At 45.4% G+C, this 72,089-nt stretch overlaps 1 protein-coding gene across 1 annotated transcript; it reads left to right on the forward strand.

Moving 5' to 3' along the window:
- The first annotated feature begins 36,399 nt into the window (after positions 1–36,399).
- On the forward strand, positions 36,400–54,215 carry LOC121860021 (histidine-rich protein PFHRP-II-like). Its single transcript, XM_042357035.1, has 2 exons — positions 36,400–37,520; positions 54,176–54,215. The coding sequence occupies exons 1-2, from the start codon at positions 36,400–36,402 to the stop codon at positions 54,213–54,215; spliced, it is 1,161 nt and encodes a 386-aa protein (XP_042212969.1).
- The last annotated feature ends 17,874 nt before the right edge of the window (positions 54,216–72,089 follow it).

The raw sequence follows: 72,089 nt of genomic DNA on the forward strand, positions 1-72,089 counted from the left end.
GAGATGAATGTCTCTATGTAACCAATAGAACTCCCGGTCCTAGCGTGTGACCTTTCATTCACTCAGTCTGCACTCAGTTTACTCCTAATACTTCATAGACCGGAAGAGAGCGACCCACCTACTTAGGCCAGCTCAGAGTACAACCAGGTGAACCCTGCCCAGGTAGGGAGGGGTTCTACTTTCCCGTTAGTAAGATTTTCACTGACTGACTGAAGAGATGTGGTGTTGTATGAACCAAGGTGGGGAGATTTGATGAACCAGATCGACCACCGACCAAAGTGCGGCTGCTGGTCCCAGTAGTTAGTCATCAGACACACCTGTTCGCCTCGTGCATTGCCAGCTATATCTTCCAAACCACCACTCCCACTAACCATCGATCACCGACCAAGTGGGTTTTCGTAACCGCGCAATAGGAGCACTTTGTTAATTACTGTTAAATTCTTCTCTGCCCTATCTAAACACTGTCTGAGATCGAATAAAGACTTCCTTTCAACATGGATGAAACGTGCGCGGGAAGGGACGAGGCCACATGGTCGTTTTCCTTGGCGGAATATGTAGTAGCCGTTCGCCTAGGTCAATGACCCAGCGCTGTCTGAAGCCGGGTCAGCTTCGGTATCCCTCAGGGCGCTCGCCTGCCCTCACCCCATGACGTCATCTTTCGCGTATTTCTAATAGTTTCTTTGGGACACACGTAACATATTTAGACTGGGAACTATCAATAATGACTTTAAATTTTATAATTGTTCCTTATCTTCATGAATCGTGTCTACATTAATTCGATAACGTACATTTAATTTTCTATAGGCCTAGTTCAAAATGCTTCCACTCCCTGACCGATGTCGTTGCTTGGAAGCTTTGTTTTAACTCGCCACTAGGCGTGGGTGTTTCAGCCTGGCCTACTCATGTTTCCCTGTTCGGCAGATCTGTCATTTTTGTTCTAACGCCTCTGAATATCACATTAAAATTTCTGAATATTACATATATATATACAAGACATATTCTTAGATAATCTCCTATCACGAATCATAAATAACTATTCATATTAAGCATATCTGTCAACATTGTTACCAGATCACCTGCCTCATATGCAGGTTGGCCTGGGACGAACTCTAGCTGCTGACTGTACATGTACTTAGCTCACATTTATATAAATACTGACTCTATATGTTGACGAGGCTATTGTATGTTGTAGGTGACCAGTGAGGAAACACCAGGAGGTGGATGTTGTAGGAGACCAGCTAGGAGACAGCTGGAGGTGGATGTTGTAGGAGGCCAGCTAGGAGACAGCAAGAAGTGTATGTTGTAGGAGGCCAGCTAGGAGACCTCAGAAGGAGGATGTTGTAGGAGACCAGCTAGGAGACAGCAAAAGAAGGATGTTGCAGGAGACCAGCTAGGATAGAGCAGGAGGTGGATGTTGTAGGAGACCAGCTAGGAGACAACAGGAGGTTGATGTTGAAGGAGACCAGCTAGGGTAGAGCAGCATGTGGATGCTGTAGGAGACCAGCTAGGAGACAACAGGATATGGATTTTGTAGGAGACCAGCTAGGAGACAGTAGTAGGTGAAACCAGTCGGTTATTTGATAATGTTATTACAAGAAGTAAGTATAGAGTGAAAAGTACTGTATTTATAATCATAAATTATATTCCGGAAACATACAGTTTCCTGGACAAATATTTCTTAGGTACAGTTGATTTATTTTTCCCTCATAATGCTGCCTTGAAACACAAAAAGCTTTGCCTATAAAACTTACAAATCCTATTTGCCCCCTTTGGGAATTTTCTGCTTTTTAATTCTCAGGGAGGAGGCATAGCCCAATGGCCCATTGGCCAATAGAAAGATTATTAAGTGAACAAAAAAAAAATAAACAGGAGAGAGCGTCAGTGAGAGCGAAACACAATGCTAATAGGAAAACGCTGAAATTGTGGATAATAATATAATATATAAAACACCGGCCAGAAGTAATACAGAGGATTTACCAAAGCAATAGCATCAATAGAGCAATACGTGAGGCTGATAATTAAATAGAGTACTTGTGACGTACTAGATGATGGAGTCGCTCCCAAGACAGTAGTGTTATGCTGGAGGTTTAACATCTCTCCCTCTCTCATCCATCTTCCACTCAACCTCGTTTCGTCTCTCAGGGGTGCTGAGGATCTTACAGCTGCTGCATGTGACCATAATATCTACTTTCCATAACCCGAGAGGTCGTCTGAAGGAGAATATGAGAGCATGATCTCCACAAATTACCTCTGAGAGATCCATAATAATATTTTCCAAACTCCAGTAGTAAAAAATGCAAATTCCATCATCGTATTTACGGTTCCTCCAGGAGAGGAGGCACCAACACCACCAGTAGTATGGAGGCATCAACACCACCAGTAGTATGGAGGCATCAACACCACCAGTAGTATGGAGGCATCAACACCACCAGTAGTATGGAGGCATCAACACCACCAGTAGTATGGAGGCATCAACACCACCAGTAGTATGGAGGCATCAACACCACCAGTAGTATGGAGGCATCAACACTCGCCAGGTGATCTTTGTTGTATTATAATAATGATACTTCATGTGAAGATCTCATATACAGTTCGGTTAGTTAAGGTTATAAAAATGTGTTGAAGAAACTATAAAGACAGTGATTGATATGACAGTTTTGGCTCCTGGATATTGAAAATCGTTTATGTAAAGGTCTCATAGACACTTTGCGAGGTAAATGTTATCAGAATCTCCTGAAGGAGGGATAAGTAGGTGCTAGAACCCGGCAATAATGGCCACTGGGAGCTGCGACAGGACTAAAGACCTTGCGGAAAGCTAACATGACTGTCTGAGGAATAATGCTAATATCATGCGTGTCAGACAGTTGAATGGTCGTCTAGCATGTTGTCTGTCACACATGAGGCACTTAGTATCAGTCCACTAGTCTGTGTCGAGTCTTTTCCTCTCCATTATCTCTTCTTTTGGTAGTTCACTGTTTTCATTTTATTTAGTCATTGGATCAGCCTTTACTGTTTTTGTTTTTGTTTTACGGGAATTAGCCCACTTTTTTGTTTTTTTTTTAGGTTAAGGTGGAGAATGGATGGAAGGCATGCTGGGGCTCAAGGCACAGCCAGACATGAGGGATGGAGAAGTCACAACATATAGTCGTGGGGGGAAAGGTTGGAAAGAAGTTTAATGAGTTAAACAGAGGGGGACGACACCCCTTGTTTTACATATTACAGAGTTTGTTGGCTAACTAAGCTAACCTAGGATTTAGGATGAGGTTGCACAATGGTTACTTTAGTAGACATTGACTAGTATAATTTTACAATTACAAGTTTAATAAAATTTTATACTGTATTACGTTATGGACTCACTAGATTGTGACTTGTTAAATGTGAATTTATATCATCTAAGTTTTAATCTAAGGTGGATCACTGTGGCGGACATAGATGGGTCGCGGGTTGGGTTGTTGTAGTGCGGGCAGACTCCGGGGCCGCCAGGCGTGGGGTCGCCCTCCGTTGATGTCTTCCCCGCGTCGGTGGTCTGGGCTGTGAGGGTCGTCCAGGAGCTTGTCCCAAACCTTCTTCCCTAGGCGATGGAACCTGACGTTGAGGGCCTCTGTTTTATTACTTAGGTGGATGGTTTCCACTGTCTCCTGGTAGGGTGGCGCTTGGCCACTGGCTGACCTCAAACACTTGATTTGGAAGCTCTGTAGTTGTTGTAGTCTGGTCTTCCCGAGTGTGACGAGTGGTATATGTGGATAGTCCAACACAGGCCTCACCAGCGCCTTGTACAGGTGAACTTGTATCTTCTCAGGGATTAGTTTAAAACATTTTAATTTGGCTGCGGCGACTTTGGCTTTCTTTAGTCTCTCCTTCACGTGGGAAATGATGCTCGTCCGAGAGATGATGAGGCCGAGCAACCTGCCTTGTTTAGAGTACTCAATCTCTTAGTCGTCGATCGTCAATGGCGTCGGCTTGAATTTGGCTATGGGTATGACCTCGAATTTCGTTTTGTTTGTTTTTATTTTCCATTTATTTTTATACTCCGAGATCTCCTCTATTGCCCGAGCAGTGAGTCGCGCCATCCTTGCCGTGCATCTTCCTGGGCAGGTGACGATCTGTGTTGCATCGTCGGCATATATGACGTACTCGCTGCCGACGATTGGGGGTGGCAGGTCAGCCGTGTAGAGCGTGTAAAGGGTTAGTGAGAGGCAAGAGCCCTGAGGCACGCCACTCGAGAGTGAGAATTCTTCTCCAAAATGTTCTTGCATCTTGATTCTGGCTCTGCGGTCCGTAATGAAGTTGCAGAGCAGGCGCGTCAGGTTTTTGGGTAGCCCCAGTTGTACGATCTTACACTGCAGCCCTACATGCCAAAGTTTGTCAAACGCCTTGCTGACGTCCCTCAGTACTATGCTGCACTGCAAGCGGCCAGTCATGGCATTGGCGATCTGCTCGTAGGCCTGAGCTATGGCGGTGGATGTGCCTCAGTATTGGCGGAAGCCGAACTGGCGGGGATTATGCACGTCTTCGTCCTCCAGATACATCTGCAACTGCTTGTTTAATATTTTTTCGAAGATTTTGGCAGTTACCTCTAGGAGCGATATTGGTCGAAAGTTTTCGACTTTCTTTGGAGACTTCCCTGCTTTTGGTATGAGGCGAAAAACGGCGATATTGAACGTCTTAGGGAAGTATCCATAGGCGAGGCAGGCGTTGCATATATGAGAAAGCCTCTCTATCATGTTGTCGGGGAGTTGAGCCAGGATCTTCTTGTTAATGTGGCTTTGCCCAGGTGATTTGTTTTTAAACCCTTTTATGACGGCTGACACATCTGCAGGAACTATGCGCTCCGTCAGGTAGCTTCCGCCCACCAGTCTAGTAAAGTCAGTCCGTGGGAGCGGCTGGAGCAGGTGCTGATGGTCCTGCAACTGACCTAAAATGTCCTCCTCAAACTCCGTATTGAAGCCCTTGTTATCCTGTTGACTAATGGTAAAGATCTTCGGTAAATATCGACTATGCAGTTGTTCTTGGTTTTCCTCCTCGAATATTTTCACGCTGTTTTGGTCGAGCAGGTAAGGGACCGTGCTAGAGGTGGAACCCATCAGTCGCTTGATCCCTTTCCAGAATGCAGCAGAATCGCGGTAATTGTTGGCTGCCTCCCACACCAAGGCGCCCCACTTTTGTTCAGGTAGACGTTTCCTCTCGTGCTGGATGTTCGTCTCTAGCTCTCGGTACCAGTCTTTCAACTCTTGCGTCCACCCGCAGATACTGGCTAGCTGTCTCACGTGATCGTACTGGACACTGAGCTGCCTCAGCTGGTGACTAGTGTGAGGATGGGGAATGGTCCTGTGAGTGGTGGTCGGGATGTTGTCCATCTCCGTCTTCACATCCGTGTACCATTATTCGACCGCGTCGTCGATGTCATTGGGGCTGGCTTCTTCCAGGTTACTCCCCTGCTTGAGACTGAGAGACTCCTTGAAGGAGTCCCAGTCTGCCCGTTTGAGGCTTGACCTGATGTTGGCGGGGATCATAATGGGGTTGGATGAGAGCGTCACGACGACTGGCAGGTGATCGCTGGTACTGATGGGTCCGGCGGTAACGTGCCTGTTCAGGACGGCCTCGTTGTTAGAGAGGATTATGTCGGGTGTTGTGGCACTGGCACGTCTGATCAATGTCGGGAAATCTGGGCCGAGGTGTTGCAGTTTTCCCCTTCTGATGTTGTCACACAGCGCCACACCGACGTTGTTCTCATAACCGTGTCCGAGTATGGCGTGGCGCACATTTAGGTCCCCTATGATGTATGTTGGTTTTCTGTGGCGTAGCAACTGGTTTAGGTCTTGTTCTGGTAAGTAAGGACGTCTGGGAGGCAGGTGCATTGTACATATGATAACAGGTCTCCTAGTTGTCTCCACCTGCACTCCCAGAACTGAATCCTCGAAGTCTGGCAACACTCTGTGACTCAGCCGTGACCTGATGGCCACAGCGACACCAACATTCAGCTCACCCGTCATGTTCTTCTGGTATACAGTGTAGCCAAAAAATTTCAGCTTAATTTCGTCCTTTATGCCAGTACTGTTTAACAGAATAATGTCTGGGAATAATTGATAGTATAATTTAGTAAGTTTCCTAAGTCTATTAAGGGACCAGTATAGGGCATTATGTTGGACAATTTTCATCCTGCTAACGACTGCCATTTCGGAGACTGTAGTTTGGGGCGTCGCTTGAAGTGTTTGCTCGGCTTCTGCCATTTCCAGGGGGCCGGAACTTCTAAGCAGAACCTTCGAACATCTGCTTGTCAGTTAGTGAAGCACCCTCGAACTTCTCGTCACCCGTGTACAGGAATGTCTTCAGGTCCTGGGCCTGCGTGTCGAAGTAATCTACTGACGCTGCAGCTCGAGGGTCTAGTTCCTCTGTGGGGTAAGTCGCCATCATGTGGTCGCAACCATTGACTGTGGTTGCAGTCCGATGGTCACTGTCGTCGCTGGGAGAACATGTCTTGGGGTGACGTAGATTTACGGTATCGTTGGAGCTGTGATCCCAGGGGGACTGACTGGCAACGTCGGGGCTACGGTTATACTTTGGCTTGGGTTGAGGTCGTCGATAAGTCGTTGAGTGGGTTACTGCCTTCAGGATTTCTTTTGAAGGGACTTCGTCGCTTATTTCAACAGGTGCAATGTTGTTCCTGGTTAGTGTCTCGTTGAGGTGTTTCGAGAATGAACCTGGATGAACCATGTTCATGTGATGGGCGTGCAGGTAAGACAAGTATAGAGTGGTGGCTTTGAACTCGTCCAGCTGTGGAGAGGAGACGCTCCTGATGCTCTCGGCCACTGCGTCCCTCATGGCGCCCAGTGACTCAGTAACTGCCTGTTTTATTGAGTCCTTGATGGTTCATATCTCTGATTGCAGGACTTCCATGGTCTCGCTAACATTGTTGAGTTTTTGCGAGTCTGTTTGAGTTTTTTTCAGAACGTCTTTTAGGGTTTGGCCGTGAGCCATGATTGTCGACTGAGTGGTCCTTTCTATGGTGTTAGAAATATCCCTGGTTTCTTTTTGCTTGGTTATTTCGGTCAGTTTCTTCTCTGTTTCTTGAGTTACCTGTTTCCTGACTAGGCAGGTGGCAGAGAAAGTCCTTTAGTCACCCTCGCAGACGACACAGGGGGCAATTCTTCGTCATGTGGTCATCTAATATACTACTAGCGCTATCCGAATGTCTGTCTGTCTGTCTGTTTGTCTGTCTGTCTGTGCAGCCGAACCGGCACAATCGTTTTTCATCAAACTTGGTGGAAAAATCTCAAAAAAATTCGTAGAGTGGAACAAACCTGGTCCCATGTCGATGGTTTCTTTAGGAAGTCATTAATAAACCATTTTATTTACGATGGAAAACGTTCCCTAATTATACATGCAAGTCTACGGACTTGGCACACACTCATTCGCTGTACGCAGTGAGCCGGATACACTACAATACACTACACTACCATACCATACCATACCATACCATACAATATAATACACAACGAACTATAAATATTTGTAAGAATAAAACATAATTATATAGACATGTAAGACTCACAACTTGATAAGACATCCATAAGACATTAACTATTGGAAATGTGATTAACTGTTTTGTTATTAATCCAGTGTGAAATGTATCGGTATTGGTGGTACAATCCTAATGGTCTCTAATCCTGTTGATTAGGTGAGGTTAATCTGGGTTTATTGGGATTAAAGATTAGGTGTGGGGTTTATTCTACCTGTGTTAGTCTCAGGTACGACCCTTATTGTAACAATCACGACCATGATTATAACAACCAGGACCATGATTATAACAACCACGACCATGATTATTACAACCACGACTATGATCATAACCACGACCATGATTATAACAACCACGACCATGATTATAAAAACCACGACCATGATTATAACACCTACGACTATGATCATAAACCACGAGCATGATCATAACCACGACCATGATTAACAACCACGACCATGATTATAACCACGACCATGATTATAACAACCAGGACCATGATTATAACAACCACGACCATGATTATAACAACCACGACCATGATTATAACAACCACGACCATGATTATAACCACGACCATGATTATAACAACCAAGACTATGATTATAACAACCAGGACCATGATTATAACAACAAGGACCATGATTATAACAATCACGACCATGATTATAACAACCACGACCAAACCCACTACCATGATTATAACAACCACGACCATCTGGCAAACGATGTCGCTGTACGCTGCCAGCCGGACGGTGGTTGTGCGCTAAGCCAAGCACGAGCGTTCGAACTTTCACATCTGGTAAACTTGACTTGGGGGTTATTATTTATTATTAGATGGTAATTGCAGTGGAAGCGCACCCTTTTGAAGAGATAAAAACCTGAACCAGCACAAACACATTTGAATTTACTAACAAAAATGAATTATCCGTGACCCGTGGAAGGACAGCACCTGACGATTAGGATGAATGAGACTGCACTGTAAAATTTTAGACACTTCTATTCCTCCAACACTACAGACACAATCAATAATGGTACACCAATATGCGCACCTCTTAACCTGGCTTAAAACACTACTCTGGGGGAATAAATGTTATACATGATATTGAAATTATTAGAAACTTAGAAAATGCCTCATTAGACAACAATAAATTCAAAGTATTAGAAAAAGTTGCCTGCGCGCATGAACAGGTCTCCTAAGCTTTCAAACAAAATGATATCAATCACTGAGAAAATGGTTTAGAAAATAAGAAATTATTAACTCCAATTCATGAATAGGCCTTAAGGGCACTCAACAAAATTATCTGTTTGCATATTTATTTATATATTTATAAGTAGACCATTTCTAATGTTACTTCTTGACGATATTGTATTTTGCAGTACTCTTTATAAAAATATAGCTTTTCAATTGAATAAATAGGTATGGTACGGTATAAGTATGGATGCAGCAACTCAACAAGTAAATTTATTAAAGTCTGCGTAACTATATTATCTTGAATTCTGGTCCTTTAACCTCAACTTCCATCTTGTAACCATGGTGGAGAATCAATAAGATGTTGCAGAGGCTCGGGAGCCACCTGATTCCCTCCCACACCTGTCTGGCCTTCCTCTACACCGACTGTCTTCCTCCACCCACCACTCCCTCACCTTAAACGCTCACAGATTCTCTATTAGATTGCAGGATCATCCTTTGGCGGCTAATGAGATGAAATAATCCGTGGGTGTCTATAAAACAATGTCCTAAACTGTCCAGGCTGTATATGAGAATCAGACTGTCAGGCTCTGTATGGGAGAGACTCAGGCTCTGTGCCTAGGCTCGAGACTGTCAGGCTCTATGTTGGGAGAGACTGTCAGGCTCTGTGTATGGGAGAGACCCTCACACCTGTGTATCAGAGGCCTTCAGGTATACTGTCAGGCTCTCGAGACTGTCAGGCTCTGTGTATGGGAGAGACCGTCAGGCTCACTGTCAGGCTCAGGCTGTCAGGCTCTGTGTATAGGAGAGATTTGTCGCCACCTGTGTCACTCAAGGAGACTGTCAGGCTCTGTTGGGAACTGCCAGGCTCTGTGTATGGAGAGATCAGGCTCTGTGTTGGAGAGACATCAGGCTCGAGACTAGGCTCTGTGTATGACTGTCAGGCTCTGTGTATGGGAGAGACTGTCAGGCTCTGTGCATAAGGCTGTGTATGGGAAGGTGCTCTGTGTATGGGAGAGATTGTCAGGCTCTGTGTATGGGAGACTGTCCTGACTGTCTGGCTGTCTGTGTGGGGTCTGTCCGGCTCTGTGTATGGGAGACTGTCAGGCCTGTCAGTGTCTGTGTATGGAGAGCTGTCAGGCTCTGTGTATGGGAGAGACTGTCAGGCGTGTATGGGAGAGACGTCAGGCTCAGGTATGGGAGAACGTCAGGCTCTGTGTATACTGTCAGGGGTATGGCTCAGGCTCTGAGAGAACTGTCAGGCTCTGTGTGTGTTCAGGTGTATGGGAGAGACTGTCAGGCTCTGTGTATGTATGAGAGACTGTCAGGCTCTGTGTATGGGAGAGACTGTGTATGGGAGAGCTGTCAGGCTCTGGGAGAGACTGTCAGGCTCTGTATGTCAGGCTCTGTATGGGAGAGAGACTCATGCTCTGGTTGGAAGAGACTGTCAGGCTGCTGTGTATGGGAGACACTGTGCTCAGGTATGGGAGAGACTATCTCTGTGTATATGAGGTCAGGCTCTGTGTGAGACTTCAGAGACTGTCAGGTAGTGTGGGAGACTGTCAGGCTCGTGTGTGGGAGACTGTATGGGAGAGACTGTCAGGCTCTGTGTCATGGGAGGAGAGCTGTCAGGCTCTGTGTATAGAGACTGTCAGGCTCTCAGTATGGAGAGAGACTGTCAGGCTCTGTGTATGGGAGAGACTGTCCCAGGGCTCTGTGTATGGGGAGAGAATTGTCAGGCTCTGTGTATGAGACTGTCAGGCTCTGTGGAGAGAACTGTCAGGCTCTGTTAATGGGAGAACTGTCAGGCTCTGTGTATGGGAGAGAGACTGTCAGGCCTTGTGTATGGGGAGAGACCGTCAGGCTCTGCATGGGAGAGACTGTCAGGCCCAGTGTATGGGAGACACTGTCAAAATTTTGTGGCATGGGAGGTCAGCTCTGTGTATGGGAGAGACTGTCAGGTTTCAGGGGATGGGAGAGAGAGACTGTCAGGCTCTGTGTATGTCAGGCTCTGTGTGTCTGTGTGTATGGGAGAGACTGTCAGGCTCTGCGTATGGGAGAGACTGTCAGGCTCTGTGTATGGGAGAGACTGTCAGGCTCTGTGTATGGAGAGACTGTCAGGCTCTGTGTATGGGAGAGCGCAGGCTCTGTGTATGGGAGAGACTGTCAGGCTCTGTGTATGGGAGAGACTGTCAGGCTCTGTGTATGGGAGAGACTGTCAGGCTCTCTGTGTGTATGGGAGAGACTGTCAGGCTCTGTGTATGCTCTGTGTATGGGGAGAGACTGTCAGGCTCAGTGTATGAGAGACTGTCAGGCTCTGTGTATGGGAGAGACTGTCAGGCTCTGTGTATGGGAGAGACCGTCAGGCTCTGTGTATGGGAGAGAGGCTCTGTGTATGGGAGAGACTGTCAGGCTCTGTGTATGGAAGACTGTCAGGCTCTATGTATGGGAGAGACTGTCAGGCTCTGTGTATGGGAGACTGTCAGGCTCTGTGTGGGAGACTGTCAGGCTCTGTGTATGGGAGAGACTGTCAGGCTCTGTGTATGGGAGAGACTGTCAGGCTCTGTGTCTGTGGGAGAGACTGTCAGGCTCTGTGTATGGGAGGAAGGCTCTTCAGGCTCTCAGGCTCAGGCTCTGTGTATGGGAGACTGTCAGGCTCTGTGTATGGAGAGAGACTGTCAGGCTCTGTGTATGGGAGAGACTGTCTGTGTATGGGAGAGACTGTCAGGTGTATACTCTGTGTATGGGAGAGACTGTCAGGCTCTCTCTGTCTGTGGGAGACTGTCAGGCTCTGTGTATGGGAGAGACTGTCAGGCTCTGTGTATCTGTGTATGGGAGAGACTGCCAGGCTCTGTGTATGGGAGAGACTGTCAGGCTCTGTGTGGAGAGACTGTCAGGCTCTGTGTATGGAGAGACCGTCAGGCTCTGTGTATGGGAGAGACTGTCAGGCTCTGTGTATGGGAGACACTGTCAGGCTCTGTGTATGGGGAGACACTCTAACTGTCAGGCTCTGTGTGTATGGGAGAGACTGTCAGGCTCAGAGACTGTCAGAGACTGTCTGTGGGGAGACTGTCAGGCTCTGTGTATGGGAGACTGAGGCTCTGTGTATGGGTCAGGAGAGGTAAGGGAGAGACTGTCAGGCTCTGTGTATGGGAGAGACTGTCAGGCTCTGTGTATGGGAGAGACTGTCAGGCTCTGTGTATGGGAGACACTGTCAGGCTCTGTGTATGGGAGAGACTGTCAGGCTCTGGGGAGAGACTGTCAGGCTCTGTGTATGGGAGAGACTGTGGAGAATGGGAGAGACTGTCAGGCTCTGTGTATGGGAGAGACTGTCAGGCTCTGTGTATGGGAGAGACTGTCAGGCTCTGTGTATGGGAGAGACTGTCAGGCTCTGTGTATGGGAGAGACTGTCAGGCTCTGTGTATGGGAGAGACTGTCAGGCTCTGTGTATGGGAGAGACTGTCAGGCTCTGTGTATGGGAGAGACTGTCAGGCTCTGTGTATGGGAGACACTGTCAGGCTCTGTGTATGGGAGAGACTGCCCGGCTCTGTGTATGGGAGAGACTGTCCGGCTCTGTCTATGGGAGAGACTGCCCGGCTCTGTGAATGGGTAAGACTGTCAGGCTCTGTGTATGGGAGAGACTGTCAGGCTCTGTGTATAGGAGAGACTGTCAGGCTCTGTGTATGGGTGAACGGTGTTGCACCAAGTAGATGGGCTGTGGTCTCTAGAATATTAATATATTGGTTTCTATCCACACTCCTCTCGTTGTTAGTTGATCCAGCCGCTTCTCGCCCTTTCCTGGATCTTTCTTCTTACAAATTTTGTTTCTCAGCCGCCAGCATTAGCGTCTCTTCTCATCAGTGAATATGACCGACCTCCAGAACTCCACCCTAGCATCCACATAAGCCTGAACAAACCTCAGCGGGATAGTTTGTCTGCCTCGGTGAATATTTCCTTCGTTGTAGGAATGAACCATTGCAAGCCGGCCTCCCTCAGCCGCCTTGTGGTTATCGAATGACAACGCAGCTGTCTCCTTGTTTGTTTTCTGGTAACGGAAAAAGTCACAGAAAAAAAATCACTCAGAAAAACCTCACAGGAAAAGTGTCCCACTATATATAAATACCATCAACAAGTAAATTAATAATGCCACAAATATTTTAAGGCAGTTAATAATACGCGGTAGATAATACATAACTTCCACAATTTGGTTTTACAAGTGACATGCTTCGTCTGTATGATCTCACTGCAGCAGATTTTTGAAGCACGTTTATTACCGTCAATAATTTCATTGGAAGTAACCATAAATATTATTTTTCACACGCCAAAAAACTCCTCCCTAACGGTACCGAGCTCAGAGCTTTATACTATATTTGTTTTATTCTTATTTTCAAATATGACAAAAAATAGTATTAACGAATATTATATAGCGATTATCATTACGGGTCTCATTGTACTAGAGCCAGGGGTTCCCAACCTTTTCCAGGTCATTCCCTACTTTTGCCAGAAAATCTATAATGATCCCCCCTCCCCCACTTCAACTTCACTCTTAACCATGGTGTTTTCATTTATTTACACAAGGTTAAATTAAAACAAATTTCGCCAATAATTATTTTATTTGTGACTAATAACACTCAAAGAAAGCGTATTTAAAAGAAATGTATTACTAGGAAAAATAATTCAGAGATATATGAAAGCGCTTGACAATTCCGTCTCAAAACACAACTACTCCCACTGCAACACTATCATGAACTGTGTGTCAGCATCATCTCTGTCTGGCTAAGTCTCTACGCACCTCAGTGTGATCCCTGCACCTGTTTTTTTGCTACTATCTTTGCTATTTGTGGGGCTGTTACTGACAGAGCACACCTTAGGTCACACTCAACCTGGAGCTTGTTTCGAGTCTTTGACTTCAGTGACAGAAGGGAAGAAAAGCTGGACTCACACAGATATGTTGAAGAAAATGTGATCAGCACACGAAGAGCGTTGTTGCCAAATCCAGGATAAATGGGGCGCATTTTCACCCAGAACTCACTTTAGACATAGGAAGTTGAATTCATCTTTCGCTGAGGAGTTGTGTTTGAGTTCCAAAAACTCTTCCTGGAGCTTTGTAGGGACGTCATCTACATGACACAGGAATGGATCCCTAGTCAGAGCCATGGTAATTTGATTGGTATTATGTCTGGGAAGTACCACTGGAACTCACCTATGAGAGAGTTCAGATGCTCTGTGATCTTTGCCTTGAGCACCTGGTTGATGAAATCTTCGCTGATGATCTCAGAAAGTCAGTGGAATTGGGTCACATTTCCGCCTTGAATCCGCCTCCCCCAGAGCTGCAGTTTTGCAATGAATGCATTGATATTGTCTGCAAGGTGGATGATGCTGCTCTGACGACCCTGCAGTTTCAGGTTGAGCTCATTTAGAGCTTCGAAGATGTCTGCCAAGTATGCCAAATGAGCCTAAAATTCTGATATGTTCCTCTTGGTGAGTAGCTCGTCTTTACTGTGATTGACCAGGAAAGTTTTCACTTCTTTACTAAGCTCATAGAACCGAATGAGCATGTTGCCCTTTGACATCCAGCGGACTTGGGCATGGAACTAAAGTGCTTGGTGTTTAGTAACCATGATTTTACACAGTTCACGGAAAAGTCGCGTTTTCAGGGTTGACCCTTTGATGAAGTTGATCGTTTTGATGACGGTCTCTAAGTGAGCCTGCAGGGCTGCTGGTAATATCTTTGAAGCAAGAGCTGTTCGGTGAATCATGCAGTGTATCCCAACCACAGTAGGGTTCTTACGTTTGACAAATGCCAAGAATCCAAGAACACAAGAAACAATGATGGAGGAAACTGCAGCGGGCCTAGTGGTCCATACTATGCAGTCCCATTTACACCCAGTCCCTATGGCTCATATATCCATCCATCCTAAGTTTGAAGCTATCCATCGTATTCGAGTTAATGATGATAAGTAACTTGTTCCACTTGTCTACTTCTCTATTTCCAAACCAATGTTTACATATTTCGCGCCTAAATCTAACTTTGTTTAATTTAAAACCATTATTACGAGTTCGTTCCTGGTTGGACAGTTTGAGTACCTTTGTAATGTCCCCTTTGTTCAGCCCTGACTTCCATTTATACACCTCTATCATATCGCCCTTCACTCTACGTCTCTCGAGGAGTGCAAATTACACCTTCTTTCATTTGCAATTGAACAATTGACCACTTGCCTTTAACAATCAAGATTTTGGAATGACAAATTTCTGTTTGCTTTCAACTATTTTCCGAATCCATTCAACAATCAGTTATTTTGATTTGACAATTTACAAAACCTTTCAACAGCCACATATCTCCGATTGCTTTCAACAGTCAACCAAACTTTTCAACAATGCGACTGAAACAATCATCATTGAAAAGAATTTATTCAACATTCTTTAAAATCAGTAACAGCCATGAATATTTAATTTTTGAGTATACTTACACAAACATCAACAACACAATGAATTCTGGTATAAACATATGTAATTATGTAATGCCTTTAGTCTTTAGTATGTAGAAGCTACATAAAACATACGATTGCTTAAAAAGAAACAAAGAAAAAAGGGCCTTATACTAATAGCTAAATACATTGGTGTCATGATACTTCGACGAAGCAATTCACAGTAAAGGCCTCGTTCACCTTGGTGGGTTGTTTCTGCCTGGCTGTAAGGTAGGGATGAAGGTAAGTGAGGGTGGGAGGGGTAGTGGGATTGGGGAGAGGAGTGTCATATCAGCATCCCGTTGACTTGCCTTCCTCCTCTGCCTCACGAATAGTAACCTGTCAGGTAAAAAAGAACCCATGAGTGTATAGAAGGTTTTTGTTGTGAATTGTTTCAAGTGGAACAAACGGTAAGGCAGTAGGTTATACTATATTACTGTAGACCTACTGTATATCAATTGAAGAAGTCTCGGCGCTCAATACATTGAACCAAGTAGGTGTTGACATGGTTATAGTTCTGTGACACAACATGTTCCGTGACACTAGGCAGTGCAAATTCCACGCCAACTTGCAAAATGTTCTCCCTCAGTGCATTGAGAGTCACTCCTTCTTGCCTGGCGTGGGCCGCGTTGCACCGTGGAGCTTCAATGGTGAAGGTACTGCTTCAGGTATGATTTAAACACAGAGAAACAGTTTTCTATGGGGTTCAAGCAAGGAGAGTATGGAGGGAGAAATTTGAAATTCAGCTCGGGATAGACTGCTGCGATACCGTTGTGAATTGGAGCGTTGTCTAGAACAAGTATGGATCTTGCGTCTCCGATTATTGCTGCAAGTGATGCGATGAAATCACTGAATACTTCCTTCGTCACTGAACCATAGTGAATTTCGTGATAGAGTATTCCACAGTGTTCAGCTATCGCAGCAATCACTGTCGTGTTTCTGCCACGCTGTCCACCAACGGCGCGATGCACACGCTCCCCGCGTCTTGCCCTGCCGTACGTCCTCTTGGTCCACAGATTGAACCCTGGAAATGAAACATCAGTGTATGTAGTCATACTGTAATGTAATTAAATATTAACACAAGGAAAGTTGTAAGATGCATCAAACTGAGATCAACATTAAGTACTCACTCGTTACATACAGTTTACTTAAGTAATTATGTAGTACATACTACAGATAGTTGATAAGTGGTTACATAATTACATATGTCTCATCAATATATACTAGTTGCTGTTGTAGACCCGTCGCCAGCATCCACGTAGCGTACGCGTGTCTCGCCTCCTTTACTGCGGGAGAATTTCTTTCTGCTGGGGAGTCACGGGACATTTTCAGTGATATCAGCTCCCCCTCCAAATAATGCGAAAGCGTTACCTCACTGAAATGTGGTTTTGTAGGAAATATATCCATGACCTCCTCCTTTATCTCTCTCAAGGTCATCATAGGGTTTGCTTCAAGCAGCATCACTATTAGATCCAGAGTATCATTGTCGATGATCTTGTGTCTGCCTCCTGCGTGAGCCGCTTCAACCCTGTTTTCGCGTTGGTATACTCGCACAATGGAGTATGCCGTGGTGAGCTGAACTCCAAGGGCTGCTGCAACTACGAGGAAATCTTGTTCGGCTCTGTAGGCCTCGATAATGCGCCCGCGATCTGTAGCACTTGTTATTCGGTGCCTCCGTGGCATGCTGGAGGGGCTCGGCGACGAACTGTATACGGGAGAAGCTGCACACTCGTAATGAAAATACTGAGTGTGTAGCACACCATCTCGACTCGGTGATTCGTTACTTGCTTCAAAAGTTCGAATTAGATCAACTAGTCTTTCGATCTACGAAAAACACCAAAACATAAACTTTTTGCATAGTTATGATGTTTTAAAGATTGTTACTTAGTTTTGTAAAATGTTGAAAGTATTAGTGAATTGTCAATGAAGAATGAGACGATTGTTGAAAGCAAGTAAACATTGTCACGTGTTGAACGACTGTTGAAAAGTTTTGGATGATTGTTGAACGGAAAGTAAAGATTGTTATTAATCAAGTGTAAGAATGTTGATTCCATTCGAAGATGTTGAAACCAAAAGTAACATTGTTCAATTGCAATTGAAAAAAGGTGTAATATGCTTTAACCTGTCTCTGTACTCAAGGTTCCTAATGCCCGGGATTAGTCTTGCCATTCTCATCTGAATTCTTTCCAAGGATTCTATTATCCATTCTGTAATAAGGTGACCAGAATTGAACTGCGTAATCCAAGTGAGGTCTCACAAGCGCAAGATATAGTTTTAGGATGAACTCGCTGGTCTTGTAACTAACACTCCTTTGTATGAACCCAAGTACTTTATTATCCTTGTTTCGAGCAAATACTCATTGTTTACTTGGCCTAAGATTCCTACTTATCATTACTCCTAAATCCTTCTCGCAGTCGGAGTTCTCAATAACATCGTTGTTCATCTGGTATCTGGTTTCCCTGTTTACATCTCCTATACTAAGTACTTTACATTTGTCCACATTAAATTTCATCTGCCATTTTTCGGACCATTCGAAAAATCTGTTTAGATCTTCCTGTAGTTTTGCGGAGTCCTCGTCAGATTTAATTACACGTCCTATTTTAGTGTCATCAGCAAATTGACTTAAGTTGCTGTCTACGCCGATATCTATGTCGTTTATGAATATAATAATTATTAATGATCCAAGTACTGAGCCTTGGGGAACTCCACTCGTGACGTTGCTCCGATCGGATTTAGTGCCGTTAATGCTCACTCGCTGTTTCCTGGTTTCCTGTCCTGTAACCACGCTCTAATCCATTTAAGGATATTACCTTTAATTCCATGAGCCTCCACTTTTGTTATTAGTTTTTCGTGGGGGACTCTGTCGAAGGCTTTGCTAAAGTCGAGGTATACTGCATCATAATTGTGCCCCTCGTCCACTGATTCGAAAACAGATGAAAAGAATGTTAATAGATTAGTGAGACATGAACGCCCACTTATGAGACCTCCAGAGTCACCATAAGTTGCGAAGAAAAGTTAGTTATTTTATATCGAGCTGTAGACTTCATAGCTCTTTAGTGCATCACCACTGCAGGAGATATGAACTCCTTAAACGCTTACGAAGTTCGTAACCCGTTAAGTGAGTTTTAGCCTTGGCCTCACCTACCGCTCAACCTTTACTGGCATACATTGTATATTCTTGTAAGTGTGATACCTGGAGTGGCATTGCCCAATGTAAAATCTCAAAGAAACTTTGTGTGGGGTATACGAACAGGAGGAATAATCGTTCAGAGCGAAACAACTACTCTCTAAAGCACCCTGTTCAGGGATCAGGAACCACGGACACGAGCGACTCCTCATCCACTACACAAGCCAGTCAGTCACAGCCAAGAGAAGAAGCTGTGCCTAATAGAGTTCCTTTCTCACGACAACAGATTAACCAACGCTGGCTTGAAATGAACGGTCAGCTGTATCGTAGATATATAATCAAGTTTGACTGTGTATATTTTATATGTGATTGATGCATGTTGTCATAATTTCATTTAACTTGATAGCTCAACTCTCTCAGGTTGTAATTAGAATAACTTCATTATATTTACTGGTCGTTATAATCAACTGCTTCTTGTTATTTTTGGTATATATCTGCTTGCGCACTACAGATGATAAAAACTCTAGAACTACACTTTCACTGGGCGTGGGAGCTCCCTGCTCCTTGAGGTATTGCTGGAAGGCTTTCCAGCGGGACTCGTTTTGTCGAGTAGTGGAAGGTCTTAGTCCTGACAAGATTTCCTCCACCACTCTAGGCGAATACAGTCTGCTCAGTGAGGAATGGAGAAACTCCACACGTGTAAGTGAAGTGATCTCTGTAGCGTGGCAACGAGGAGATCAAAGAGGCAGGTGTTCCCCAACATCAGCGGATGCAGACACTAGCCGAGTTGCTTTGAGAACAATGGTTGAGCCAGCCAGCAGGGGGCCAGGAGGAGGACCTTCCCCTTGAAACTGCGAAGCTTGTGGCAGACCGTAGCCGAACCTTGAAGCAAGGGGTTGGGAACAGGTAGATGTAGGTCCTTCTGTTCCAGTCCTCCTTGAAGGCGTCTGGGCTCCAGTGTGGTGTCGGCGTCAACCGACTCAAGTAAGCCAGGACCTGAGCGGATGTCTGAGAGGCACAGAGGTCCGCCTCCGGCCGACCCCAATGCTCTATCAGTGACTGAAAAGGGGGAGCTGGTGGTAGAGCGGTACCGTTTTTGCCTCGCAAGCAAGATGTCACGGGTTCTATTCCCGGGCCGGCGGAAGTTGTTTGGACACTCTTCCTAGTCCCCTTGGTCCCTGTTCACCTAGCAGCAAAGTAGGTACCTGTTGTAAATCGGAAGTTGCGAATTCGTATTCAGGGACAAGTTGTTGGAGCTTCCAATAACTTGCTTAGACATAAGAAACATTGACTCTTCAGGCTTCTACGCCCTCGACATTTCAGGCTTCTACGCCCTTAACTCATAAGACATAAGGCAAGCATGTACTTAGTGTTAAGTTTTAAATGCAAGAAAGTGGTTTTCTTACCGTGGAACTCAGATACCTTCACACTGGTTACTCTCCCAGGAGATTATGGTGTATCACTACGTAGAATTTCACTCTGCTTCCGGCATTCAATGCGTTGTGTACTTGATAAATGATGATTTAATGAATTCCATTAACTTCCAACATCCATCTAAGTTATTGGTTATACTTGTCATAACCAATCAGTCATTACCTTTGATAATAATAATAATAGAGGGATCACAGATATGGGCAGATAATTGCACTTACATTTATTTGGCACAATTCCATACACTGGACTTATAATTTGCATGGATAGGTCAGTCACTCACATTCACGCCACAGTACCGTAAGTTATAAGGGACAGTTTGTCAACCTGGAGAACTAATTGTTTAGATCTATTAGGCCGGCCTGGAGTGCTCTTGTAGCAAACAGGCCCTCACCATTGATCACTTCCTTTACAGGATGTGTTAACCTGTCGCTGGACTTAACAACAATCTCGGGGATTTGCACACACAGACTCGTAGCACTGATCGGACTGTATGGCCCCTGTTCTAAATCCGCAGAGCAGGAGGTCTTCTATAACCCAAGGTCTAAAGCCTACTGGCTAAAATGTGGCTTTGGGATGGGTTGTGCGGGAGGCCCAGCACAACCCATGACACTTAGCATGCTTCCCTGTTGGGCGCTGTAAACGCTTCTGCGCTTCACCTTACACAAGGATGTAGAGGGGTGCCCAATAAATGGAAAAAAAAAGTGACTGAAACATACTCTGGCGTAGTGACCACTCTACTGACGTCCCCATGAAGCAGGAGAGAGCGTCAGCCCAGCTGTTCTCGATTCCCAGGACATGGCAAGCGGACAGGTGGAGTGTCTCCTTGAAGATCTGCTCCGAGAGTGACAGCAATTGGGCTGAGCAAGCCGTGCCCTGCCTGTTGAGGCAGAAAATCGGCTGCTGTGCTGTTCATTTCCAAGCAGATGGCTTCGTCCTGGGCTGTCTGGTTGTCCTCCAAGAATCTCCACGCCATGTACAGCTCTCGTACATTGATGTTAACCGCTCTCCACTCGTCTGTCCAGCCCCCGACCTGGTGATAACCCTTGGAAGACTGGTACCCCCAGCCTACATCGGAGGCATCCAACACTACGAAGAGGGTGGGCGCTGGTGGGAACCAGAGCGTCCACCGGCGCAGGGCGTCGGGAGGCAGTGAGGGGCGTAGAAGGGTGGACAAGCTAGGGGCATGGGACGTGCGAGATCCCTGGGTTCGACCGGGATGGCCGCACTGACCTCCCTGGTAAGGTGGTGGAGAAGCAGACGACCCTGGGGTACCATATCTGCCGCATAGTTGAGGAAGCGTAGGAGGGTCTCCCACTGGCGGTGAGTGAAGCTGGCCGACATTGGGGCGACAAAGAGGCGCCGAAGTATTCGTCATGCGTTGTTTGAGAGAGGCGGAGGGAAGCCGTGAAGGTGTCCCACTCCATCCCCAGCCACACCAGTTGTGATGGTGAGAGGGAGGACTTCGGGTGGTTGATTCTGAAACCCATGCCCTCCACCGTGACCAGTGTTACCCTGGTGCTTGATTCGCCTTCTTCCTTGGACGAAGCCGAGATCAGCCAGTCGTCCAGGTACATGAGGACGTCTCCTTTGTGGTGGGCGAGCTCCCTGGCCAAGACCCTTACGATTCTGGTAAAGATTCGGATCTAGGGAGAGACCGAAGGGAGCAGGATAAATTGAAACATGTCTCCCTCCACCTGGAAGGCCAGAAACTTCCTGAACCTCTTATGGATTAGGACATGCCAGTAAATGTCTTCTAGGTCGATGGAATATAGCCAGGCCCCTGTTTGAGATGTAGGCGGACCTGAGCTACCTACACCATTCAAAAATGGTGCGGCTTGATTAAACGGTTCAGGCGGCTGAGATCCACCACCAATCTCTCCCTGTTCTAGTCCTTCTTGGGGACAGTGATTAACTGGGACACAAATACACGTCCTTCTGTCCTCTTCACTAACACCTTTAGCAGCATAGACCACAATGAAGGTTGGCTGCGTGGCCAAACATTCTTGCAGGGCCTACTCTGAGATCAGAGACGGGGTAAAGGGTGCCAGCAGTAACAGGCCTTGCTGCGCTTCCGCATCCCGGTGTCTAAATTCCTCCCGCCGGAGGTCCAGCCGGTTCCCTACAGCCTTATCCAGCTGAGGGCGAAGGTTGATGGCCGAGGCGAGTCCGGAAACGAGGGTACATAAGGCCACGTAGACATCGAATGCCGAGTCTGGGTAAAGGGAATTAGGGTTGTTGGTCAATGCCTTCAAACCGGTTCCGAGCTGGGCCAGTCCTGCCATAGTGGAGAAGGCGAGGGCCGCCTTCTGCCTCTCCATGGCATCCTTGGTCAGGGTAGCCTGGGCTACCTGAGAGGCCTGCCATGGGAGGGAGGACTGGATTCCTGTAATTTCGGAGCCTACAGGAACTCCAAATCGTCTCGCACCCAGTCATCCTGGGGGATAAGATTAAAAAGGCTGGAGAAGGGGGGGGGCGATGGGGTATCTGTTCCTTCCAGCCACCACGGTCCTGATCGACTGGAGGTCCAGGCCCACCTTCTCCCATGGAAAGAGGGCCTTGCCGGCTGCTTGGGCACACCTCCAACCATCCTGTAGCATTGCCATTAAGTAAGGAGTAAGGACCTGCCGTGGACAGCACGGAAAAGGAGGCCAGAGAGTCGAAGGCGTCCAGGGTCGCGACCGGGGACGTTCCTAACAGGGCTGGACTATCTCCCTTCTCGACAGGCAGAGCAGCCGGTACTCAAAATACTCCTAACCTAGTTTTCCGCTGTAAAGGCCTGATACGTAAGGATAGAAATCCCTTACTAGACTAATCAGGATCTTAATAAAGGAAAGTCAAGGACCAATGGTTTTCTAAGGAATAACAAACAACCGTTTGAGATTGACATCTCTTGACTATAAAAAATATAACATAAAACTCTGACACCACTCAACAAACATCAAATATCAATTACGAGAGTCAAACAATTAATGCAGTAAACAGTTAATGGAGTCAAACAATTAAGGGAAGCAAACAATTAATGGAATTAAACAATTAATGGAATCAAACAATTAATGGAATCAAACAATGAAAGGGGAAACAGCAATTAAAGGAATCAACAACAAAAGAATCAAACAATGAACAGATATTTCCTACGGCAGTGGCCCTGGGGATGGGCCGGACAGGCTTCCTCACTCGAGCGGCAGCGGCCGATGTCTTGATACAGCAGACGAAACACCGGGGCACAGACGGTGGAGAGGAGCTGGCGGTCATGGCGGCAGCAGTAGTGGCTTCGGGTAGGTGCCCAGAAATTAACAGACGAATTGTGAAGGTCTGGGAAAATAGTCCACGAGTCCAGGACCTATGATGAGATCACAGCCAGAATTTGACTAACAGCCGGGGGAGTGGACTCACTCACGGCTGAGCAGGATCTGACGGCGTCACAGGTAGAAGCGCCGTTTTCGCCTCTGTCCTACCTCCCCCAAGTGTTGGTCGCACCAGCAAACAAGCGAGTAAGCAGCGGTATCGAGCAGGAAGATCGTTTCCGTCCTTACATCCGCCCCGCCCGTCGTCGGACCTCTAGGTCGGAACCAGGGAGAGAAAACTAGATCCTCCCCCTCCTTTACTCTCGAAAAAACTGGCCAGTTTCTCCTGGTGCCAATGCACATACCAGTGCTGTGAGACCTAGGCTCACCTGTACGTCCCCTGACTGATGTCATCATCAGGTGTCATAAATGAGAGGGGAGCGCCTTTGGGTGCGGAGGAGGTACCTTCTCCTGACGAAGGTTTGGGCCTTGTAGGAGCTGAAGAGGTTGCTAGGACCGACTCCTGGTCCGAGTTGGAGTATTCAGGCAGCCCCTGTGAGGACCCGGCCGTCCTTGGCTCGGAACCGGACTCCGAGAACACTAATGGGTCCGGGGAGCGGGGGGCGAGGGCGGGATCTTCGTGCCACAGGATGTAGGGTGGAGGGGTCTGGGGCTGCTGCTGCTGCAGCTCCTGCGCCCTGAACCAGGAAGACAGAGCCTCCAACATCTTCAGTGGCAGGGCTGGGGGGTGTGGGTGCACTGCCCGGGGTGGCCAACATTTCCGGCTGCGACGTCTGGGTGGCTGGGGACTGGCCTAGACGGAGCAATGGAGGAGGTAGAGGGGCTGTCCTCCACTGGCGGAGCTGTGCAAGGTCGTCTGGCCCGGAGGAAAGGAGCCATAGGAGGTCGGTAGTGGAGGACCTTGCCGAGCCACCTGGCGAGGGCTGGTGAAGGTGGAGGTCCGAGAGGGGGGGTGAAGCCCGCCTCTCCAAGGACACTCAGGGCTGCAGGGACAACCCAGATGGGGTTCTGGCGGAGTCGCCGGGTTCGAGGATCGCCGCTTCCTCCTTACAAAGCCGCATCCCCTTCTGGCCGCTGTCCTAGGCGTCCTGGGGCGGTGGTGCCTGTTGTAGAAGGAATTTGCGGGACTCCCGGAGCGGTGACGGTGGCGACTGGAGTTGGAGTGAGCACTCGACTCCCAGATGGGCAAAGGGGAGTGCTGTGGTGAGCCCGAAGCCCCAGGGCAGGGAGAGGTGGCCTCCACTGAGGCCGACTGGAAAGCCAGAGGGAGGTACCTTGGCCTGGGGTCCTCGGTAGAGTGGAGAGCACACCGTAGAACGACTTGGGTCGAACCTGTCGACGTCCACGAACATGCCAACCTATCGGAACCTGTCCAAACACCTCGGGGCAGAGCAGGGCACCGACTGGGGCTGGGGAGAGGATGATGGCGAACTAATCTGTGAAGAAGTGAGGCCGGCGAACCGGCGTGAAAAAACACATAAAAATGGAAAACGGGGAGTAGGGGGGAGGATGGGAGACAACCTCCCACCCCCTTCCCGCAAAAATGCCCACCCTAGACCGACCGAAAAAAGCGGCCACCACCCGTTCTAGAACACACACAAGAAGGAGGAAGGCTGGAGCAGTGTGGGAAAACCGAAGCCTATCCGAGCAACTCAAAGAGGAGGAATGAGCACTAGCTCGGAAACCACAGAACGTGGTTACAAGGAACGGCAAATGAGACAACAGTATTCACACGAGGAGGGTCACCCACATGGAGAAAAAAAAACGAACTAAGGGAAGCCCTTGGCGTGAAGCACCACACAATAAGAAGAAAGGAGGAGAAAGGGAGGCCCAAAACACGTAAACAAGGAAAAGCAAAAACCAGTAAGACGGCCGAAGCCAGGAAAGCACCTAACAAGCCAAACAACCCGAACCTGGAACCCCCCCACCCACCTAAAAATCTAAGAAAAGAAAACATTCTGGTAAACTGCTGACGAAAAAACACACAGATGGTGCGGAAGGAGCATACACAAACCACAATGCGAAGAAGAAGCTGAAGCAGGAGCAGAGTCTGGAACGTCTGCTTCACAGCAGGAGGCCAAAAATAATGAACACGTGTGTTAACTCTCAATCAATGAGGGTTAAAGGAATGAGAGGAAAGCCTAGCTCTCTTCAAGAGTAGCCCGTGAGTACTTTGATGGGTTACCAAATACCCTTCATCAGTACGATTTTTACCCGGGTAAACCCCGCCATTTAGTGCGTGAGTCAGGTACTAAATTAGAAAACGGCTCAGGAGTAACTGCCTTAACATTCGTGACACTATTCCTCGCCTATACCCCTATACTGCCTTCAGTATGCGATTTTAAATTTGTAATTAATACTTCCTAGTTAATAATATTAGAATATTGCAATTCATTATATACTGTACTACAGTATACCATATGGCATGCTGGAAATAATCAATACATCGGTGGCTTGTTCACATGGTATATACTGTACTTGTGGGGCAGTATTTCATATGGTTGTGTTTTCAATTATCATTATTACTAATTGCTCCTTTGTATTCACAATCATTCAAAGTACATAAACTGAAAGTCTTGTGTCCCCTTTATACAAACAAATTAGTTTGCTTACACTACAAAACCATCCCCAAAAATGTATGGGGGAATACATTATAATGGAATTTCAGTTAAGCAAATAAATAAAAACAGTTGTAAATGAATATTTATATTTATTAAAAGAGTCAGACAAACACAGCTATTTCTTGACACATGTAGTAAGCATTCAAAGTTTCAGTGAAAGAAAGTAATTAACAAAGACAGGAAGAAGAAATGTAGACAATGCCTTCCTCTCATTCTTTAACCCTCATTACTCTCAGTCACAAGGCGCAGGAGTAGATTCCTATTCTCTGTTTCCAGTTCCCCTATACTGATATAAATGTGTTAAAATTGGCCTTGCCACCTCCTAAGGGTGATTATCTTATGAGCTCTAATAGCAAAATGCACTAGCTCAGCTCAGCTCACTAAAAGTTACCTTAGTCAGTAAACAGCTGGGACGAATGTAGCCAGCCCCCCCGGCCAGGGTTACTGAGTTAGTCAGCCACTTTACTAAGTAGTGTCTAAAGTGTACCTCATAGTATTTCCCTTCTCTCAAATACAACATAACACTAAGCAGTGTTAAACAAAAGTCCTGCCATTTAATACTCTCTGTGACTTACTTATTTATTAACTAAATGTGATCGTAAACTGTAATATAATCAACAACGACGATGACATGAAAAACAACAATATATATATAATAATAATAATAATAACAATAAACTGTGGGCTAGGTGTGGTATTGGGTCACTGTGGGCTGGGTGTGGTGTTGGGGCACTGTGGGCTGGGTGTGGTGTTGGGTCACTGTGGGCTGGGTGTGGTGTTGGGTCACTGTGGGCTGGGTGTGGTGTTGGGTCACTGTGGGCTGGGTGTGGTGTTGGATCACTGTGGGCTGGGTGTGGTGATGGGTCACTGTGGGCTGGGTGTGGTGTTGGGCTGTGGGCTGGGTGAGTGTTGGAGTCCTGTGGATTGGGTGTGGTGTGTGCTGTGGGTTGGTGTGGTGTTTGGGTCTGCTGTGGGCTAGGTGTGGTGTTGGGTCACTGTGGGCTGGGTGTGGTGTTGGTCACTGTGGGCTGGGTGTGTTGGGTCACTGTGGGCTGGGTGTGGTGTTGGGTCACTGCTGGGCTTGGGTGTGTGTGGGTCACTGTAGGCTGGGTGTGGTGTTGGGTCTGTGGGCTGTGTGTGTGGTGTTGGGTCACTGTGGGCTGGAGTGTGGTGTTGGGTCACTGTGGGCTGGGTGTGGTGTTGGGTCACTGTGGGCTAGGTGTGGTGGGCCAGGTGCATGGGCTCAGTGTGGTGTTGGATCACTGTGGGCTGGGTGTGTTGGTCACTGTGGGCTAGAGCATGTGGTGTTGGGTCACTGTGGGCTGGGGTGTGTGTTGGATCACTGTGGGCTAGGTGTGGTGTTGGGTCACTGTGGGCTGGGTGTGGTGTTGGGTCTGGGCTGGAGTGTAGTGTTGGGTCTGTGGGCTGGGTGTGGTGTTGGGTCACTATGGGCTGGGTGTGGTGTTGGGTCACTGTGGGCTGGGTCACTGTGGGCTGGTGGTGTTGGTCACTGTGGGCGGGTTTCACTGTGGGCTGGGTGTTGTTGGTACTGTGGGCTGGGTGTGGTGTACTGTGGGCTAGGTGGTGTTGGGTCATGTGGGCTGGGTGGTGTTGGGTCACTGGGCTGGGTGTGGTGTTGGGTCACTGTGGGCTGGGTGGTGTTGGGTCACTTGGGCTGGGTGTGTTGCACTGCACTGTGGGCTGGTGTGGTGTTGGGTCACTATGGGCTGGGTGTGGTGTTGGGTCACTGTGGGCTGGGTGGTGTCACTGTGGGCTGGGTGGTGTTGGGTCAGGGGCTGGGTGGTGTTGGGTCACTGTGGCTGTGGTGTTGGGTCACTGTGGGCTTGGTGTGGTGTTGGGTCACTATGGCCAGGTGTGGTGTTGGTCACTGTGGGCTGGCTGTGGTGTTGGGTCACTGTGGGCTGGGTGTGGTGCACGGGCTGGGTGGTGTTGGGTCCGTGGGCTTGGTGTGGTGTTGGGTCACTATGGCTGGGTGTGTTGGGTCACTGGCTGTGGTGTTGTCACTGTGGGCTGGGTGGTGTTGGGTCACTGTGGCTAGGTGTGGTGTTGGGTCACTGTGGGCTTGGTGGTGTTATGCTGGGTGTGGTGGGTCACTGTGGGCTGGTGTGGTGTTGGGTACTGTGGGCTGGGTGGTGTTGGGTCACTGTGGGCTGGGTGTGGTGTTGGGTCACTGTGGGCTGGGTGTGGTGTTGGGTCACTTCACTTGGAGCTGATCCCAGATTAGATTTCAGATTCTATAGATACTTCCACAATCTCTGATAACGTGAACAACACTCACCAGTACAACACGAAGACACGGCACTTGCCTGGTCTCTCTCTTAGCTTAATATTCGTTAAAAAGATGCTGTATATTTTACACACACACACACACACACACACACACACACACACACATATAGGGCACCAACCAGGACAACACACTGCTCATTCCTATTCACGGTGGTGGAGGACTTGTGTGACAAAGTGGCAGCTGGCCGGCAATGAGGGACTTAACATACATGACGGTCGTTCTCGGACAAGGGAGGGGAGAGAGTCGGGTGTTACAGTGAGGGGTGAGAGTCGGTGTTACAGTGAGGGGGAGAGAGTCGGGTGTTACAGTGAGGGGGGGAGAGAGTCGGGTGTTACAGTGAGGGGGGAGAGAGTCGGTTGGCAGGGAGGGGGAGAGAGTCGGTGTTTCAGGGAGGGGGAGAGAGTCGGTGTTACAGTGAGGGGGGAGAGAGCCGGTGTTACAGGGAGGGGGGGAGATGGGTGTTACAGTGAGGGGTGAGAGAGTCGGGTGTTACAGTTAGGGGAGAGAGTCGGGTGTTACAGGGAGGGGGGAGAGAGTCGGGTGTTTCAGGGAGGGGGGAGAGAGTCGGGTGTTACAGTGAGGGAGAGTCGGTGTTACAGTGAGGGGTGAGAGTCGGGTGTTACAGGGAGGGGGGGAGAGAGTCGGTGTTACAGTGAGGGGGAGAGAGTCGGGTGTTACAGTGAGGGGAGAGAGTCGGTGTTACAGGAGGGGGGAGAGAGTCGGGTGTTACAGGGAGGGGGAGAGAGTCGGGTGTTACAGTGAGGGGGAGAGAGAGTCGGGTGTTACAGGGAGGGGGGAGAGAGTCGGTGTTACAGTGAGGGGTGAGAGAGTCGGGTGTTACAGGAGGGGGGAGAGAGTCGGGTGACAGAGGGGGAGAGCGGGTGTTACAGGAGGGGGGAGAGAGTCGGGTGTTACAGTGAGGGGAGAGTCGGTGTTACAGTGAGGGGGAGAGAGCGGGTGTTTAGGAGGGGGGAGAGAGTCGGTGTTACAGGGAGGGGGGAGAGAGTCGGGTGTTAGCAGGGAGGGAGGAGAGAGTCGGGTGTTACAGGAGGGGGAGAGAGTCGGGTGTTACAGTGAGGGAGATAAAGAGGGATTGTAGGCTGAGGAGTCGAGGGTAAAAAGAGGGGCTATCTAGGGAGGGGCTTTGTGGAGAGAGAGCGAGAGAGAGAGAGAGAGAGAGAGAGAGAGAGAGAGAGAGAGAGAGAGAGAGAGAATTCGTCGGTACATAGTTAAGAGTGGACACAGACGGTGAGTGCTCGTAGAGGTACAGGAGAGGAACGGTGTTGGTCTGGAATACAGGAACAGAGGACCACTACAGTTTAGTTACAATGGAGGAAGGACTTACAGCATGGTTACAGGAGAAGGTCGATAAAATTAAGAAGATAGACAGTTCCCTCTAACAAAAAACTGAATCATGAGAAGGTTGTTATGCTATTTCTAATAGAACAATAAGGTTGGTATAAACAACGTGTAAGGGTGGACTTAACTATTTAATAATCAAAACACACAACGCTGGTATGGCACACGGCAGGTCTTCCACGCCACACGGCAACACTCCAACGACGCACGGCACACTGGACTCCCACAGCACACACAGCTCACGGCAGGACTCCCACAACACACACAGCTCAAGGCAGAACTCCCACAGCACACACAGCTCACGGCAGGACTTCCACAACATACACAGCTCTAGGCAGGACTCCCACAGCACAAACAGTTCACGGCAGAAAGTGTTGACCGCGCCAGCCAGGAGTCCGATTGCCTGGGTGATGGGTCGAGGCTGCTAACTCACCTCCGTCACACCACCTAGTAATCCAGTCTCATTGGCCAGTTCCGTTATGGCGTGCTGTGACGTTAATTGACGTCAGTAATTGCTGCTTGAACCAGCCAAAGAGTCCTTAACCAGCTGGTCCACAGTCATGGCACGACAAAGGTAAAATGTTATCATATATGCGTGTGTGTGTGTGTGTGTGTGTGTGTTTTGCTTTTCTTGTCTTGGATTGTGTTTAATTAAAAAAAATACAAATATAATATTAAGACACAGAAAGTAATGAATAGTGGTGTCAACCGATAGTTTGTCTAAGCTAAATGATCTGCTTCAGCCGATTAGTGATCAGAGTAGCAGAAATTATTATAAAAATGTTATATTGGGCATTTTATTGTGAGGTTCTGAACTAACAGTATGTAGTAATAGATAACATTAATTTAAGGTATTACAACGGTTTGTCTGGTCGCTTCACACTAAAAGTTACTGATTACGCAAACTACAGAGATATTTGGGCTCTAGGATCCATTCTGACGTGAGTTCTTAACCTCCAGTTCTTAATCGACTCCTTAACGCTACACATGAGCACATTATATATAAACTCATCAGCCTTTCTTATCTAATAGGTCTTATATATTTGCCTACCTCTAAAACATAACACTACTTATCTCATATGTGGACAACTTGTTTCCAACTAGACCAGCTGATTTTATGTGTAAACAAAACCAGTCATACAAATGGAGAAAACAAAAAACAAAAACAAAAAACATGAAGCGCTTTTTCACGGCGAGTTATTACGGAGTTCTCCAGCTGCCTGCCTCTGTATAGGACATTACTGTGGGTTCATGCTCCACCCTGGTTGTTTTGGTTCAGAAGTCAGCCCTCATTCCTTCGTACCGCGTTCAGTGTGGCACGACACACACTCGCTTTTGTCCTGCATACTGATGCCTCCCACTTACACTAATCTTACGAGAGTCATCAACAAGGGTCTTGACGAGAGGCTGAGACTCTTGTGTATGTATTATATATTTAGAAACTGCTCTTACCACGAGCCTTGAGGAAACAGCGGATTACAAGACTATTCCCCGTCATGTTGCTGAGGGTGTGAGCCTGTTTAGGTGTGTTTATGTGCAATCCTCACCTCCGACGGTGTCATGACACTGCTCACACCCACAGTGCTTCAGTGACCCATGGTAGGGCTATGGTGATTTTCTTGCCATTAAGCTAGCTCTCACAATGAAAAATAAATTCACTTTTGAAACACAAGTGTTACGACACTTGGTGAAACATTGTTTTTCTTCTTAATGTATTACTTGTTGATAAAAACTAGTAATCTATATAAGACCTGAAAAATAGTCACATCCGCTTTCTAGGATAAACAAACGTTTTTAATTGCCTGTTATTTATTTTTATTTATTAATTTTTTTTTGCAGTGAGTGAAGCAGACGAAGCCTTACCCAGCTACCCACACGTGTCAACACATAAGTCATTTATGTCCAATGTATATTTTCAGCTTTCGGGCTGCAGAACTTTTTCAATAAACCGTCAATTATTATTATTATTATTATTAAGAGCGTAAGAACTTAAGAATGGAGGAAACTGAAGCGAGCCTATTGGCCCATACTGGGCAGTCCCATTTACACCTAACCCCTATAGCTCATATATCCATTCAACCTATGTTTGAAGTTATCCAGCATATTCGAGTTAATGATGATAATTGGTAAATTATTCCACTCATCCACTACTCTATTTCCAAACCAGTGTTTACATATTTCGCGCCTAAATCTAAATTTGTCTAATTGAAAACCATTGTTACGACTTCGCTCCTGGTTGTATAGTTTGAGTACCTTTGTAATGTCTCTTTTGTTCAGCCCGGACTTCCATTTATACACCTCGATCATATCGCCCCTCACTCTACGTCTCTCGAGGGAGTGTAAATTAAGAAGCTTTAACTTGTCTCTGCACTCAAGGTTGCTAATGCCCGGGATTAGTCTTGTCATTCTCCTCTGAATTCTTTCCAAGGATTCTATATCCATTCTGTAATACGGTGACCAGAAGTGAACTGCGTAATCCAAGTAGGGTCTCACAAGTGCAAGATATAGTTTTAAGATGACCTCTCTAGTCTTGTAACTAACACTCCTTTGTATGAACCCAACCACCCTATTAGCCTTGTTTCGAGCATATACACATTGTTTACTTGGCTTAAGATTCCTACTTATCATTATTCCTAAATCTTTCTCACAGTCAGATTTCTCAATAACATCGTTGTTCATCTGGTATCTGGTGTCCATGTTTACATCTCCTTTTCTGAGAACTTTACATTTGTCCATATTGAATCTCATCTGATATTTTTCAGACCATTCGAAAAATTTGTTTAGATCGTCCTGTAGTTTTGCGGAGTCATCGTCAGATTTAATTACACGCCCTATTTTAGTGTCATCAGCAAATTTACTTCTGTTGCTGTCTACGCCGATATCTATGACGTTTATGTATATAATAAATAATAATGGGAAGAGTACTGAGCCTGGGTGAACTCCACTACTGACGTTGCTGCAGTGGGATTTAGTGCCGTTAATGCTCACTCGCTGTCTTCTGTCCTGTAACCACGCCCTAATCCATTTTAGAATATCTCCTTTAATGCCATGAGCCTCTACTTTTTTTATTGGTCTTTTGTGGGGGACTCTGTCGAAGGCTTCCCTAAAGTCGAGATATACCACATCATAATTGTGCCCCTCGTCCACTGATTCGAAAACAAATGAAAAGAATGTTAATAGATTAGTTAGATAATGACCGCCCACTTGTGAAGCCATGTTGGCCCTTCTTCAAAATCGGTATTACATTCGCTACCCTCCAGGATTCTGGTACGACACCTGTTTTTAAGGACATGTTAAACAACTTTGCTAAGGGCATACTAAACTCTTCCTTACATTCCTTTAATACTCTGGCAAATATCTCATTGGGACCTGGTGACTTATTAGGCTTTGGTTTGTCTATTTGCTTACTAACATCGTTACTAATCACTACAAACTCGCTTAATTTATTTTCTTCACTATCTCTGTATAGAGTCGGTGCCTCAGGTATCATGTTTAAATTTTCGGTGGTGAAATCTGTTGAAAAATATTTATTCAGATTATTGCTCATTTCTCCGTCGTTATCAGTTAGCTCGCCGGTATCTGACCGTATTGGTCCAATATTTTCTCTTGTTTTAGTTTGATACATTTGATAGAATCCCTTGGGGTTTGACTTAGCCTCCCTTGCTATCATCAGTTCATTATTTCTCTTTGCTTTTCTTATCTCGGTCTTAACCCTAACGGCCAATACCTTATAATAATCTCGGAGATAAACTTCACCACGATTTATTTTCCTACCTCTAGCCTTCCTTTGTCCAATAATATTCATTAAATAATTATTTATCCATTTAAGTTCATTGGTGTTTGATGTGAGTTTTCTGTATGGTATGTTCTGCCTTTATGTATTAAGTAACTCTTTATTTAAATTGTTGTGGAACTCGGCAACCTCAGATCTCGTTAACAGGTCTCCCGGTAAGGCGAGGTCGCCCTCTGTGGGTACATTGTGAGAGGTCACCTCATGTGAGGTCATGTAGTTCACCCCCAAGCGTGATACCCCTTCTCTCAGCTGCCACTTCACACTATCAAAGTTTGCCCTTCTGAAATCTGGGACTTTAGTGGAATTTTCCTTGCGGCTGCCCTGGAATTCTAGCTGGAATGTAACTTCTTTGTGATCGCTGTTTGCAAGTTCGTTCCCTACCTCGACATTACTAATGAGTTTTTCTCTGTTTGAAAGAACTAAATCGGGTATATTATTTCCCCTGGTGGGTTCGGTTATATGTTGGCTTAGGAAACAGTCTTGGATTGTTTCAAGAAAGTCCTCTGATTCTGAGTTACCCGTAAGGTCAATCCAATCTATTTTGCTAAAGTTAAAGTCGCCTACTATACAGACTTTGCTATGTATGGAAGCCCTGCGCATTTCATCCCGGATAAGTCGCTCATTAACTCTATCAAGATTAGGAGGTCTATATATTACTCCCGTGATTAATTTTTCCCTACCATCGATTAATTCTATCCAGATTGTTTCAGTATTCCGTTCCATTTTTATTTCCTTATTTATTTCACACTTCAGATTATTCCTTACATAAATTGCTATACTCCGCCTCCTTTCCTAATCTGCCTATCGGTATGGAATAATTTGTAACCTGCAATTTGATATTCAACCGGTAACTCACGTGAGTGTAAGTTTATCCATGTTTCGGTGAATGCTACTATATCGATTTTTTCGGTACATACCAAGGCCCTAATATCATCCATTTTGTTTCTCATACTTTTACTGTTTGCATAGTAGACATTTAAGTTAGTCGTGTTCTGAGTCCTCTCTTTGTCGTGTTTATGTTTTAACTCCCTGCCTAATTTATTTTTGTCATCATTCCTAACACTATTTCCCTGTAACCTTTCACTTTGTTTGCCCACTCCCACTGCAGTCTCCTCCATCCCCGTATTCATAAGTTCTCTTAGCAGTTTAAAGACTTCGACATCTTTTGAACTTCCCTCTCGAGAGAACCAGCCAGGGTTGCCACCCATCCCTAGACAGATGCACCCCATCCCTAGCATAAAGGTCCCTTCTGCCGTAGAAGTTGTCTCAGTTGTCAATGAATGGGACTGATATTGACTTGCAATATCCGTCAAGACGGCCGTTGACACCAACTGCCCTTGACAGCCATTCATTGCCAACTCTCCTTCTAGGCAGGACACCTTCGACCTAATACACTCTATAGCTGTCTTGAACTTATCAAGAAGCTCCTCACTCATACACCGGCTAATATCATTGCCTCCTGCACTAAGGCAGATAATGGGTTTGTTCCCATTACCAGATAAGATATTGTCCATCCTGTCAACTATATCCCCCACCCCAGCTCCTGGCAAACACACCCTCATCCTATTTTTATTTTTACCACAAAAAGCTCTGTCCTGGTACAGTACCTGGGAATCGCCAGCAATTAAGGTTTTCGTAACTTCCTTGTCAGCCTTGTCCCTGACTATGCTAACGTTCAATTCGTCTATTAAGGGACTGAAAGGGTTGGTACACTTAGCTGCTGTTGTCTTATCCTTGGTGGTTTTTTTCACCACCAGTTTGGTCGTCCCCCTCCTCACAACCTTCCATTCGCTTGAGTTTTCATCAGACACGGGCTTTCCTTGTCTGAAAATATTATGTCTGTCTCGCCTCACTCGCCAGCCAAAATGTTCCCCAAACTCACGCAGATGGAATAATATTTTGTACCGAATTTTGTTTCTAAGATATTTTTACCGCCCAAAATTGATCAGCCCTTTCAGGGGCGAATGAACTGTCGTGAATACTGTATTTCGATGGATAAATCATAATTAATATTGTATTTCGATGGATAAATCATAGTTAATACTGTTTTTCGGTGGATAAATCATAGTTAATACTGTTTTTCGGTGGATAAATCATAGTTACTACTGTTTCGGTGGATAAGTCATAGTTAATACTGGTCCCTGTCCCAACCCTTCTTTATTATGAAACCAACCACAGCAAAGGTGAGAATTTGGAGTCTGTAAGATAGCATCCACAAATGCCTGCGCATATAATCCTAAATTTTGTTTCCTGTCCAGAACAACACTATCAACAAGATGAGGCAAACCTTGGCACTCTGAAATATGTCTTTCTCCCCTCCCATCTGGCATCCCTTCCCGGTCTCCACCCTGCCACCCCTACTACCTCCCGCCTCCACTCTCTGCCTCCCACCCCGCCTCCACTCCCCGCCTCCCACCAAAATCTCCACCACACACGTCCCAGAATATAATCCCTTCCTTTAATAAAAAGTTCTATATCAGGAGAAGAAAAAGACGAACACAACATTGGCCAGTGTTTCAGTGTCTAGCTTACATGTTCCCTGTACGGCGTCACAGGAAGAATGAAAATAATGCTCAGTGTTAGTAAACAGAATCACTGAGCCTGGCGTGCAAAGTCATTGATCTGATTGAACTGGCAGAGCTCTTGTGTGTGTGTGTAGTCACCGTGTTAATTCCCGGTGTAAAAAGTGGTGAAGGCGAGCAGCAAACACACGCTTGAAATTTGTTCAGTTCCCAGGTGCCAGAAATAAACAAAATCTCCACAGTTAATTTCAAATTATTCATATAAAAGTGAACTTCATACGAAAGACATTTATCAGTTTCATATTATATAAAGTGGATACACGTTTCAACAATGAACCAAACGAGGAATATTAATCAAGTTACAGCCAGCCAATTATCACTAAATCCTAACAAAATTTCCCCGAATCCTTTACTTATTCCTCAAGTGAAATAATAAACCACCTATCCGTCCCCAACTTGTTTTTCATCCCTTCCACTGCCACTGATAGACTTCCGGTCACCTCCGTCCACAAGGTTGGCTGCTGCTGTGTATATCTTGTTGGAAATATGTAAATACAGCCAATGTTTTATACTTTTCTCCTACAAACAATGGTTCATCATGACTCTTAGCAAAAACATCACTAAATATTTAGTTCTTTTGGATCCCTAATTTTCTCACGGATTTCAGCCTTTATAAGTTAAGGTTTTTTGTACCATGTCTCACACTTATTACCCCATCACACTCCTCACCATGGCTCAACCTCCTCACCATGGCTCACATTCCTCACCATGGCTCACATTCCTCACCATGGCTCACACCTCACCATGGCTCACATTCCTCACCATGGCTCACACACATTCCTCACCATGGCTCACATTCTCACCATGGCTCACACTCCTCACCATGTCTCACCTACCCCATCACACTCCTCACCATGGCTCACACTCCTCACGATGGCTCACACTTCACCATGGCTCACACCCACACCATGGCTCACACTTACTCCCATCACACTCCTCACCATGGCTCACACTTACACCTCACTCACACGCCCCACCATGGCTCACACGCCCACCATGGCTCACACTCCTCACCATGGCTCACATTCTCACCATGGCTCTCACACTCACTCACCATGGCCTCACATCTCACCATGGCTCACATCTCACCATGGCTCACATCTCACCATGGCTCACACCTCACCATGTCTCCACACACTTACACCCCACTCACCATGGCTCACACCTCACGATGGCTCACACTCCTCACCATGGCTCACACCTCACCATGGCTCACACCCCTCACCCCACACCTCACCATGGCTCACACGCCCACCATGGCTCACACTCCCCACGATGGCTCACACCACCATGGCCCACACCTCACCATGGCTCACACACCCCATCACACTCTCACCATGGCTCACACCCCACCATGGCTCACACCTCACCATGGCTCACACTCCCACCATGGCTCACACCTCACCATGGCTCACACTCACCATGGCTCACATCTCACCATGGCTCACACCTCACCATGGCTCACACTTATACCTCATCACACCTCACCATGGCTCACACTCCTCACTATGGCTCACACCTCACCATGGCTCACACTCCTCACCATGGCTCCACCTCACCATGGCTCATACTCCTCACCATGGCTCACACTCCTCACCATGGCTCACACTCCTCACCATGGCTCACACTCCCACCATGGCTCACACTCCTCACCATGGCTCCACTCCCCATGGCTCATACTCCTCACCATGGCTCACACCTCACCATGGCTCACACTCCTCACCATGGCTCACACTTATTACTCACATCCTCACCATGGCTCACACCTCACCATGGCTCCACTCCCACCCATGGCTCACATCTCACCATGGCTCACACCTCACCATGCCTCACACTCCCACACCTCATCACACCTCACCATGGCTCACACTCCCTCACCATGGCTCACACCCCTCACCATGGCTCACACCCCCACCATGGTCTACACCCCCATGGCTCACACCTCACCATGGCTCACACTCCTCACCATGGCTCACACTATTTACCCCATCATACTCCCACCATGGCTCACACTCCTCACCATGGCTCACACTCCTCACCATGGCTCACACGCCTCACCATGGCTCACACTCCTGCCACTATTTACCTCATCATACTCCTCACCATGGCTGCCATGGTAGTACACTGACTCTTGGTAATTTAGTGATTCTTGGTAATAGTGACTTGCAGAGTGACTTATGGTAGTAAAGTGACTGATGGTTTTATAGTGACTTATGGTAGTACAGTGACTTATGGTAGTAAAGTGACTGATGGTTTTAGTGATCTGTTAGTAGAGTGACTTATGGTAGTAAAGTGACTGATGGTTTTATAGTGACTTATGGTAGTACAGTGACTTATGGTAGTAAAGTGACTGATGGTTTTATAGTGACTTATGGTAGTACAGTGACTTATGGTAGTAAAGTGACTGATGGTTTTATAGTGACTTATTGTAGTACAGTGACTTATGGTACTAAAGTGACTGATGGTTTTATAGTGACTTATGGTAGTACAATGACTTATGGTAGTGCAATGACTCATGGTAGTACAGTGTCTTATGGTAGTATAGTGATTTATGATAGTACAGAGGATTATGGTAATACAGTGATTTATGGAAGTACAGTGACTTATGGTAGTAAAGTGTCTGATGGTTTTATAGTGACTTATGGTAGAAGAGTGACTCGTGGTAATATAGTGAATCATGGTTTTATGTTGAATCATGGTAGTACAGTGACTCATGGTAGTAGAGTTCTTATGCAGTACAGTGACTCATGGTAGTAACCTTATGGTAGTACAGTGACTCATGGGAGTAGAATGCCTTATGGTAGTACAGTGACTCATGGTAGTAGAGTGACCTATGTTAGTACAGTGACTCATGGTAGTAGAGTGACCTATGTTAGTACAGTGACTCATGGTAGTAGAGTGCCTTATGGTACTACAGTGACTCAAGGTAGTACAGTTAATCATGGTAATATAGTGACTCATGGTGGTAGTGACTTATGGCAGTAGAGTGACTCATGGTAGTACAATGGCTCACGGCCTTACATTGACTTATGGTAGTACAGTGACTCATGGTAGTACAGTGACTTATTGTCGTGTAGTGACTCATGGTAGTGCAATGACTTATGGTAGTACTGTAACTTACAGTATGGTAGTACAGTGAATTATGGTAGAACAGTGAATTATTGTAGTATAGTGACTTATGGTAGTACAGTGAGTCATGGAAGTGCATTGACTCATGGTAGTACAGTGACTCATGGTAGTAGTAGCCCTTTGCAGTACAATGACTTATGGTAGTTGAGTGACTTAAGGCAGTACAGTGACTTATGGTAGTAGTGTGTGTAAAACCATATTTTTTTTTACACACGAAGCCGGAATCAATGTAGAAATCTTTCAGAAACGAATGACCTCGCCCAGCTTGTCACTGACCTAACACAAATCCCTGACCATCGTGTTGACAGAGTAAATATAAAAGGTTTGTCTCTCACACCCCACCCAAACACTCGTACTATCATTGTGGCTTTTCCGTTTGTTTCTTCTAATCACTGTCTAGTTTGTGTAATTTAAATATTTTTTCTTAATTTAGTCCTCCACCTCCCAGACACACACTACCTACCACCATGAGTGTAGTCTGTCCTCCTCCACCTCCCAGACACACACACTACCTCCCACCATGAGTGTAGTCTGTCCTCCTCCCCCTCCCAGACACACACTACCTCCCACCATGAGTGTAGTCTGTCCTCCTCCCCCTCCCAGACACACACTACCTCCCACCATGAGTGTGGTCTGTCCTCCCTCCCCAGACACACACACCACCTGCCACCATGAGTGTAGTCTGTCCTCCCACCCAGACACACCACTCCCCACCATGAGTGTAGTCTTCCTCCTCCTCCCAGACACACACCACCTCCCACCATGAGTGTAGTCTGTCCCTCCTCCTCCCAGACACACACTACTCCCACCATGAGAGTGTAGTCTGTCCCTCCCTCCCAGACACACACTACCTGCCACCATGAGTGTAGTCTGTCCCTCCACCTCCCAGACACACACACCACCTGCCACCATGAGTGTAGTCTGTCCTCCTCCCCTCCCAGACACACACTACTCCCACCATGAGTGTAGTCTGTCCTCCTCCCCCTCCCAGAACACACACTCACCTGCCACCATGAGTGTAGTCTGTCCTCCTCCCCTCCCAGACACACACTACCTCCCACCATGAGTGTAGTCTGTCCTCCCTCCTCCCAGACACACACTACCTCCCACCATGAGTGTAGTCTTCCTCCTCCTCCCAGACACACACTACCTGCCACCATGAGTGTAGTCTGTCCTCCCTCCACCTCCCAGACACACACTACCTCCCACCATGAGTGTAGTCTTCCTCCTTCCCCCTCCCAGACACACACTACCTGCCACCATGAGGGTCTGTCCTCCTCCACTCCCCACACACACACTACCTGCCACCATGAGTGTAGTCTGTCCTCCTCCACCTCCCAGACACACACTACTCCCCACCATGAGTGTAGTCTGTCCTCCCCCTCCCAGACACACACACTACCTCCCACCATGAGTGTAGTATGTCCTCCTCCCTCCCAGACACACACTACCTGGCACCATGAGTGTAGTCTGTCCTCCTCCCCTCCCAGACACACACTACTCCCACCATGACTGTAGTATGTCCTCCTCCACCTCCCAGACACACACTACCTGGCACCATGAGTGTAGTATGTCCTCCTCCACCCCTCCCAGACACACACACTACCTCCCACCATGAGTGTAATCTGTCCTCCTCCCCTCCCAGACACACACTACCTGGCACCATGAGTGTAGTCTGTCCTCCTCCACCTCCCAGACACACACTAGCTCCCCCCATGAGTGTAGCCTGTCCCCTCCCCCTCCCCAGACACACACTCACCTCCCACTGCAGTGTAGTCTGTCCTCCCTCCCCAGACACACACTACCTGGCACCATGAGTGTAGTCTGTCCTTTCCCTCCCCAGACACACACTACCTCCCACCATGAGTGTAGTCTGTCCTCCTCCCCCTCCCAGACACACACACACTACACTCCACCATGAGTGTAGTCTGTCCTCCCTCCCTCCCAGACACACACGCACTTCCCACCATGAGTGTAGTCTGTCCTCCTCCCTCCCAGACACACACTACTCCCACCATGAGTGTAGTATGTCCCCTCTCCCTCCCAGACACACACACTACCTCCCACCATGAGTGTAGTCTGTCCTCCCTTCTCCCAGACACACACTACCTCCCACCATGAGTGTAGTCTGTCCTCCCTCCCCAGACACACACACACCACCTGGCACCATGAGTGTAGTCTGTCCTCCTCCCCCTCCCACACACTACCTGCCACCATGAGTGTAGTCTGTCCCTCCTCCCTCCCAGACACACACCACTGCCCACATGAGTGTAGTCTGTCCTCCTCCTCCCAGACACACACTGCGTCCCACCATGAGTGTAGTCTGTTCTCCTCCCCGCCCAGACACACACTTCTCCCACCATGAGTGTAGTCTATCCTCCTCCACCCCCCAGACAAACACTACCTGCCACCATGAGTGTAGTATGTCCTCCTCCCCTCCCAGACACACACTACCTCCCACCATGAGTGTAGTCTGTCCTCCTCCCCTCCCAGACACACACTACCTGCCACCATGAGTGTAGTCTGTCCTCCCCCCTCCCAGCACACACACTACCTCCCACCATGAGTGTAGTCTGTCCTCCTCCCTCTCCCCAGACACACACTACCTGCCAGCATGAGTGTAGTCCGTCCTCCTCCCCTCCCAGACACACACTACCTCCCACCATGAGTGTAGTCTGTCCTCCTCCACCTCCCAGACACACACTACCTGTCACCCATGAGTGTAGTCTGTCCTCCCCCTCCCAGACACACACCACCTCCCACCATGAGTGTAGTCTGTCCTCCTCTCCTCCCAGACACACACACTACTCACCACCATGAGTGTAGCTCCCTGTCCTCCTCCCAGACACACCCTACCTACCACCATGAGTGTACTGTCCTCCTCCACCTCCCAGACACACACCACCTCCCACCATGAGTGTAGTCTGTCCTCCTCCCAGACACACACTACCTCCCACCATGAGTGTAGTCTGTCCTCCCCCTCCCAGACACACACACCACTTCCCACCATGAGTGTAGTATGTCCTCCTCCCCCTCCCAGCACACACACTACCTCCCACCATGAGTGTAGTCTGTCCACTCCACCCTCCCCAGACACACACAACCTGCCACCATGAGTGTAGTCTGTCCCCCCCACCCAGACACACACACTACCTCCCACCATGAGTGTAGTCTGTCCTCCTCCACCTCCCAGACACACACCACCACCATGAGTGTAGTCTGTCCTCCTCCCTCCCAGACACACACACTACCTCCCACCCTGAGTGTAGTCTGTCCTCCTCCCTCCCAGACACACACACCTGCCACCATGGTGTAGTATGTCCTCCTCCCCTCCCAGACACACACACTACCTCCCACCATGAGTGTAGTCTCGTCCTCCTCCTCCCACACACCTCCCACCATGAGTGTAGTCTTCTCCCTCCCTCCCAGACACACACTACTCTGCACCATGAGTGTAGTCTGTCCTCCTCCACCTCCCAGAGACACACACTACCTTCCACCATGAGTGTAGTCTTTCCTCCTCCCCCTCCCAGACACACACTACTCTGCCACCATGAGTGTAGTCTGTCCTCCTCCACCTCCCCACACACACACTACCTGCCACCATGAGTGTAGTCTGTCCTCCTCCACTCCCAGACACACACTACCTCCCACCATGAGTGTAGTCTGTCCTCTCCTCCCTCCCAGACACACACACTACCTCCCACCATGAGTGTAGTATGTCCTCCTTCCTCCCAGACACACCACACCTGGCACCATGAGTGTAGTCTGTCCTCCCTCCCTCCCCAGACACACACTACCTCCCACCATGAGTGTAGTCTGTCCACCTCCACCCCCTCCCAGACACACACAACCTGCCACCATGAGTGTAGTCTGTCCTCCTCCCCACCCAGACACACACTACCTCCCACCATGAGTGTAGTCTGTCCTCTCCACCTCCCAGACACACACCTGCCACCATGAGTGTAGTCTGTCCTCCTCCACCTCCCAGACACACACACCTCGCCACCATGAGTGTAGTCTGTCCTCCTCCTCCCAGACACACACACCACCACCACCATGAGTGTAGTCTGTCCTCCTCCCTCCCCAGACACACACTACCTCCCCACCATGAGTGTACTGTCCTCCCCTCCCAGACACACACCACCTGCCACCATGAGTGTAGTCTGTCCCTCCTCCCTCCCAGACACACACTACCTGGCACCATGAGTGTAGTCTGTCCTCCTCCCTCTCCCAGACACACACTACCTGCCACCATGAGTGTAGTCTGTCCCACTCCTTCCCAGACACACACTACCCTCCCACCATGAGTGTAGTATGTCCTCCTCCACCTCCCACACACACCACCTCCCACCATGAGTGTAGTCTGTCCTCCCTCTCCCAGACACACACTACCTGCCACCATGAGTGTAGTCTGTCCTCCTCCCTCTCCCAGACACACACTACCTGCCACCATGAGTGTAGTCTGTCCTCCTCCCCCTCCCAGACACACACTACCTGCCACCATGATAATGTTGACTGTGATGGTTTGATGAGACTTTACTCTAACTTTTGTGTACAATATTTACATAGGACTCACCTCGACATGTAACTCATTCTACCTTCACTAAGAAACTCGGGTCATCTCACTGTCAATGTACAACTGAACTGAAATAAGCCCTCGAGACTGTTCTAATACAACAATTAACTTGTACACAGAACGTAAGTATATCGCACAGTTGGTCACAAAATCCTTATTACTCTCAGTAGAACCAGAAAACAATTTTACCAACTCTCTGCCCTTAACTTGTGTGACTAATGTACCTGTCAGTCTTCCAAATCCTCGCCGTCTATGTTCATGTTTTCTTCGGTCTTAATAATTAATCCGGTCCAGTATTTTGTGTGGCTCGATATATTTTCAGTAATATTATTGGTACAAATCACAAATAAGATAAGCAATAAAATGAATCTCTGAGGAAATCAACTCTAAGCTCTTGTTCCATGCAGCTTACACATTGTTCTATTTGTTTCTCTCATTTCCGCCTTTCAGCCAATAATTAATCCGGTCCAGTATTTTGTCAATGATGTCAACAGCTTAGAGTTCTTAGATTTTCGGGGCCAATAGTATGTGTAAATTTTGACAAAGGGCGCGGAGAAGTCCATGGGCATCAATTGGTAAATCTTGGTTTGCATAGTCAGTCACTGTTTCCAAGAATTTGAGATAAATCTATGTTGTTATGTGTAAAAAACATTGTGTCGAGGAGATATGTTCAGCACAGGAGACTACTAAACTACATATTAATATCAGCATTAACACCTGAAGTCGGATTTAAAGTGGCCCAGGTGGGATAAGTTACCGCTGGAGTCCTTTGATGGGGGTAATCGTACATTCTTATTTTAATGTGTTGTATTAAGATGTGTTCAGCTACACAAGTGATGGCTACATACTGTACACTTCCCTTCCCTCTCCCCCATGAAGAATAAGTGTAAACGGTGGGCAAGTAAGGTGAGATAATTTCATGTTTACGCTAACACGGTGTTACACTATTGTGTTATGCATGGCGTAATGTACATTGGTGCGTTGCGCTGTGCATAGTGAAATATTTTTTAGGCATGTTACCCCAAGTTATGTAAATATAATTAAATATAATTTCGTATCATGATGTGCGAGCAGGGCTGGTATTTGATAAATATAATATTTTCTGTATATATGTAGGTATTTTTGCAGCTTAACGTGGGAGGTGATTAATATTAGTTTTAGGCTTGTAGTTCCCGGGAGTATGGAGCAGGGCTGTCGGAATTTCCGGCTCTTGTTTATCGAACACGCTGATTGGTTCAAATCCGGTACTTCGTCTGTTAATCGGTAAATTGATGACGTAGTTGGTAAGCCGTGACGTCACTGCTCCGACTATAGGAAATATGCTTTTTCATGGCTAAAATACCATATAGAATACACAGAAATAAATTGTGGATGTATTTAAATACCTTACCTACATTTTACTAGCGATATTTTAGCAGAACTAAAGTAATACAAATTACAATTGATAAAATACAAATCTAATGTGATCTCATATAACACTCTGAATGGTGTTTATTGTTCAGAAATTTATAAAACTAATGACAGGAACAATGAAATTCACTGAGTATGAGGATTACTCTAATATAATTACTGTATGTGGGATCTTCGTTATCCCTCACCACACATTCTATTATAGAAAATCGTAATATTACGTCATGGACTCATGTTCTCTCAACCAATCACAACGCGACCAGTTGAACCAATCAGCGTGTTCGGTAAACAAGAGTCGGTAATCCCGTCAGTCACTGGTATGGAGCTATGTCAGTCACTGGTATGGAGCTATGTCAGTCACTGGTATGGAGCTATGTCAGTCACTGGTATGGAGCTATGTCAGTCACTGGTATGGAGCTATGTCAGTCACTGGTATGGAGCTATGTCACTCACTGGTATGGAGCTGTTCAATGCTTTGTTTATTTCTTCACTGCCATTTATCACTTCTCCCCTCCCTGACTTTAAAGGCCCAACTTTGTCCTTGACCTTTGTCCTATATACCTGGAAAAATCCCTTGGGATTTGCCTTGGATTATCTTCCTATTCTGATTTCATAGTCTGTCTTTGCTTTCCTTACATTTTCTTAACATTCCTAGATAGTTCATTATACCTATTTCCGTGCTGCTCCTCTCCTCCCTTTAATTTCTTATAAATTCCTTTATTTATTCCTATGTCATGTTTTTGTTTTCTGGTCATCCACCTTGGCTCATTCTTATTTGACCTAATTTTTCTGTATGGTATATTGTGTTCTTGTGCTTTATGGAGTATACTAGTGAATATATTATCGTCATGATCAATTGTTGTGTCATCTATGACCTCACCCCTTCCTACTGGGGACTGACGTGACTGTTCCCAGGTGACCTCACCTAGGTACCTTCTTAACCCCTGATAATCCGCCAACCGAAAGTTTGGGACTCTGACTATATTGTCATTGTTTTTCGTTTCCCAATTTAGGGTGAACCTGATTTCTCTGTGATCACTGTTACCTAGTTCTTCCCCTACTGTGATATCTCTGATAATATTTTCTTTATTTGTAAATACTAGGTCTAATATATTGTCACCTCTAGTAGGTTCTGAAATTAGTTGCTTAAAAAAATTGTCCTGTACTGCGTCTAGGAAGTCTTCAGATTCATAGTCACTTACAATGTTGTCCCAGTCAATATTTCTGAAGTTGAAATCCCCCATAATGCACAGGTTGTTGTATATTGCTGCCCTACTCATTTCCTGCCATATGGGCTGAGCTGCTTCTTTCCCAGTGCGGGGAGATATGATAGAAGTATTTAAGTGGGTGAAAGGAATCAATAAAGGGGATATAGATAAAGTTCTTATAATATCCGAGCAGGATAGGACTCGGGGCACCGGATTTTAAGTTGGAAAAGTTTAGGTTTAGGAGGGAGATAGGAAGGAACTGGTTTACAAATAGGGTGGTGGACGAGTAGAATAAGCTTAGCAACTTTGTAGTAAATGCTGGAATGCTGGAAAGTTTCAAAAGGAGGCTGGATAGATTCATGGATGGTAGAGAGTGGTAGTAACTCTCGACAGGAGCTGCCATGCACAGCCTGTGCATATACACCTTGGTTTGTATTTCTCTCTCTAGTCTGTACTCACCCCTGAAGATGTGAATTACACGAAAGCGCTTGGGAACTTCGTGTTTTCTTCTTTCCTTGTGGTTATCAGCATATACCTATATATATATATATATATATATATATATATATATATATATATATATATATATAATACCCGTTAAAGTATTGTTGTAACAACCTCACACCCTCTTCTAGGACTCACTGGAGGATGTATCGTCAGCCCATAGGCCCATTATATCAGAGGAGACTCTGAAATAACAGCTTATGAAAACAGAGAGATTAAATATTAAACACAGACCCTTACCTTATCTCTGACTAACAATCTCCTGACAGCTGACAGGTGTTTATTTTAATACCACTGTTCCCATTAAAACTGGTTTAATCAATGCATAGGTTTAAACAATACAACAAGATATATTTAACAACAAGGCCACAAATCAATTTACTCAAAATAATGTTTACTCCACCAAACACAATGCTCTCTCACTACTACAATAATCTTTAGACAATAATGAACATATTACACTTTAGTTAACACCATAATTATCCACCATTGCCCAGATAATAATAGATAAATGTGCACCACACAAGCTGGACCCTCCCATCCTCCACACCCTAGCTACAGAGAGAGAGACAAACCCAAAACAATGTTCCAATACTTTCTTGTTTCATTAACATATAATTTCTAATTCTTCTTATGCTTCACACCTGCTTCTTACAGTCTTTCATAACTGTACAGAAAATAAAAATACATTCCTCAAAGTTTACATCATGAAACATACTATTGTACATAATAATATAAAAATAATCAAGACATTTTATTAGTCTTTACCAGCTTGGAATTTCGATTCTATAGAAACACGGGACACATTAGAAACATAATGCAATGGGTAACTGACACAAATATTGAGGGAAAGGGGAGATGACCGTATCAATATATATATATATATATATATATATATATATATATATATATATATATATATATATATATATATATATATATATATATATATATATATATATATATATATATATACAGGGTGTCCCATAAATTTCCATACATAGGAAAAATAAATTTTATATGAAAATCCATTTTTATTTATATAATATGCTCTACATGACTACCATTCTGTTGAAAACACTCTTCAATGCGTGTCCTCCACTACTGAAGAACACGTTCAAGCACAGCTGGAGTTATGCTTGTAATGGCGTTGGTGATACGTTGTATGGAAACTTATGGGACACCCTGTATATGTGTGTGTGTGTGTGTGTGTGTGTGTGTGTGTGTGTGTGTGTGTCCTTATCCATTTCCCTTTTTTTTAAGATAAAGCTGAAATATGGTAGAGAGATGAGGGTAGCACCCTGAATGGTGGTAAACTATCTCCTATCCCTCCCCTAGGACAGGTCGGCCCCCTTCCTCGACCCTTCACCCGTGGATGTGTCCACTACTTCAAAGAAAGAGAGTTGTTGATAGAGAAGTGCGGATTGGCCTAAGAGATAGTCGAACCCTATCTCATGTTCATTCACCAGACGCAGACGAACACGACTCCCCACCCCCGGGTCGTTCCACAGTTTTAAAGATGTTAGGGAGTGGTCGTGCACTATCTCCTGTATTTCCACCCAGGCAAAGCCACGTACCTCAACCAGTGTTTGTTAACATTGTTTACTCATCTTCCCGAGTGTGGGGTAGTCGCTATGTCGGGACAGCTAGTCTTTATTCACCCGCGTTGAGGCAATACGTTATTGACACAGTTCAGTCCACACTCACGCGTTGCGAGGAACGTGCCGCGCCTCCATGGTTGATCTTCACTTGAGCTGGCTTATAGTTTTACAAGTACTGTAAGCCACTTGCTGGTTTGAGAGGCTCGTTGGACGACCAAGTTTGTGGTAAATTTATTTACGTGTTGAGTTCCTTTTAGTCATAGAAGACTTTTCGTGTTTACATTTGATTAGCAAGAATAAAATATTCGTCATCCTTAAGAGGCTCAGCGTCCCAGCATAGTGTTTAAGGTGAAGTGTCCCAGCATGGTGTTGCTCCAGTGTCCCAGCATGGTGTTGCTCCAGTGTCCCAGCATGGTGTGTTTCAGTGTCCCAGTAAGGTTTTTTTTTTCACTGTCCGAGCATAGTGTTGTATCAGTGTCCTAGCATGGTGTTGTATCAGTGTCCCAGCATAGTGTTTCAGTGTCCCAGCATAGTGTTTCAGTGTCCCAGCATAGTGTTTCAGTGTCCCAGCATAGTGTTTTAGCGTCCCAGCAAAGTGTTTCAGTGTCCCTACATAGTGTTTCAGTGTCCCAGCATAGTGTTTCAGTGTCCCAGCATAGTGTTTTAGCGTCCCAGCAAAGTGTTTCAGTGTCCCTACATAGTGTTTCAGTGTCCATCATAGTGTTTCAGTGTCCCAGCACGGTGTTTCAGTGTCCCAGCACGGTGTTTCAGTGTCCCAGGATGGTGTTTCATTACCCCAGCATGGTGTTTCATGTGTCCATCATAGTGTTTCAGTGTCCCAGCACGGTGTTTCAGTGTCCCAGCACGGTGTTTCAGTGTCCCAGGATGGTGTTTCATTACCCCAGCATGGTGTTTCATGTGTTGTGAATTTTATCGTGACAAGCAACAAGTAACAGGTGGTAGGAAGGCAGATGGTGGTGGTAAGCAGGTGTAACAGGTGACACATTGCAAGTGTCAAGAGGCAGGAGACAGGTGACAGTCGACAAGTGACATATAATAGATGACAAGTGACAGGTGGCAGGCAGATCAAAACAATACTACCTCGAAGGGCCCCTATCACCAGTGTACCGGTATTAGGCAGCTGTAGGTAATAGTCCTCAAATTACGTTATAAAAGTAAGTTTATCCATCACATATGAGATATTGTGGTATTTTCTGCGCTATGTTAATATGTATAAATACTTATTGCCATTAAACTAAAAGTGTATTCAGTAGTTTTTTAGAAGTAATCAGAATTGTAGTTGATTATATAATATTTCATCGTAATCCAAGTCGTATTCAATTAAAATCCTCATGTAATCGCCCTGTGTCAAGACTCCTTAGCCTCCTAACCTCTCAGTGCAGCGAATAACACCTTTTTATGTGTTAATGTCATAATTATTTTATATCTTTTAAACATAATGATTAAGAGCTTCTTAGTACTGTAAACATGTGGGTTAGGTGTGTGGTCCACCCTTAGTATGGGTTAGGTGTGTGGTCCACCCTTAGTATGGGTTAGGTGTGTGGTCCACCCTTAGTATGGGTTAGGTGTGTGGTCCACCCTTAGTGTGGGTTAGGTGTGTGGTCCACCCTTAGTATGGGTTAGGTGTGTGGTCCACCTTGTGTGGTTAGGTGTGTGGTCTACCCTTAGTGGGTTAGGGTGTGTGGTCCACCCTTAGTGTGGGTTAGGTGTGATCCACCCTTAGTATGGGTTAGGTGTGTGGTCCACCCTTAGTGTGGGTTATTGTGTGGTCCACCCTTAGTGTGGGTTGGTGTGTGGTCCCCTTAGTATGGGTTAGGTGTGTGGTCTACCCTTAGTGTGGGTTAGGTGTGTCCACCCTTAGTGTGGGTTATGTGTGTGATCCACCCCATGTAGGGTTAGGTGTGTGGTCCATCCTAGTGTGGGTTATGTGTGTGATCCACCCTAGTATGGGTTAGGTGTGGTCCACCCTTAGTGGGCTAGGTGGTGGTCCACCCTTATGTGGTTATTGTGTGATCCACCCTAGTATGGGTTAGGTGTGTGGTCACCCTGTGTGGGCTAGGTGTGGTCCACCCCTCAGTGTGTGGGTTAGTGTGGGTCCACCCTTGGTGTGGGGTTAGGTGTGTGGTCCACCTTAGTGTGGTTGGGTGTGTGGTCCACCCTAGTATGGGTTAGGTGTGTGGTCCACCCTTAGTGTGGGTTAGGTGTGTGGTCCACCCCTCAGTGTGGGTTGGTGTGTGGTCCACCCTTGGTGTGGGTTAGGTGGTCCACCCTAGTGTGGGTAGGTGTGTGATCCACCCTTGTATGGGTTAGGTGTGGTCCCACCTTAGTGTGGGCTAGGTGTGGTCCACCCTTAGTGTAGGTTATGTGTGATCCACCCTTTATGGGTTAGGTGGGCCCACCCCTGTGTGTGGGCTGGTGTGTGGTCCACCCTTAGTGTGAGTATGTGTGGTCCACCCTAGGTGTGGGTAAGGTGTGTGGTCCACCCTTGTGTGGGTTAGGTGTGGTCCAACCCTTAGTGTGGTTAGGTGTGTGGTCCACCCTTGTGTGGAGTTAGGTGTGTGGTCCACCCTTAGTGTGGGTTAGGTGTGTGGTCCACCCTTAGTGTGGGTTAGGTGTGTGTCCACCTTAGTGTGGGTTAGTGTGGTCCACCTTGAGTGGGTTAGTGTGGTCCACCTTTAGTGTGGTTAGGTGTGTGGTCCACCCTTAGTGTGTTGGGGTGGTCCACCCTAGTATGGGTTGGGTGTGTGGTCCACCCTTAGTGTGGGCTGGGTGTGGTCCACTTAGTGTGGTTAGGTGTGGTCCACCCTTAGTATGGGTTGGGTGTGTGGTCCACCCTTAGTATGGGTTGGGTGTGGTCCACCCTTGTGTGGGCTAGGTGTGTGGGCCACCCTTTTGTGGGTTAGGTGTGTGGTCCACCTTAGTGTGGGCTAGGTGTGTGGTCCACCCTTAGTGTGGGTTAGGTGTGTGGTCCACCCTTGTGTGGGCTAGGTGTGGTCCACCCTTAGTGTGGGTTAGGTGTGTGGTCCACCCTAGTGTGGGCTGGGTGTGTGGTCCACCTTAGTGTGGGGTTAGGTGTGTGGTCCACCCTAATGTGGGTTAGGTGTGTGGTCCACCCTTGGTGTGGGTTAGGTGTGTGGCCCACCCTTAGTGTGGGCTAGGTGTGTGGTCACATGATGTGTGGGCTAGGTGTGTGGCCACCCTTGAGTGTGGAGCTAGGTGTGTGCTCCACCCTTAGTGTGGGCTGAGTGTGTGCTCCACCCTTAGTATGGGCTAGGTGTGTGTGTGTGTAACAGCACCTTTGCTTTATATAAATATTCACCCAAATGAATAACACCATCTTATTCACCGAGTTATTCAACAATGACTCAGTTGTTGACGATTATTCATGGCTGAGCTTGTAACTATCACAGAGGTCGGGTGTAGGTCAGCTGCTGAATCAAAACAGCCAGCTCATTCCCACACTTCGCTCTCTCCTCTCTCACGCTCAGAGGAGGGAACAGATCCTTACCACTTGATCAGGGAAGAGGATGTAACTCGAGTGTTCTCTCAAAGTTGATCCACCCTACAGTAACCAATGAGTTTAAGATCTGACCCAACCAGAGGTCACAATCACAAGGAAACAGTTCTCAGTGCTGCGTGATTAGTCAAACCGGCGTCATGACTGTGTTAACTCAAGAAACTACCCTCCAGCCCGCACTATGCACCTGATCAAACACAGCTGTCTCTCACCCAGATTAGTGTTAATTAGTGACGACATCTGCCGGCCTGACACCGCCAATATAAGGGCCGACAGCTCCTTCCCAGGGACAGACAGGGAGAGACAGAACTAAAAGGTCGGGAGGGGACTTCCCTCCCCACGTCGAGTCCCCAGTTAGCACAGTCTCCCACAGGAGACTGTCCAGCACCCTCCTTGATCACTCTCTTCAGCAGTACTTGCAGACAGATTCCCTAACCGCTGGGCCTCCCTCAGGTCACACATGAGTCATTGTCAGAGCGATCCACAGAGTGAGTTTCTTATGGTGGGAAGTGTATCCATTTCATGTTTGTGTCCGGGAGTCACGTCTAGTAACTTCGATATAATGATGATTTACTTATGAGTTCATGCCATTCAGTTACTAATAAATAGCTGTACTTAGAAGTAGTGTTTAGAAAATTTCCCTTAACAGCATAGTAACAGTTAAACACCTAACGGCCACGCTACCAAACTTTCCTCACTTTACAATTCTATTACTATAAATTCTTACTATATTTCTACTTATGATTACCCTCATTACACTGATCAGTATTAGATCAACACACAAGTACTGTATGATCAGTATTAGATCAACACACAAGTACTGTATGATCAGTATTAGATCAACACACAAGTACTGTATGATCAGTATTAGATCAACACACAAGTAGGTTTGATCAGTATTAGTTCGATAAGGTAGGTAGTAGGCAGCTACCAAACAGGGAGGTACTACCGCCTGGGAAGATATTGGAAGCATAATGTATTGTCTAATGGTAGACCCTGCTGCCATATGGCATCACGAAAATTGTGACCAAGTCCCAGGTTGTTGATCTGACTTTCTGCCTCATTTTCACACAATTCCAGGGTCTCAATTGTTTCTCTTACTCTGACAACACAACATACATATATTGTTTCTCACTCTTGATCTTTTTTTCCTTTTTATATTTATTTATGTATTTTTATTATTATTATTTTTATTGTTATTATTATTATTATTATTATTATTATTATTATTATTATTATTATTATTATTATTATTATTATTATTATTATTATTATTATTATTATTATCATTCAGTGTTGTTATTAGAACTATTGATTTTATTTTATTTCTAATTTTGTTTGTTTTATTAAAAATTTTATTTACTTGGATTTATTATTATTATCGTTATTTTACCATTTTCGCCCTCCAGGCCCCGATGTGGTTCAGTGACCTGTGCCCGGGTGGGCTAATCCCGTTAAAAATAAATAAATAAATAAAAAAATAAAATCTCTCTCCACCTCCTGGACACTTATGAAGGTGATTTACTGAACACTGTATTATGCCTCACCCCGAACAGAAGGACGAGGGTACTTACCTGGGAACGATGCAGAGAGAGTTGTATGGTCCTTTTGCCAATATGATACGAAAATAATAGATCCATAAATCTTTAAAGAAACTGTCGAATAATCCTCTTTCAGAGATGAAGAGGTGGGGGGTGGGGAATTAACGCTTAACGTTTCGTGGAACCTTTTAAGTTGAAGCCGCTTATTGAGGATATAAGTGGGGAAGTATTCCTGGGCGGCCAAGGTGGTTGATAATGTTTTTGTTGTGGAGTTAATGAGTTAATGTTTAAGAAGAAGACATCTTATCCAAAATGTTTAAATATGTTTTTTGGGTGAATGAACTAGAGGTTTTTTGCTTAGGTGTTGAAGCACAGTTGAACATCATAAGAACAACAACAGTCAAAGGTAAATTAGAACTTTGAACATATTTCTTTCACTTCGTATTTTCATAAGGCATAGAAACGTTATCGTCCTGGCAGGGAACAGGAGTATAGGAAGTATAGATCTCCGTGAGTCACATATGAGTTTTAGTCTGTTCACTCGTTGGTTACAACTGAGGCCTAGGGTCGGTTTGTAGCAAGACAACTGGCTTATCGGTTCGCGGACCTGACACCTAGAAGTCACTACAGATCTTCATTATTTAATTAATCGTATTTATACTCCGATATTTTAAGGGATATTAACTGTTCTGTGTTAATCCCTGAGAATTTCCTTACTTGATGAAGCAAAAATTAGCTTGTGAAATGCACTGATGAAATAAATATCTTAATGAAAACACGAACACAAAAAAACACATCAACAACATCCTCCACTTTTTATATCTGGTAATGATTAGCTTCTAATGGCTGAATGGTAAAGCGCTCGCCTCCTGTCCTAATAGTCAGGGGTTCATGAATGAGACATACCCAGGCAACTTAGCAGTATTCAGTATGGGTATCAGGTTTTAATGTTCAGGCTGCCCATACTGGAAGCTCGGATCTACGGCTCCCAGTAACGATTGCGATAATTCAGTTAACCTGTATTATCTTTGTCTTAAGTTTTCTATCAATGTCTTAAATTGCTTTGCTCGACTTACATTATTATGAATAAACCCCCATTAAAGAACTTAACCCATTGCTTCATATGAATACTCGACACATTTATAGTGATAAATCTAAAAAAAATGGGTTAGGTCTTAGTACATTTTTTTTTACTGTTACCCAATAGAAGATTCTAACGTAAGATTTTTGGCTTATGACACATGAGGTTCATTAGCCGCTGATTGTTACCTGATGCGAGTTTGATCAATGTTGTTATGTGTTGCCTCCATGTGCCTCTACAGACACTGAATCACTGAGGAAACAGACAAATTGGGAGTATAAACCGAGAATTTTTCTTGGAGTAAACAACCTAGGTAAACAACTAAGGTAAACAACCCAAGTAGACAAACTAAACAACCAAAGTAAATAACTATGGCAAACAACCTAGGTAGAGAAGAAAGGTAAAAATAAAATACAAAAGATAGATAAACAACTTAAGAAACAACTAAAGTGAACAACTAAGCTTAATAACTAAAGTAAAAAAAATAAACAAAATAACCACGGTAAACAACCAAGCTAAACAAACTAAACAACTGAAGTAAACAATTAAGGTAAACAAAATAAACAACCAATGTAAGCACTCTGAAGGGGAGGACATTGAACATTCCAAGTTTTCCCTATATACTAAAGGTTAATGTGTTCAATTTAAGCAAAAGAATACTTTTATGTCGCACCTGAGGTAGAGTCCGAAGTGTCTTCCTGTTCATCCTAGCAGTTTTCTCGCAACTCTTCTTAGTTTCAATTCCATAAACATTAATTATGAAGATGGTCAGTAGTTTAGTGGGTCTTGGGTGTGGTGATGGTGCAATTAAATTTGAAGGTGATGAGGAAAAGACGGGGCTTTTTTTAGCTGTTCGTTATGGTGTCTTACCCGACCACAAGGCGTGTTGATGAACAGTCCACAAGGTGTGTTGATGATCAGTTTGCAAGGTGTGTTGATGACCAGATCACAAGGTGTGTTGATGACCAGTCCACAAGGTGTGTTGATGACCAGTTCATAAGGTGTGTTGATGACCAGTCAACAGGTGTGTTGATGACCAGTTCACAAGGTGTGTTGATGACCAGTCCACAAGGTGTGTTGATGACCAGTTCATAAGGTGTGTTGATGACCAGTTCACAAGGTGTGTTGATGACCAGTTCACAAGGTGTGTTGATGACCAGTCCACAAGGTGTGTTGATGTGCCCATGGTGTGTTGATAAGTGTCACAAGGTGTGTTGACGACCAGTCACAAGGTGTGTTGACGACCAGTCCATCAGGTGTGTTGATGACCAGTTCACAAGGTGTGTTGACGACCAGTCCATAAGGTGTGTTGACGACCAGTCCACAAGGTGTGTTGATGACCAGTCCACAAGATGTGTCGATGACCAGTTCACAAGGCTGAGTAACTTGACGGTAAAGGAAAGTTGAGGAGAACATTTATACAATCATGACTGTAGTAGTTAGGAAGTGAGAGAAAATTTTAACTCTACTGAGGAGTTTGTCTCACTGTTCCGCCTTTAAGTTTTGAGGAGTTACCTGGTGGAGAGCTGTGCCGCCTCTATCTCCTCCTCCTCCCTGGGATTAGTGGCTCAGTTTGCTGGGAGCTGAATCATAGATGGCCGAGTCAATGTCATGTCGATAACTGTGCCGATTGGTCAGACACGGCCTCTACCTAGCCAATAGGAGTGATGGGGATGTTTGTTGTATCCTTTGGGTTAATGATCCTTCTCGTTGTATGTTACCCGGCATGACTAGACCAGAAATATGGCCTTTTAGGTCAGTTCTTTATTTCTGTATGACATATATTTACGCCATAAAAGCTCAAGGCTTTCAGTTTTCCTCCTCCAACACAACACCCTCAGTTTGCTTCCTCCAGCACAACGCCCCCAGTCTCTCCCCCAACAGAACACCCTCACTTTCCTTCCTCCAACACAATGCTTCCAGTTCCTCCTCCAACACAACACCCTCAGTTTCCTTCCTCCAACAGATCATCATCAGTTTCTTTTCAACACAACGCCCCCCAAAGTCCCTCCTGTGCCTTACACCAACAGAGACATAACTTACAACTGGCTCTTGTCTGCCTCATATACTCGGTCGAGGACCCAGCCATCCCTGGTGAGTCATGGGAGTCCTTAACAAAATCATACCAACTAGGAACTCAGTGCTGTCTATTGTACACCTTATCAAACACTTCCCTGCCGCACCAAACATGTAGCTGACTGTACAAGTGATAGTCATGATGCTAGTGATTGTCACAACCATATTTGGCTCTGTAATGTACAACAGAGTCAATAGATAAAGGCTCTACTTCATGTCTGTCTTTCCTCGGTACTGTAAGAACTCCCATTTTCGTCTGATTTATTTTCGTCGTTGCTCCTCCAGTTTGATGGTTATGGGATAGTAGATAGAGGAACACTGGTAGTGGCAAGTCCCTCATGACAACCAACTAATGAGAGAGAGATGACAAAGTCCTATCTTTACACAAATCATTACTCTCCTGATAATATCACTGAGTCAGGTGGACCAGGAAATTTACCTATAATACAGATGTTGGCTTTATAGACATCGTCATGATGGAAAAGAGTGTTAGACATTACATTCGCTCTTCCTCATTCTCTGTCTTGTGTGGGACAGTAAACATCAACAGAGATAACTGACGTGGTACTGCTCATGATGAGTTAACTGCAGTCACAATATTAATAAATTACTTCGTGATCTTGTGCCACACCAAGGGAAGACCACCCTAAGATCTGACGTTGTTAACTTCCCGAGTCACATCTACAGTAGATGTAGAAAAGGAGGATATATGAGTGTAGGGTGTAGACCATTCCGCAACCATGTTCCCCGCCGTAATAAGTCATGACTCTTACTTGATTTTAGGCACTGAAAGTATTATAACGTCACATTAAAACAGCTGATCAAACATAAGTTATTAACTGTCGTGAGGAGTTGAGTCCTTGTTAGCAGCAGCCACAGGAACCACCATGCTGTTGCAGGTGACGTTAAGAGTAGTGACAGACGTGGCTAGAGGAGCTGAAACCTGCAGCACCAGTGACCGTAAAGGAAGACAACCTTCAGTCTCTCCACCTTGATCAACTCAGCTATAATAGTCCAGTTCCTCAGAAGGTAAGTTACTTTCAGTTGGTCACAACCACCTGGTACCAGGATCGAGGTGGCTGCTCTCACGCCTACGACTCGCTACAGTTTTCCTTACTGGCAACTGACTTGTTAGTTTATTGGAATAGAATCGTCCTCGGTAAGATTATCTGTGTTGGCAGCAAGTCTATCTTCGTCATGTAATGTCCCTGCCCACCACTACACCGGTGGTCACGTTACTGGGTGTCAGGTCCATATATAAGAACATAAGAACATAAGAATGGAGGAAACTGCAGCGGGCCTATTGACCCATACTGGGCAGTCCCGTTTCTACCCAACCCCTATTGCTCATATAAGCATCCAGCCTATGTTTGAAGCTATCCAGCGTATTCGAGTTAATGATGATATTTGGTAACTTGTTCCATTCATCCACTACTCTGTTTCCAAACGAGTGTTTACCTATTTCACGCCGAAATCAAAATTTGTCTAATTTTAAACCATTGTTACGAGTTCGCTCGTAGGATGGTTTGATATTTGTAATGTTCCTTGTTTAACCCTTGATCCATTTATACACCTTATCATGTCGCCTCACTTCGTCTCTCGAGGAGTGCAAATTAAGATGTTTAACCTGTTTCTGTTTTCAAGGTCCTAATGCCCAGGATTAGTCTTGTCATTCTCTCTGGATTCTTTCCACGATTCTATCCATTCTGTAATTCTGGTGACCAGAACTGAGTTGTAATCCAGGTGAGGTCTCAAGCTAGATATAATTTTAAGATGACCTCGCTAGGCTTGTAACTAACACCTTTGTATGAACCAAGTACTTTATTAGCCTTTATATAAAAACACATTGTTTACTTGGCTTAAGATTCTACTTATCATTACCCTAAATCTCTCTCACAGTCGATTCCACAATGGCATCGTTATTCATCTGGTAACTTTACATTTGTCCACATTGAATTTCATCTCATTTTTTCCGACTATTCGAAAAAATTTGTTTAGATCTTCCTGTAGTTTTGCAGAGTCCTTGTCAGATTTAATTACACGCCTATTTTAGTGTCATCAGTAATTACTTATGTTGCTGTCTATGCCGATATCTATGTCGTTTATGTATATAACAAATAATAATGGTCCATACTGAGCCGGGAACCCACTAGTGACGTTGCTCCAATGCGATTTAGTTATTATGCTCATCGCTGTTTGATGTCCCGTAACCATGCCCTAATCTATTTGGATATTATCTTTGATGCCATGCGCCTTACCTTCTAATTAGTCTTTCGGGACTCGTCGAAGGCTTTGCTAAAGTCGAGATATACCACATCATAATTGTGCCCCTTGTCCACCGATTCGAAAACTTATGAAAAGAATGTTAATAGATTAGTTAGACATGAACGCCCGCTTGTGAAGCCATGTTGGGAATCATTGATCAACTTGTGCTTCTCCAGGTGGTTTCGAATAGAGTTTGAAAAAATTGATTCTAGTAATTTACCTACGAGTTGGTACACTTAGCTGTTGTTGTCGTATCCTTGGTGTGTTTCTTTACCACCAGTTTGGTCGTCCCGCCTCAAACCTTCCATTCCTCAGAGTTATCGTCATTCACCGGCTTTCCTTGTCCAGTTTCTTCCTTCATTCTTAGCATCTGTTCCTTTAATTTCAAGTTTTCTAACTCTGATTTCAGGTTTTTTCCTTGGTATTCTGCAACTCGGCCCTCAGAAGGGCGTAACCCCGTTCACCAGTAGCACTAGCCATATCTGATAATTGTCCCCGGGAGCAGAGCTACGCAGCCGTGACCTTTCCTCTAGTGAGGTCAGAATGTACACACTGCCTGGGAATGTCCATTCGGGGGCTGTTGTCTCCAGTTGGTGCTTCTGTGACAACAGCATCAGTGTAAGTTGCTGTAGCTGCTGCATCCACACTTCGTGATGTCTGTCACCTTCTCGTCATATCTTGAGCCATGTCCTCTGCTGCAGCAACATCTTGAGCCATATCCTCTGCTGCAGCAATTTCTTGGGCCATGTCGTGTTGTATTAGCCCCTGTCTAACAGACAGTAATACTTATATAATTACATCACCCACGGTAATTTCCTATGAGCAGTGAGCAATCATGCATTGAACATGTGACAGGATATTTCCACTGCATTGTCGCCTCTAGACGACACAGTCAGCAAATAAGTAAGCCGGCTCTCAGATACACCCCTGTCTCTACCACCCAGACGTGTGCAGTCGTGTACTCTACGAAGCTAGCTATACCAAAGCTCACAGCTCATAGTGCTAATTACGGTGATATCCTAATTATTGTGCATTAGTTTATTTTCTTAATAAATGGAGAAAAGACCAATTGGGTTTCAAAACTTAACCTATTAACATTTTTTAATGTTGCATCCAGTTCCCCTCTAATAAGTGATTCTACAGATAACCGGAAATAGTAACAGTTTATTGCAGCAACATCTTGGGCCATGTCCTCTGCTGTAGCAACATCTTGGACCATGTCCTCTGTTGCAGCAACATCTTGGGCCATGTCCTCTGCTGTAGCAACATCTTGGACCATGTCCTCTGTTGCAGCAACATCTTGGACCATGTCCTCTGCTGTGCCTTTGGGCCATGTCCTCTGCTGTAACATCTTGGACCATGTTCCTCTGTTGTAGCAACATCTGGGCCATGTCCTCTGCGGAGCATCACTTGGACCATGTCCTCTGTTGCAGCAACATCGGGCCGTCTCCTGCTGTAGCAACATCTTGGACCATGTTCCTCTGTCCTTTAGCAACATCGTGGGCCATGTCCTCTGCTGCAGCAACATCTTTGATGGCCATTCTGCTGTAACATCTTGGACCATGTCCTCTGCTGTAGCAAACATCTTGGGCCATCTCTGCACATACATCTTGGACCATGTCCACTGTTGTAGCAACATCTTGGGCCATGTCCTCTGCTGTAGCAACATCTTGGACCATGTCCTCTGTTGTAGCAACATCTTGGGCCAGCATCTCTGCTGTAGCAACATCTTGGACCATGTCCTGTTTGTAGCAACATCTTGGGCCATGTCCTCTGCTGTAGCAACATCTTGGACCATGTCCTGCAACATCTTGCATGTCCTCTGCTGTAGCAACATCTAGGACCATGTCTCTGCACATCTTGGACCATGTCCTCTGTTGTTAGCAACATCTTGGGCCATGTCCTCTGCTGTAGCAACATCTTGGACCATGTCCTCTGCTGTAGCAACATCTTGGGCCATATCTCTGCCTTGAGCAACATCTTGGACCATGTCCTCTGTTGTAGCAACATCTTGGACCATGTCCTCTGCTGTAGCAACATCTTGGACCATGTCCTCTGTTGTAGCAACATCTTGGGCCATGTCCTCTGCTGTAGCAACATCTTGGACCATGTCCTCTGTTGTAGCAACATCTTGGGCCATGTCCTCTGCTGTAGCAACATCTTGGACCATGTCCTCTGCTGTAGCAACATCTTGGACCATGTCCTCTGTTGTAGCAACATCTTGGGCAATGTCCTCTGCTGTAGCAACATCTTGGACCATGTCCTCTGTTTATACATCTTGGCCATGTCCTCTGCTGTAGCAACATCTTGGACCATGTCCTCTGTTGTAAGCAACATCTTGGGCCATGTCCTCTGCTGTAGCAACATCTTGGACATCCATCTCTGTACAACATCTTGGACCATGTCCTCTGCTGTACAACATCTTGGACCATGTCCTCCTTTGTAGCAACATCTTGGGCCATGTCTCTGTTGTAGCAACATCTTGGCCATGTCTCTGTTGCAGCAACATCTTGGACCATGTCTCTGTTGCAGCAACATCGTGGGCCATGTCCTCTGTTGCAGCAACATCGTGGGCCATGTCCTCTCTGTAGCAACATCTTGGGCCATGTCCTCTGCTGTAGCAACATCTTGGACCATGTCCTCTCTGCTGTAGCAACATCGTGGGCCATGTCCTCTGCTGTAGCAACATCTTGGGCCATGTCCTCTGCTGTAGCAACATCTTGGACCATGTCCTCTGCTGTAGCAACATCGTGGGCCATGTCCTCTGTTGCAGCAACATCGTGGGCCATGTCCTCTGCTGTAGCAACATCTTGGGCCATGTCCTCTGCTGTAGCAACATCTTGGGCCATGCCCTCTCCTGCAACAACATCTTGGGCCATGTCTTCTGCTGCAGCAACATCTTGGGCCATGTGGTGACTACTGTTTTCTACTCCCTCACTTTCTCTAGTTGTATTGATTCTGTATCGTTAATGTTAAATGAAGGGATGTTAATCAGGTGTCCAAATGTGTTCATGATATGCCTTTAGGCGTCGCCTCGTGCCTGGGATCTAATGTTGTTATCACAACATTTTCCGTTCTTCTGTTCTTAACTCGCCATAACACTGGAAACATCAACACGTCACCACCACAGTCATCACCAGCTCGTACACTAAAGAAGACGGAACAAATACCAACTCACCAAGCAAGTGAAAATTTAATTCAAATTCAAAAGTTTATATGAATATTATGTAGAAGAGTCGTCTGATCAATAATTACTACTTATGTTTAAAAATTATTTATAATTCGAAGAGTTACTTAAAAAACAAATCATTGTTTAAATATTTTACCAGATTCCGAACAGCAATCTTACTTGATAATTAATTTGTAAATATTAAATGAAAAATAGATGCTCTCTATTTCTCTTTGTGAGTATATGCACTTACATGATGCCCAATATATATCAAGCTGACTTATCTAACCTCTAAAGTAACAGTTTAAGTCAAAGGAAAGTTTTCCTTATACCTTGAGTCACCAGAAGCTGCCTCAGTCTCTTTACACTCCTAATAACACCCATGTTTTCACATGTTGAATAATAACAACGATGTTATCATATGTTCATCAATAACAACCATGGTAACACATACATTATATACAAATTCCGAGAGCTGAAACCATGTGTGATCAACTTATTCCATACCTTTGTGAACCTCAGTTATGATGATCCATGTGTTTTAATAGTGCATTACCTCACTATTACAGGACTAAAATAACAGTTAAATAACACACTAGGTGTATTACCTCACTATTACAGGACTATAATACAGTGCATAACACACTAGGTGTATTACCTCACTATTACAGGACTATAATACAGTGTATAACACACTAGGTGTATTACCTCACTATTACAGGACTATAATACAGTATAACACACTAGGTGTATTACCTCACTATTACAGGACTAAAATACAGTGTATAACACACTAGGTGTATTCCTCACTATTACAAGACTATAATGTGTATACTAGGTGTATTACCTCACTATTACAGGACTATAATACAGTGTATAACACACTAGGTGTATTACCTCACTATTACAGGACTATAATACAGTGTATAACACACTAGGTGTATTACCTCACTATTACAGGACTATAATACAGTGCAAACACACTGGTGTACCTCCTTTACAGGACTAAAATACAGTGTATACTAGGTGTATTACCTCACTATTAGGACTATAATACAGTGTATAACACACTAGGTGTATACCTCACTATTACAGGACTAAAATAACAGTGTATAAACACACTAGGTGTATTACCTCACTATTACAGGACTATAATACAGTGTATAACACACTAGGTGTATTACCTCACTATTACAGGACTAAAATACAGTGTATAACACACTGGTGTATTACCTCACTATTACAGGACTATAATACAGTGTATAACACACTAGGTGTATTACCTCACTATTACAGGACTAAAATACAGTGTATAACACACTAGGTGTATTACCTCACTATTACAGGACTATAATACAGTGTAACACACTAGGTGTATTACCTCACTATTACAGGACTATAATACAGTGTATAACACACTAGGTGTATTACCTCACTATTACAGGACTATAATACAGTGTATAACACACTAGGTATCTCACTATTACAGGACTATACAGTGTATAACACACTAGGTGTATTAGCTCACTACAGGACTAAATACAGTGTATAACCCACTAGGTGTTACCTCACTATTACAGGACTATTACAGTGTATAACACACTAGGTGTATTACCTCACTATTACAGGACTATAATACAGTGTATAACACACTAGGTGTATTAGCTCACTTTACAGGACTATAATACAGTGTATAACACACTAGGTGTATTACCTCACTATTACAGGACTATAATACAGTGTATAACACTAAGTTGCCTCACTATTACAGGACTATAATACAGTGTATAACACACTAGGTATATTACCTCACTATTACAGGACTATAATACAGTGTACAACACTAGGTGTTACCTCACTATACAGGACATAATACAGTTATAACACACTAGGTGTATTACCTCACTATTACAGGACTATAATACAGTGTATAACACACTAGTATATTACTATTAGGACTATAATACAGTGTATAACACACTAGGTGTATTACCTCACTATTACAGGACTATAATACAGTGTATAACCTAGGTGTAACCTCACTATTACAGGACTATAATACAGTGTATAACACACTATGTTACCTCTACAGGACTACAATGTATAACACACTAGGTGTATTAGCCATATTACAGGACTAAAATACAGTTTAACACATAGTGTATTACCTCACTATTACAGGACTATAATGTGTATAACACACTAGGTGTATTACCTCACTATTACAGGACTATAATACAGTGTATAAACACACTAGGTGTATTACCTCACTATCAGTACTACTACAGTGTATAACACACTAGGTGTATTAGCTCACTATTACAGGACTATAATACAGTGTATAACACACTAGGTGTATTAGCTCACTATTACAGGACTATAATACAGTGTATAACACACTAGGTGTATTAGCTCACTATTACAGGACTATAATACAGTGTATAACACACTAGGTGTATTAGCTCACTATTACAGGACTATAATACAGTGTATAACACACTAGGTGTATTTGCTCACTATTACAGGACTATAATACAGTGTATAACACAGAAGGTGTATTAGCTCACTATTACAGGACTATAATACAGTTGTATAACACACAAGGTGTATTAGCTCACTATTACATGGACTATAATACAGTGTATAACACACTAGGTGTATTACCTCACAATTACAGGACTAAAATGCAATGTATAACACAGTATTGCATGCCAATTTTACATTATAACGTTGGAAACAATCGCGTTCTCTATGATTTGTTCAATTTCGTGTAAAATTGCGTTATTAATCTGGAACAAATTTCCACTTCCAGTTAAATCATGTTATTCCCACCTAACACGAGTTAGTCCTTTATACTGTACCAATATTTACCGAGGCTCACCACATATATATCATGCGTTTTAGAGATAATTGTGAAATGGTAATAAATTCTGCATATGGCTTGTTTTCCTAAATTCAAACTGGTCTGTATAGGAGAATGATTATGTACACAAGCCAGGTACAAACAATGAATAGCATTATGCTAACCTAACCTAACCTCATGTAATGTAACGTAACCTATAATAACTTAACCTGACCAAATCTAACTTAAGACAACCTAAGATACACTTAAGTACCTAAGATAACCAAACAACACAAAAACTATCTTAACCTGATGTAAAGTTAATACTGTGACACCTAACCTGTTCGATGAGTTACTTTCCAGTTATGTTTTTGCTCGACCCCGTCCTTAACACTCTCATTAAGACACACACACACACACACACACTGTGTGGCGACCTCACTGAGTGAAGACGTGTCCCCTGGCGCTCTATAGCAGCCAAGGTCATCTCGTCGACCTATAGCTAATTTAAGGCAGTTCAGTACTTTTACGGAAAGACAGTGCGTATTTTCAAAGTGTTAGCGACTGTGAGTGCTAGAATTGTGAATATGTGCGTCCCAGTGTCATGATACCGTCGCACCGAGCTGTTCCGGCTGAAGTCTGGTACTGGCTGTCCTCCACCCCACACCATCACTCTACTAAAAGGCGGTGAGAATCTTTCACAACCACGGCTGCAGACAGGGTTGCCGCATTCCCAGACGAATCCCTGTCATCACGCCGAGCTAGCAAAGACAGTTAAGCCAGTGCCTGAAAGACAGTGTGCTCACTTTGAAGTGCCGCGACTATGGTACAGCCTACCATCTCTATTGCTGTCCAATGTTACATCTTTATGCAACAAGGTGGAGGAGGTCAATGTTATAGTGAAGTCAGTTGGTGCAGGTATTGTGGCGATAACCGAGGCGTGGCAAATTGTTCCTGAGATCTGTGCCAAGACTAAGGTTATTTCACCACCTCAGAAAATACAGAAGAGGTGGTGTAGTCTGTACTGTCACAGTGACCTAAACCCTCACACCTCGGTGTTAATGTACCTGAGGATTAGAAGCTTTGTGGGTTGGACTCTCCACCTCCCCGCCAGCTTGCTTCCCTCATTGTTTGTGTGGGTTATCACCCCCTCCTCTACCGTCAATGTACTGGTTTTATATAATAGACACTGACTCCCTGAGATCCAGATTTCCATGTGCTAAACTAGTGATATGCGGTGACTTTAATGAGTTAGACATCAGCAACATCACCCAACACCTCCACCTTGCACAGCGTCTCTGCTGTGGTCACCTACACCTACCATCTCACGACCGCCAGTTGTCACCAGGACTTACCGACCTACCCCTGACTCTGCCATGCGGCGTTTCGGACAATGGGTGACCCGGTATCCCTAGACTGAAGTGATCACGGTAGACGATGTACAAAACAAGTGGAATAATTACCTGGACACTATCACCAAAGCCTACCACCACTTCTTTCCAGCCAAGACACTGAGGATCCATCCCGATGATGTCCCGTGGATTACACCCCGTATCAAAAGACTAACTGAGCAGCGCAACAAAGCATACTACACCAACAACCGCCTGTACAAAAGTCTACGTAACCAGGTCATCAGGGAAATCAAATCAGCCATGAAGTCTTATTATCCCAGGAAAGTGCACGGCCTCAAGGAGGTCGGCATCGGTCAGTGGTACTCTAAGATAAAATTTCTCTGTGGTCTTAACCATCAGTCTCCCACATTTCCTTTTATCTCTCATTTACTTAGTGAGGAGGCAGCTGAGACAATAAATATCCACTTTGTTACCATATGATATACCCTACCCAGTCTTGACCTCACTCTCCTCCCGGCCTACTTACCTTCCCCCTCACCCCCTCCCAGTGTTCAACCATTTGAAATTTAAATCCAAACGCTCTACAACCCCAATTGACCTCCCAATCAAAATTTACAAAGAGTTTGCAGTCGAACTTGCCACCCCTCTTTGTTCCATTATTAATGTATCCCTCAGACAAAGCAAATGCCCGAATAAATGGAAAACCGCATTTGTCACCCGTATCCCCAAGGTCCTCACTCAACAGTCCCCTAGTGATTTCAGGCCAGTTGCCATTACCTCCATACCCATTTTACTCTGTGAAGACTTTGTTTTCGAATGGGCATTTGCTAGTATTTCTCAGTCAATTGATTACAGCAATTTGGCAATATGAGGACCTCTTCTACACCACACTGCTTAGTTAGATTCTTGAATTTTCTGCACAAAAACCTGGAGAAACGTAAGACATCACTGGTCGTTGCCCTTGTTGTCTCCAGGAAGGCATTTGACCTTGTTGATCTCTGCACTGTTATCAACAAGGCCATTGCACTAGGGATGCCCACCAACCTGGTCTCATAGCTCACTGATTTCCTGAGTGAGCGTCGTCAAGCAGTGAGGTACCAGGGTTCTGTCTCCACATTCCAACACCACACCTGCAGTGTTCACCAGAGGACCAAGATGGGACCGCTGTGCTTCCTAATCCTGATCAACGACGCTCAATCGGACACTCCTCACAGGTGGAAGTATGTGGATGACTGCACTGTGGGGATTACAGTGGACAACACCTCACAGGACTACTCATCACTACAAGGCACCCTGGACAGGCTACAGACATGGACTACAGAGAACAAGGTCACCATCAATCACACCAAACCCGTAGTCATGCACATCAACACTGCCACCACTCCAGTGCAAGCTCCAGCAGATACAGTAGGTGCCAATCCTCTCCAGTTAGTGCAGTCTGCCAAACTCCTGGGTGTAACTGTAGACCAAAAACTGGACTGGAAGGCCCATGTAAACAACACAATCAAGGCAGCCTCGTACCGACTCTACATGCTATGACGACTCAGGTCACTTGGGGCCCCCACGCCAGAGCTGAGGACTATCTACAATGCATTTACTCTCCCAAAATTAACACAAGCGTCACCAGCCTGGTCGTCTTCTCTCAACTCTACTCAACAAAGTCAGCTAGAGAAGGTACAGAAGAGGGCCTGCAGAATCATGCTCGGCGCAGACTACTCCGGCTACAACAACGCTCTCTCCACCCTGGAAATTCTATCCCATAGTGACCTCCACCACCAAGCACTAGCAGGATTTTGCAGTGGACTACTGCACCATCCTCGTCATCGCCACCTACTGACACCTGCAATCCCCTGCCCACTTCGCGCTGTCCGCCACTACAACAAAATTCAGCCCATAAGAATCCCCGCACTGGTCGATATAAGAATAGCACCATCCCACCTATTGTTAAAATAATAAACAGCTCCTGATTTATGTACTGTACAGCCCTGTAAATGTATTGAACGTATATCCTTATGTCTAAATCACATGTAAGTTTGTATATTTTCAGCCATCGTCTGCAACTCTATTAATAAAACGTTTATCATTATTATTATGATTATTATGATTATTATTATTATTATTATTATTATTATTATTATTATTATTATTATTTTTATTATTATTATTATTATTATTATTATTATTATTATTATTATTATTATTATTATGCTGTCTTCAGCCTTCATGAGGTGAGGATGTCTGTAGTCGGCGCTGCCCGCTGAGGCGGCCGTGGTCTTTTAGGCCCTGGAGACAGCTGCCATCTGGATCTATCAACATCCTCCCACTAACAGTATAGTGCAAAGATTGACGATCAACCCACAAGTGATATAAAAAATGAAAAATTCAACTCGAATGAAAGAAACAACTGTTAGAGTGACAATCAATGCTTAGCGGGCAATGTTGACCTGCCATGGACCTGACACACCCAGGGTCTGCCGTACACTCTTCACCACCAACACTGGATGAGAAGCCAAGAAAGACTTCAAATTACAACATGAGAAAAATGAGGACACCCCACTGCACCCAGGCGAGAAACTATGAATTCCTAACTACATCACATGAGGAACAAAAACTATCTCAACACCTTGTGTGAGCTGAAGGACCTACCCAGACAACGTGATGGATGTGCTAAACATCTGCAGGAAGCGGCTTAGCACCCAGGTACGACTGCCAGCCAAACAGTGGGAAGAACTTTGTTGGGGCCACTACGAGGTCACAAGAATATTTTCAAGACCATCTCCCACAGTACCAGTTCTATAGTTAATCTATATGTTGACTCTATGTTTCTTATATTTTTTGTATTGAAAGCCTTTGTCAATCAAGTGACCCACTCCCCGATTTCACCATGTTTAACTTATCATCTCTGTTAATTGTATATTTTCAGCCTTCGGGCTGCCATGTTATCTTAATAAACCGTTAATTATTATTATTATTATTATTATTTACACACACACACACACACACACACACATACACACATACACAATTACACACACACATACACACACACGCTACTACTTTGCTGTCACTCGGAATCGAGTATGACGATCATCCATCTATGATACAATAATATCAGTTATTAAGCTTGTCACCTAGGTTAGTGATTTTTGAGGTGACTAAAGAGGCCGATACGGGACCCGCAGAGTTGTCCACATTCGTTGCATATGTGGAGGGCCGCATCAAGTGCGGGAGGGGCGGTGGTTGCATCTTTCCGGCGTTGGCGCTTGTCTGCCTCGGTTTGCAGTCGGGCTAAGTCGAAAGTATTGACACCTTCTCGTGTGGTGTTCCTCCAAGCGTTACGATGTGGAGTAATCGACTCCCAGATGAGGGGGGTCGATTTGGCACTTTTTCAGGTTTTTCTTAAGACTATCCTTATACCATCTCAATTGCCTGCTGGCGGTACGTTTACTATTCGCTAGGTGACTGTAGAGTAGCTGCTTTGGCAGTCTACTGTCGTTCATGGTGGTGACATGGCCAGTCTAGCGTAGTTGTTCAGGAAAAATGGTAGCCTCGATGCTCCTACAGTTGATGTCAGCAAGAATACTGGCATTTGTTCTCTTGTGTTCCCAGCAAACTCAGAAGATGGAACGTAGACTACGTTGGTGAAAGTTTTCATGTGCCTTGAGGTCCCTCCTGTAAGTGACCCATGTCTCACTGCCATATAGCAGGGTGGGAAGGACCACTACTCAATATACGTGCAGCTATGTCGATAATTTCAGCTCCCTACATCTGCAGACACGGTTTTGGAACCTGCCAAAGGCTTGAGATGCACATCCGATCCAATGTTGAATCTCTTCATTAATGTGTACGGTGGTAGACAGGTGAGAGCCGAGATACCAAAAGTGGGTAACATTAGAGAGGGGAATACCGCTAAGCTGGATGGATGGTGGAGGTGTGTCTGAACCAGGGGCAGGTTGAAAGATAATCTGAGTCTTACGTACATACACCTCAAGGTCGAAGCGTGCATGCACATCTGCATAGGTGTTCAGGATTTCCTGTAGGTCATTTTCAATGTGAGCAACAAGGGTGAGGTCGTCTACATACTGAAGTTCAGTATCCTTGACCACCGACGGGTCAAGACGGGTCAGACACACCTGGCGCTGCTCAGCAGCAGCCACGTCAACTGTTATGTTGGCCCATACCAACTCCCTCCCCTGAACCCTCCTCCCCACCGGAATATCAACAAGTTCTCGCCAGAAGTTACTGTTTCATTTGGAAAAGGAATGGAACCAGTGTTGAATAGTAGTGAACAGTGCTTAAGTCAGTGAAAAGCAGCTCGTCAGTTACAGTTGAGTCTTACCCAAGCTAACCTTCACACAGTGAGGTCCCAGGTACCCAGTGATAATTCCCCTGAGACTCCACGATAGAGAGGCCTGGGACCACACCTCACCCACTTGAGTGAGTGAAGTCCTGTAACTACAGACCACGTGGTGTCCCCATGATGCTACGACACCACGTAGTGAATGAGTTGCTACAGCATCATGTGAAGTTCCTCATAAAATCATCTGCGAGGGAATTACTACGCCATGTGATGCACCCATAACACCATCTGTGAAGGAACTAGTACTCCACGTGATGCCCCTCATAATGCCATCTGTGAGGGAGTTACTACACTACGTGTCTGCTGTTCAACACCTCAGCCCACATGATCTACGTGTGTAAACATTAATCTGTCTGTTCACTGTATGTTCCTTCACCTTTCTTTAATGAAGGCTTTTGTTAAACCACCAATGTGTGTAATAAGTCATTTATGTCCATTGTATATTTTCAGCCTTCAGGCTGCAAACTTTTTCAATAAACCGTTTATTATTATTATTATTATTATTATTATTATTATAATTAATGGAAGCTGCCGACACCTTAGTTCTTGCCTGGAGTCGTCTTATATTGAAAAGACTCCCCTTCACCCGGCTAAACTGGCACTGTCACGAGTCGGGAAGGCAGCCAAAAAAATGGAAAAGAGAGTTGTTGCCAGTATACACCCTTGCTTAACCCCTGTTTGGATGAGGAAGAACTCAGACAGCGTGCCGTTGTTCGAGCTGCTCTCTGAAAGAATGTGCTACCGCTGGATCCTCCAGACACCTCGTATTAAAACCACTTCTGGAGGCTTGCTGCCCTCGCCTTTTTGGGGCGACGTGAAATGAGAGCTTAGCTCTGACAAGTCGATGATCAGTATCGCAGTGGTCTGAGCCACGCATGGCATTGGTGATGAAGACATCTCGGCGATCTCTTTCTCTGACAATGATGAAGTCAATGAGATGCCAGTGTTTGGATCGTGGGTGTTGCCACGAACCCTTGGTCTTGTCGGCCGGCCGAAACAAGGTGTTGGTGATAGTGAGGTTGTGCGCAGCACACTTGCTGAGGAGGAGTAGGCTGTTGGGATTACATTTCCCTAGTCCATTTCTCTCTGTGGTTCCCTGCCAAATGTTAGCATCTCTGCCAACTCTGGCATTGAAGTCTCCAAAGAGCACAACCTTGTCTTCTCTGGGGATAGAGGTTAGCACTTCGTCGAGGTCGGCGTAAAAGGCCTCCTTGATGTCATCCTTTGCATCCAGTGTTGGGGCGTATGCACTGATGAAAATGGCATGACATAAGTGATTCAATGTGACTCTAAGCGTCACGAGGCGCTCGTTGATCCCAACCCCCATAAATGCTGTTTCTTTCCGCAGCAGACTTACCCTTCCAGAAGAAGGTATGGCTGCTATGTCGTTGTTATACCTAGCCAGCTCTTTTGCCACAAAGGCAGTTCTCCTTTCAGGACGCTCATTTGTGCCAGTATCCAGTAGGGTTCTGACATTCCATGCAGCGACCAAAAGACGTTGTATGGTTGTTTTGATTAGATCTGTGATTTGATTATGTTTTCGAACCACAATAGGAATGACCTTACTGAGTGCGATTGCCCAGTCAGGTTGATTATTTTGGCAAGCTATGTTCAGGGCACCTTTTCTAGCCCCCTCCTAGTGTGGGGTGAGCAGACTGGCTCCTCAAAAGGGCTGCTCAGTCGCACTTACAGGACCGGATTGAACTGCTACCTAGATCCCAGTG

This window comes from Homarus americanus, unplaced genomic scaffold (assembly GCF_018991925.1).
Source record: "Homarus americanus isolate GMGI-L3 unplaced genomic scaffold, GMGI_Hamer_2.0 scaffold824, whole genome shotgun sequence".
NCBI lineage: Eukaryota > Metazoa > Arthropoda > Malacostraca > Decapoda > Nephropidae > Homarus > Homarus americanus.

Excerpts from the sequence above, each read along its gene's own strand:
- LOC121860021 (XM_042357035.1), top strand. The coding sequence starts at position 36,400 with ATGGCTCACATTCCTCACCATGGCTCACATTCCTCACCATGGCTCACA. Across the intron at positions 37,521-54,175 it reads ATGGCTCACATCTCACCATG|GCTGCCCATACTGGAAGCTC; the intron begins GCTCACACCTCA and ends TTTAATGTTCAG.